The sequence below is a fragment of the Heloderma suspectum genome, chromosome 1, assembly GCF_057233095.1.
Source record: "Heloderma suspectum isolate Gila_16-S chromosome 1, 16-S_ref, whole genome shotgun sequence".
Classification (NCBI taxonomy): domain Eukaryota; kingdom Metazoa; phylum Chordata; class Lepidosauria; order Squamata; family Helodermatidae; genus Heloderma; species Heloderma suspectum.
This window is the reverse complement of record NC_139458.1, coordinates 32,754,306-32,824,485: the sequence shown is the minus strand read 5'-3', so window position 1 is coordinate 32,824,485 and position 70,180 is coordinate 32,754,306. Positions and strand designations below refer to the sequence as shown.

Below are 70,180 nucleotides of genomic sequence, written 5' to 3'. Positions count from 1 at the left end.
ATAATATGCTGTTGGAAGTACATGAACCTTAGAGATCCAGGAGCTGTATTTTTCTTAAGCATTTTACACACATTTTCACCATTTCCTCTCCACCTTTTCCATGATGCTACCACAAATTGTTTCATAGAGACATAAGAAGACCCTGCTGGATCAGACCAAAGGCCTCTCTAGTCCAGTGTCGGTTTCTCACAGTGGCCAAGGGTGCAACTAGTTTGTGGCCTCCCCAGGTAAGTTGCTTTCTTACCCTCATAGCCAGCCACCCCTGCCGCCAACCAGCTGTCCCTCACTCATTTCTTTTAAAAATGTAGCAGTGTCGGTGGCGGCGGCAGCATCAGTGGTCCTGATCCAGATTGGGCCCCCTCATTTACCTTTGAGTTGAGAAAAAAATCCATGCAGAGCTGCATGCTACATATTAAACAGAACATGTCCTTTGGCCCTTAGAAGGCTTTAAAAGCGGATTAGACAGATTCACAGAGAATAAGATTACCCATGGCTTCAAGTCATGATAACTGTATATTCACTCCAGTATCAGAGATAGCATTGAGGCATTTACCCTCTGGCATAAATGGAATGGGCATTTATCCAGGCAGTGTAGGGATAGTTGAAGTCACCCATTATTACAACACTCCCTCATTTGGAGGCCTCCCTGATTTTGTTTTCCATCTCAAGATCACCCTGAGCATTCTGGTCTGGGGGACGATAGCACGTTCCTGGTACTAAATTCGTTTTGGAGCCCGGTATTGTCACTCACAGTGCTTCTGTGGAGGAGTCTGCCCCTTTTCGGTTTTCTAGTCTGCTTGACACTGCTTGACAGGTGTTGCTCTTTGGCATACAGAGCAATACCTTCTCCACTACACCCTCTTCTCTGCCTCTGAGGGCTTCTCCACACGTAGCAAAAATCCCGCAGCATTACTGGGGCTTTATCTTCAGGAGCCTTCGTGGGTTTAACGATCGGCACAATACACATGCTCCCCCCCCCCCCGGTTTTGCCGCTTTCCTTCCCTCGTGTTTTATTTATACTGCCAGCACATGGCGCTGTTTTGTTGCGCAATTTTGATTTATTACAGCATTTTCAGGGTTTTATAAAATGGCAGATTCCCGCTTGAAAATCGTGGGAGGGGCATCGGAGACTGACGATGTCATGGGAAGGACCCGCGAACTTCCGTGAGTGAAGACCATGAGCACATGAGAAATGCCTTGTGTGGAGACACACAGAATACGAGTCACCAAGGAACAGCTGCAGGAGAAGCAGTTGTGTTCATGCCCTGCTTGAGCCCTTCCCATAGGTATCTGGGTGTTCACTGTCAGTGGCTCAGCCAGGGCCAGACCTTGGGGTGCAAGTCCAGGGCCCTAGGGTCTGCAGGGCCCCCAGATGATGCTCTGAACTTGCAGCAGTGACTCCATCTCCTCTCTCTCTTTCTAGCCTTGCCCTGGCTGCAGACACACTGGGCCAGCTGCAAAAGCTGGCCCAGTGCACCTCGTTGCAGCAGCAAGGAGAGCCTGCACTGCGGCACGCCATTTTAAAATAACTCTTTTTCCGAACTTACATTTTGAGTAGCACCGATCTGAACCAATCAAAGGTTGCCTTAGGGAGGAACGGCCAATGAGGGCAACGGAGTGACGTTAAAGGCTGCCCATTTGCCTCTCCTGTGCCCTCATTGGCCGCATCTCTCCAAAAGCAGCATCTGATTGGTTCAGATTGCTGCTGCTCAAAATGTAAGTTTTAAAAAAGGTGCTTCGAAATGTTGCCTCGCGGGGCCTGTCTTGGTGCTTCCTTTTGCCAGCGCAAAGCTGGCCGGGCAAGGAGGAGGAGCTGCCACCACCATCACCATCACATAAAAAATGGAAGGATGCTTCTGGCCACCCTTGGCATCCTTTCAGGCACAGGCAGTGAAACAGAAAGACAGCGTGCTTCTGGTCAAATCCAGCTAGGACCACTGGGTGTCACTGCAGGCCTTTCCTCTGTCTGAAGGGAGACATTGTGGAACCCTTGAATGCATGCCCTTCTCCGGCCAGAAACAGGTGGCAGTTTTTTCAGGGTGTTGAACTCAAGGATACAGACGTTACTTCACCAGCACAGCATGGGACGGGCCCATGAAGAAGCTGCGGATAGAGTGCTGCAAAATGTAAACACTGAATCTATGAGGGGCTGCAAGAAACAGAGGCTTTACAACCTGGATGACTTAGATTCAGGTCTATCATTAGCCTAAGTGTGCAATCCTGTGCACATTTAGACAGAAAAATGTCCTGCAGCTCCCAGGGGTTGCCATGTATACATAGGGATGGATGGACTCGCTTCCGTCCACATCACCAGGCATTTGTTGAGCCGCCGGCGTCTGTCCGCCCCGTTTGGCTCCCTGGACGAACCGCCGTGCGGTCCACAGACTCCCAGTAAGTGTCTGGCCACTTCCCCAACTAGCACCCAGCAGTTGCCTGACCCCTCAGCACTCAGCAAGCTGCCATTGTGTGAAAAAATGGCAGCTTGGTCCCCCCCCCCCATAAATGTAATGTTGTGTAAATGGCAGCTATAAAGGGGCCATTATTGCAACATTACAGGAGGGGTCCGGAAGCGAGGTCTGGTAAGCTCAGCGGTTCAGTGAACAGGGTCCAGGAGGCCAAGTGGAGGGAGCCCGCTGGACTCCAGCCCGCTCTCAGACTCCTGCAACATCTCTACTTATACAGCACTGGAAAAAAGGAAACGTTTGACCAAAAAAGAGGTCAAAAGAGTTGCATAAAATGTGTATATGTTAATTTATAGATATGTAGTTTCAAATTTAGAAATCATTACAATAATTTGTATTGTGGTATACAAATACATTACATTTCACCATAGCCAGGAAGTCTGTGACTAGCTTGTTTATGTACTTTCTCAGCTGGCTACTGGGTGCTAACTGTGGATGGGCAATTTCAAGGCCCCTGCGTTTTCTTTTTATGGTTCTTTATCTTTAAGTCAGCCCTTTCAATAAAGCAAGGGTGCAAAAAGTACAGGCCACATGCAGTCCCCCAAGTCTTGTCTGGCAAATCCCAGGCCCATGTATCTGCAGCCCCTGGAAAAAGGAGGTGTGGGGAGGAAAACACTCTCTAGGAACAGGTTCTATGGTACTTGCCATAGAAGCCATAGAAGCCTCATTCCTAAAGTGTCCCTGGAGCATCCTAGGAAGTAATGCTTGAAGGTTCCTGCCACTTTCCTAGAACACTTTGGGGATGCATATAAAATGCAGGTACAGCGTAGAGTTTCAAAAAGAGTGTGTTCAGTCCATTTTTTGTTCCATTATGCAGGCAGGAGCGAGGAAGCAAACACATGTGCTCCCAGCACTGAAGGAGGTCAGAGAGAGATGGGGGGGGGGGAGGAAGGGGAGGAGCAAAAAGGAAGAAATCACAGGAAAGCACATTGTAGGCTATAGAGATCCTAAGGCTAGCTGTCATCAAAACTCCCATGAATTAACTAATTGCAACACTGCCCCCTTCCAGTACCTTGCAGATGAGGTTGCAATAATCCCAACAGATTTCATGGAATTACACCATTGGATACTGCCCTTGGTTAGCCATCATGGCTACATGAAATCTCCATGCACAGGGGCAGTATGCCACTGGAACAGTGCAGGCTCCACCTGTTTGAGGTCCCTTGGACATGACACCCCCAACTGGCCCCTTCTTCACTGAGTCTATCTTCTCACCACCATTGTCACCAGCTGCTATTGATCTTCATCCCCTCGCTCTTCACCACTTGCTTGCTTGACAGATAGAGAGCCAGTGAACACATAGGCTGTGACACCTACTGCTTCTCCTTCTCACCACTATTGTTGTCTGGGCTAGAACAAGAGGCAGCTGAACAAGTAGGCTGCAATGCTGAAGAGGAGCAACTCCAGCTCTTGTCAGTAGACCCTTGCAGACAGGGGCATGACCATTAGGGATGGCGCAGGAGTCCAAAAAGAGGGTGGAGTCCGACAGACCCCCCCCCATCTGGGCTCCCGGACTCTGCTTACTGAGCCCTGTGGGCCTGATGGCCCTGGCTGCCAAGCACCCTGGAGATCAGCGAGTGGCTGGGAGTGCCGCAACACTCCAGCATTCTCGCCCTGGCCTCCTCAGGAGGAGGCCAGGGTGACAGCACTGGGGACTGGCTACACCAGGACATCTCTGCCTCCGCTGGCTGTCTTCCTTAACAGCCGGCATGGGGAGGAAGGGCCTCGGTGGCATCCCAGCACTCTCGCCCTGGCCTGAGGAGGCCAGGGTGAGAGTGCTGGGGGCTGGCTGCACCGAGGACTTGGAAGTCAAGCCCTTGTGTGCATAAAGCACAAGGGCTTGACTGCTGGAGTCCTTGGTGCAGAGAGGAGGAGCAGCTCACGTGGCTTGGCAGGTGGGGTGAGCAGGGAGGCTTGCTGAGCAGGTCTGAGCCACATGAGCTGCGGTGGGCTCACCCCGCCTTGGACGGAGATGAGTCCGTCCATCCTTAGTGACTATGCCTACCCTTGATGCCGGCCCTGTACTGAAAGCCCGTAGCTATGGAGCAACAGCAGTGGAGGGCCTTCTTGTGGGCTTCCTGGTGGTCACTGTGGGAAGCACTATGCAATATTACATGGTCCGTTTCTCTAGCAGGGCTGCTTTAGTGCTTCAGCTGAGTAAGAAACTCCACATTCACTTCAAAGGATTCCTGTTATGTTCGTATGAGGCTGGAAACAGAAATGGCGACACAATCCAGCAAAAGGTAAGCACATTCAAGTCCCATTGATTCCATCCGTCCGTCCGTCCGTCCGTCCATCCATCCATCCATTTATTTATTTAGTGTATAGACTTAGCTCCCCCATTGAAATCAATGGGACAAAAAAGCTTAAGACTGGTTGAATTGTAGAAATTGTGGATTAAGAGGGAGGCATCCAAAGTCAGGTCTACATTAACAATTCAAATCAGTTTCCAGTTTACAATTTACTATTGTCGGGGGGAAGGGGGAGGGAAGAAGAGAAATGTTCGTTGTGTGTGTTTCACAACAGCACCAATACACATGGCTTTCTAAAGCTCCCTCACCCCCCTAAGAACATTAAGTCCAAGATCTAAAATTAAGTAGCTGTGCCACAGATTACATCACGGTTTAAATAGTCTAGACTAGGATTAGAGGGATGCCTTTTTCCATATTATTTTCATATCCTAATTGCTCTTATGGTTTATCGATGAGCTGGAGTTCAGTGTGAGCTGTGAGGTGGCCACGTTTGCTGATGCCACCAAATTATTTAAGGTGGTTAAAACAAAGGGGGGGGCAGCAAAGAGCTCCAAGAGGAGCTGTGCAAACCAAGGAAATTATCAAAATGGCAAATGCCATTCAGTGTCAGCAAGTGCAAAATGATGCACATTGAGGCAAAGAATGAATCCTAACTTCACATACATGCTAATGGGAACTGAGCTGGTGGTGACTGACCTGGAAAGGGAGTTGTTAGGAATATTGCAACTTCATCTGCAAGTTACAGGAAGGGGGCAGTGTTGCAGTTAGTTAATGTATGGGAATTTTTGGGCATAGCTAGCCTTAGAATCTCTATGGCCTACAGTGTAGTTTCCTGCTCTCTCCCCCGCCCCCCATTGCTGGGAGCACATGTGCTTGCTCTCGCTCCTTCCTGTGTAAAGGAACACAAAATGGACTGAACAAACTCACTTGAAACTCTATGCTGTGCCTACATATTATTTGCAAGAATATTTGTGAGTAAAGCTGTGGTCTCCTTTTATTTTAAGATAACCTTGTGTGAGTGTGGGACTTGTAAATTTTCATTACGTTCTGCCTTTTTGTTCTCTGCTAACTGCCTTTTTAACAGGATGCAGCCAAACAAAATAATAATCCCATCAGGAGTTGTGGTGGATACTAGTTCAGTGAAAACATGGACATGTGTAGCTGTTGTGAAAAAGATAAATTCTATGTTGGGGATCTTTACGAAAGGATTTGAAAATTGAGCTGCCAATATCGCAATGACTTTATCCAAATCTATGGTGTGATCATATTTCAGATACTATGTACATCTGTGGTCACCAGAAAGCACATTGTTGAGCTGGAAAAGTTTCAGAAAAGGGCAACCAAACTGCTTCAAGGGCTGGTACAACTCCCCTCTGAGGAAAGGTTATAAAGTCTGGGACCCGTTAGCTTAGAAAGAAAGTAAATAAAGGCAGAAAAGATCATGGTATATAAAATGATGCATGGTGTGGAGAAAGTGGATAGAAGTTTTTCTCCCTCTCTCATAATACTAGATGCTGGGGTCAACCAAGTAAGCTGAATGGTGGGAGATTTGGACCAGATAAAAAGGAAGTACTTTTCAACATAGTGCATAGCTAAACTATGACATTTGCATCCACACTATGTAGTTATGACCACCAGCTTGGACAGCTTTAAAAAACCATTAGACCAATTAGGGGTGAGCAGATCACTTACCTGGTTCCGTTCCGGGGCATCCGCTGGGGGGGGGGGAGGCGATCTGTTCCTCCCCCCCCGGAATCCTCCCCGGCCAGCTGCAGCCGGACTTCCGGCCGCTGCTGCCACGCTGTGGATGCAAATGGCGGCTGCTATGCCGGCCGCCATTTGCGTCCACACCTTAGGCCGTGATAGGCTACGTAAGTATTTACATAGCCTATCATGGCAAAGAGCAGGGGCACAAATGGCGTCCATTACGCCATTTGCGTCCCTGCTCTTTCTGTGATAGGCTGCGTAAGTATTTATGTAGCCTATCACGGCCTAAGGCACGGACGCAAATGGCGACCGCTACGATGGCCGCCATTTGCGGCCGCAGCAGCCTGGTACCAGTTGGAAGATGACCCGGAGCTGCCGCTGCATCTGCCGCTGCATCTGCCACTGCCACATCCACCGCCGCCGCTGCCCGGTAGGTGGGTTCGTTCTGGGGGGATTTCGGGGGTGGCGGGGGGGTAGTCCATGGAGGAATTCTCCAACATCCCTAAGACCAATTCTTGGAGATTAAGGGAGCAATCCTACGGCCGCTAGTCAGTGGTTAGATAGCCATAGGATATGTGGTTTTGCGGGAACTAGCCTTGGAGCCTGTGGTTTCCGAGAGAACTGACCTTCCTCCCCTTTCACCCTGCCTCACAGGTGGTGTGGAATGGCCCCACGCTCTGCACTTGGAAGAAGAGTGCGGAACAACCAAAACGGGGCATTCCTGGGGGCATCCTATGTGTCGTCCGGCAGCCTCCTCCCCCGCTCTGCCTTCCCACGGCTAGACAGCCAAAATCGGCTGTCTAGCTGCAAATGCAGGGCAGGAGAAGCGTGGAGGGAACAATCCTCTCTGTGCTTCTCCTGCATTGGATGGGCAGTCGCCTCTGAGTTTGGAGGCGGCCGCCTATCTCCGTAGGATTGTGCCCTAAGGCTATCAATGGCTACCACTCATGAAGGCTATATATTACCTCCAGGAACAGAGGTGCAGCATGCGTCTGGGTATACTGGATGCTTGGAAGATGAGCAGGAGGGTGCTGTTTGAATTATGGCCTATTATATTTCCCATAAGCAGCGGTTTGGCCACTGTGAGAACGGAATGTTGGACTACACCGGCTTTTGGTCTTCCAGCACAGCTCTTCTTACCTGCTAAAACTATTCCATTTTTTCTAGAAATATAGTCACAATAACTTTTAAATTGCCGCTTTTCAAAAGCTAAATTTGTTGTTGGTTTAACCTTGCTCTAACCCTTATCACGCTACCCAGCAAATGAGTTATTTAGCTTAGTAAATATGGAACAGAGGTCAGTGCAGTGTTGAAGTGGAGGCAGCCAGGAAAAACTAAGTCTTCCATTTGGTGGCAGTATTTAAGTTAAGTTGGCTGGTTTGCTTGCCTCCCCCCCCCCCCCGTTTTCACTGTGCAGGCTACAGCCCTTTCCATCATAGTGTGCTACAAAACCCTAATGCAATTCTTCTAATATGTACACCTCTTATGTCTGCATGTCTCATGCATGTATGTATAATTACTCATACTAATTTTTTTTTTGCTATATTGTTGCTATATTTTAATGTTGTGTTGTGTTTTGATTTTTGCTCTGCTTTGAAGGACTGGAGCCGCTGTATAACAGTGCTTCCCAGTCCCATCTCAGACAGATGCCTCAGAAGGATACCATGGCTGATGGTATCAAAAGCTGCCAAAAGGTCCAGTAGAACTAACTCCCTCTGTCCAGTTCCTGGTGTAGATCATCCTCCACGGCGATGAAAGCAGTCTTTGTCCCATGACCAGGGGTTATATTTTCCATATAATGATATGAAAAAATGCACACAAAATACGGAAGCACACATTTTAATGCAGAAGGAAAAACAAACTTTGAAATCTGATATGGACACAAGTCAGAACAGGGGGAATGAAGAGAACCTCGGTTAACCCAAGTTTTGCTGATTTGCACATCCTGCTTCCAATGTCTTCCTAGATGCCAGCCTTCCAGAACCTGGTGCTCTCTGGACTACAACTCACAGCATTCCTGACTATTGACCATGATGTCTGGGGCTAATGAGAATTGATGTCCAAACCATCTGGAGGTCACTGGGTTGGGGAAGGCTGCTCTATCCAAAACAGCTATTCTTCCAAAACAGGTGGAATAGAGTTGACAACATGCTTTCCAAGCAGTTTTTGCTCTCAACAGGGACAGTCACAAAAGAAGTAGGATTGACTTCTAGGCAGCTGACCTGTCATATGGCCCTGTGTTGACAAGGCCACAGTTATTTACCTCCACTGGGAAGTGACATCTACTAGGGAGAACTGGGTCATAGAAACCATCCTCATGGAAAAGCATTCAAGTTCAGTAGTCCCTCAAGGGGGTTGTGGTATCTTCCACCTGTCAAAATAATCCAGAAAAGAGCAAACAATCCAGAAAAGAGCATGTACCAAGCGCCTTTCTCTCAACACTGAACCTCAAGTCCATGCAAAAAGGAAAACACAAATGACAAAATATGCATAGGATTGGGCTGAAAGGGTAGCAAAGTCTGTGGAGTGGAATGGTGTGGGCAGTACCTGGCTCACAACTCATGAGTAAACATGCAGAGGAACAGGCTGCATACTCCCCCACAAAAGTTACTTGGGCTGCAGTCCTATGTACACTTTCCAGGTAGCAAGCCCCATTGAACATAATGGGACTTAGTTCTGAGTAGACATACATATGTTTAAGGGCGCAATCCTATGCACGTTTAGACAGACAAAAGTCCTACAACTCTCAGCATTCCCCAGCCAGCATAGCTGGGAGTTGTAGGACTTTTGTCTGGCTAAACATGCATAGGATTGTGCCCTAAGTGGGTTGGATTTCTCTCTCCCTCCCCCTGCAAAACCCTCCTTTTTTATTCAGACTTGTCATTCCAGTGCTGGATAATGGCAACTGATAGACAAAATAGCCGTAGATCTCTTTCTTTGCAGCCACGTGAACTCACTGTTCCAAAAGAGTTGAGTGTATAAAGTCAAACACAGTTCAGGACTTCTCCTACCCATCACCCTTCCCTCTTGAGATTCCAAGACTTGCTTTGGATGGAATAAAGATGAGAAAGAAAGACCAAGGCTCCATCTACACCAGGCTTTTACTCCGGTGCGGGTAAAAACCGAGGTCCCTTGTGATAGATGATGCAGCCGTGACTTCCCAGCTGTCCGTGGTTTTCGCCCGGAAAAAGTGGAGTTCCAAGCAGTCATTTTACTGCGATTTTTGGGTTTGCTGCAGGTTCCCCTGCATTTGTGGGCCGTTTGTTCCTTCCATGACCTCGCTCCGCATCTTACAGTAGGCATGTTGCAAGCGTGCGTAGTGCCTGCATCACTCTGTAATGCCCGTTTGCGCCCCCATCCCCTCGCAGCTGCGCAGTTATAAAGGCACAGAGGGGCATTTTCATCTATTTAATCAAACTTTTGCACATTTTTGCAGCTTCGTATCTTTGCAACGGTTGCTTTTGGACTCAGCAGTACCCAACAGCTGGTGGGGGGTCTTGGGGGAGGAACAACATTGCTCTGGCCACCATTTCGGGGCGATGGCTAGGCACGTCGCGCTCATGCTTGTGAGCGCGAACCATTGCGAGAGTCTCAGGCTGGGGAATGGACAAACTGATGGTGCGGAAATGAAGGAGCACAAAATACCCGATTTTTACCTAAAACAGGGACAGAAAGACACAGCAGAGCCCCTGAAATGTAAAACAGCCACTAAAGCGTTGCACCACCACACTTGTGGGACTGCACAGGCAGCTGCGCATTTCAGTGTAATGGCAAAAAAAAAAGGGCACGGCGAGTCTGTTAGGGAAGCACGCAGGACATCACAAGGGTATCGCAGGGCATGCTGACTCGAAGCTGTGTTGTTGTGCAGTTGCGACAGGGTGGCGGGTCAAAGCGGCATCATATAGATGGGGCCCAAGAGAGTGGAGGGAAGAAAAGGAATAAAAGAATGCTGACTGGAAATAGACATGGGAGGGAAAGCATTCCTCAAACCATGTAGCTCCTTTCAGAGGCAGAGCAATTCCGAGGAATTGAGAGTGGGGGGGGATGGAGGGGATGTGCGGGGTGCACATACTTTTATTAATTTGATGAGGTGAGATGGCTGAGGGCTTTTTCTTGCTATTTTTAAACTGTAAAACCTATTTAAAGCAGTGGTAGAGTACATGCTTTTCATAAAAAAGGTCCCAGGTTCGATCCCTGGCATCTCCAGGGGGCATCTTCACGGTTGATTTAGTGTGGAGTGGGAGCATTTTGAAGTCGTTCATGATGTCGTCGCCAATCCGCAGCCATCCAGCAGCTTCTGTCCTGAAAAGCTGCATTTTCGGAAACTCCTTTTACTCTGTTTTTTAAAGTTAAAGTGGCTCCCAAGCAATCCTGCTGCTGTGTGCACTGTCTCCCCACCCCACATTAAATCTTGGGCATGAAACTGTGATGTGGCTGTGACTTGGCAATGACATGGTCAAAAGGTGGAGCTGCCCTTCCCCACCCCTTCCCTTTTTTCCCATTCTCAGTAGGGGCCTTTGGAGGCCTCCTTTCCCACTTCCTGCTATAGTCTCTTGGCCCATTCACAAAAGCATCCTGCCTTTCTGGAATAATCTGCAAGCCAGGGAGGGAGCAAGCAAATGAGAGGCAGTGGGAATGGTGGGGTCAGAGAGCGAAGTAGCAACTCTACTCTTCACTGTTTCTCATTCATAAATTGGCTGGGGAGGAGGAAGTCACCATCCCCCCTTCTCCTTCTACAGGAGGGCGGCAAGTCCCATTGAGGTAAATCACCATGCTGACGGGGAGGAATAGCGCTGTGGCGCTTTGATGCCTGAGCAAGGCAGGCTAGTTACTCCCATTGGGGCAAATTGCCATTCTGATGGGGGGGGGGAATAGCACTGTGGCGCTTTTAAGTCTGAGCAAGGCAGGCTAGTTTGTCCCATTGGGGCAAATCACCATTCTGATGCGGGGAAATAGCACTGTGGCGCTTTTAAGCCTGAGCAAGGCAGGCTAGTTAGTCCCATTGAGGTAAATTGCCATGCTGACAGGGAGGTATAGCAGTTTGATGAATGGGTAAGGCAGGCTCGTTACAGAATTGGTACTACTTGCTCTCTGATTCAAAATTGCCGGAGGAGCTGGGGGTGGGATCCAAGCCTCTCTCAGTTGCTGAGCGGCGCTTCCCGGGTTGATGGCATGCAGTGTCCTCCAGACTCCACCACCCACCCAACCCTGACGTTTCAAGCCCCGTGTGACTGAAAAAATGTTACTTTGGCGCTGTATTCTTTGTTTTTCTTGCTTCGGACCACAGTTGATTTCATGGAAATGTGGATAATACCACAACGTGTTTCTCATTCCATTGTCATGTAGATCTGGCCCAAGTAGGGAAGGTAAAGCTCCTGCCTGAAAACCAGAGGCCGCTGCTCCCAGTCTGTGTCAACAGTACTAGGCTAGATGACCCAGTGGTCTGCCTCCGTGTGAGGCTGCTTCCCATGTCCATTTGGCAATAAAAGAAGCTGCTCTGCATGTGGTTTTGCTGGCAATTCCTGGAACATGATGTCACATAGTCTGAATCCTCCTTTGGTATTACCTGCTGCTTGCAGCTATGTGGGAGAAGTGTGTTTATGTAAGAGAGAGATGCGGGGGGGGGGGTGGTTTACATTAAATCAGCCTTCCACAATTTGGTCACCCCCCCCCCCCGCCCCGATGTCTAGGACTATAACTCCCAGTATTCCTGACCATTGGCCAGGCTGGCTGGGGCTGCTGGGAGTTGAATTCCAAGTAAGATAATGCAGCTCTCACATGCATTTTTTGTTGTGGCTAAAGTGGCCACCACTTGAAAAAGAGTATATGTCACTGTTCTATGTGATCAGTTGAAATCACAGGTAACCTGGTTGCAAATGTTACCGCTTCTGCAGCAAGTCGTGTAACATGGAAGTATGTTTCCACTGTGCTCTTGCAGGGGCTGTAGGGTTTGATTGGACATATGATTTCTTGTAGGGCAATATACGGCCCCTGCTGCCCATGCTCTGAAGGGAGCATGTAAAACAGTTGGCAAACTATGCGCTGGAGCCATTTATATTTCCCTATATAGGTCATCAGTATCATCTCACTTTGTGCTCCCCCTGGTGAGGTGAGAAGGGAGAGGGCCTTCTCAGTGGTGGCCCCCAAATTATGGAATGAACTCCCCGACAAGGCCTGCCTGGTGCCAACATTGTTATCTTTTAGGCACCAGGTTAAGACCTTTCTCTTCTCCCAGGCATTTGGCAGTATATGATATGTTTTAATTGATCCTGGAATGGTGTATGGTTATGGCTGTCTGCTTTGAGATTGCTTGTTGAAGTTGCTTTAGATATATGTTCTTGTATATTGTTCTGTTCATGTGTTTTTTTTTATGGAATTGGCTTTTAAAATCTGTATATTGTATTTTTAAATGTTTTAATCTTTGTAAACCTCCCAGATAGCCTTGGCTATTGGGCGGTATAGAAATGTAATAAATAAATGAGAAATAAATAAATACAAAAGACTTCATATTAAGTACAAAGATGCTTTATTGGTTACAAAGATGCTTTATTCAGAATTCAGATACTTTATTCAGAATTTATTCAGAGCTGCATTCAGAATTCACAATACTTAGTTGCTTTAGGGCTCAGTTAGTTGGGTTTGTTATTCTGCCAGTAAAGAGTGTGGTTTTGGTAAATCCATCGAAAAGCACAAGAAAAAAAGGCTTGTTGAACATAAGGGCTGGAGGCACAGATATAGGCATGGCTTCTACAGCACTCCCTGCTGCTGTCTCAGTACCTCTCTCATCAACAGTAAGCACAGCCTTATGGATAACCTGAGAAGAAACAAAGAAGAGGGTCAGAGTCTGGGATGGAGAACAGCGCCTCCTATGTGGAGTTGAACTGAAGGGTTCAACTCCACATAGAAGACCCTGTTAAGCCTTCTGTAACTGTTAAGCCTGAACTGTTAAGCCTTCCTTAACAGGGCTATTGTCTTCACTGCCCTTTAGTCTGGCAACCTGTATGATTTTTATTCATGGCTGAATTTGCGGTGATAACTTTGCAGATAACATAGACAGAATTATGTGGACTGATGCAGCCAATCAGACTAAATGGTCATGAGGACAAATGGGGTCCCGGACAGAGAGAGAGAGAGAGAGATGGGTCAGAGAAGCTGCAGCAGTCAAAGCTGTTCAGATGGTGTGTTTTGTTGGTAATTAGTCTGGCTGCAATTAAAGAGGCTAATTTAGGGATGTACGAAAGTGACTTACCTTTCGTGGATTATGTTGATGGTGGGGGGGGAGGCGTTCTGTCCCTCCCCCCCGGAATCCTCGATGGGGGGGAGGTGATCCGTTCCTCCCCCCTGGAATCCTCGATGGCTGGCTGTGCTCCGCGGCAGCTCCGTGGAGCAGCCGGCCAGGCCCAGCCCAGCCCAAAGCCATCCGCAGCCGGATTTCCGGCTGCGGAGGGCTCTGGAAAAAACATTTGCGTATGCAAATGGCGGCGGCTACGGCTGCCGCGATTTGTGTTCCTTATTTTTGGCCGTCTTAATCTATGTAAATATTTACATAGACTATGATGGCGAAAATAAAGGGGAACGCAAATAGCATAGCGGGCGCTATTTGCGTCCCTTTTTGATTCACCATTTTAGCCTACATAAATCTTTACGTAGGCTAAAACGGTGAATCAAAAAGGGACGCAAATAGCGCCCATTATGCTATTTGCGTTCCCCTTTATTTTCGCTGTCATAGTCTACGTAAATATTTACGTAGACTTAAGACGGCCAAAAGAAGGAACGCAAAGAAGGAACACATTTGCGTACGTGGTTTTGTTTTTGTTTTTAAACCCACCCAGCCATGATAGGCGACGTAAAGATTTACGTAGCCTATCACATCGTTGTTGTTGTTTTTTTTTTAAACCTAGCCATGATAGGCTACGTAAATCTTTACGTAGCCTATCACGTCTCTTTTTTTTTTTTAACAGGACTGGAAATGGCAGCGGCAGCAGCCGGTCGGAAGACCAGCTGCTGCAGCTGCCACCGCCGAATCCACCACCGGAGCCGCCGCCGCCTGGGAGATCCGCCCCAGGTAAGTCTCGTCCCGGGGGGATCCGCGGGGGGGCGGCAGGCCGTTCCACCACAGAGTTCGGGGGGCCAAATGCACTGGCATTCAGCCTCACCGGGATCCATGGTGGAATTCTCTGCCATCCGTAGGCTAATTTTGAACAGAACATTAGAATTAGCCAATATTTGGCTCCAGACTTTCTTTCTTTCTTTCTATCTTTCTTTCTTTCTTTCTTTCTTTCTTTCATTTAATTTCATTTCATTTCATTTCATTTCATTTCATTTCATTTCTATACCGCCCAATAGACCTTTTCATATCCACCTCTAAAAATCACCTGACATCTGCTTTGGGCCCTCCACATTGGGCACCTGAGTCTCTGAGCCACTGTTTAAATTTCCTATGATGTCCGAGAATGATACTATTTCAGGGGCATTGTGCGAAATGAAAATGGCAATCCCCAGTCCCCCTTGGAGTGCTGCTGTTGTAACTACTGCAAAGTAAGCTTTGGAGGGGTGTCAAGGTAAGAGAGGCCCACCAAAGTGCACTTTCTCAAGAGCCTACCCAAACCACTGTAATTATAGTACCCCCACCACCCCCACGGAATGTCCCAGAACCAGCAGGTGCGATCCACATCCCATCATGCCTCACTGCTGCACTCTGAGTTTCAGGTTTCTCATTAAACAGACACACTTCCCCCTCAGTGTTCCTCGCAACACGTGGGAAGGCAAGGAACTGCTCAGCAAATAGTTTTCCTGAAGGGTTCCTTTGGGAGGAAGTGAGGGGTGATGGGGCAGGCCTAAATCACCACCCCTTAAAGCCGGCGTGTATTATTATTATTTACAATATTTGTATACCGCTCCATAATTAGAACAGATTTAGGAGCAGTGAACACAAGAGATAAAACAGTAAGGATGAAAAGATTAAAACACAGATTAAAATTATGCTATTTTAAAAAGCAGAATACCAATAAAAACTGCGACTGGTCAGTTAAGAAATGCCTCCTGGAACAGTGTTGTGTTCAGGAGGCGCCGGAAACAGGACAGTGTTCGTGCCTGCCTGACCTCCAGGGGCAGAGAATTCCAAAGAAAGGGGGCTGCCACACTGAAGGCTCTTCTCTCGGTGGAGTCTAATCAGGCCATAGGTCCATGTGGAACCACCAGGAGCAAGCCCTCTGATGACCTCAGTGACCGGGCAGGTTGGTAAGGGAGAAGGCGCTCTCTCAGGTATCCCAGTCCTGAGTTGTTTAGGGCTTTGTACATGAGTACTAAAACCTTAAACCTGGCCTGGTAGCAAATAGGCAGCCAGTGCAGTTCCCTCAGCAAAAGAGATGCAAGCTGAAAAGCTCTTGCCAAGAGCTGAGATGTAGAACATCTTTCAGCCAGAGGGACAAATTGAATTTCAGAGAAGCTCTTGGGGGCCATATTCTCGTGGCGGGTGGAGATGAAGGCAAAGGGGGGAGGAGGCAAAGGCAAAAGAGCTGGGTGAAAAATACAGTAATACCAGCAGATATTAGCTTCAAGCCCTTACTGCCAGTAGCTAAGCCTTAGGAGAGGCTTTTCAGCCTTTTAGAATGAGAAAAAATGTGCAAAACCTAGGGATGGCGGAGAATTTCTCCATGAATCTCCGGGAGGCTGAATGCATTCGGCCCCCCGAAATTGTTGGGGAAATTCTCCGCCCCCCCCCCGGATGGGACTTACCTCCTTCGAATGTCCCTCTCGGCGGCGGGTCCCGGTGGTGGTTCGGCGGCGTTGCGGCGGCCGGTCTTCCGACCGGCTGCCGCCGCTGCCATTTCCAAGTAAAGTAAAAAAAAACAAAAAATGCGATAGGCTACGTAACGATTTACGTAGCCTATCATGGCTAGATTTTCAAAGTCAGCTGTGATAAGCTACATAAATCTTTACGTAGCCTATCACGGCTGACTTTGGGAAAAAAAAAAGCGTGTATGGAAATGGCGGCGCCCATGGGCGCCGCCATTTGCGTTCCTTATTTGGGCACAGGTAGTCTACGTAAAGATTTACGTAGACTACGGCGAAAATAAGGGCAACGCAAATAGCATTGTCCTTATTTTCGCTGTAGTCTACATAAATATTTACGTAGACTACCTGTGCCAAAATAAGGAACGCAAATGGTGTCCATGGGCACCGCCATTTGCGTATGCGCTTTTTTTTTTCTTCCAAAGTCAGCCGTGATAAGCTACGTAATGATATATGTAGCCTATCACTTTTTTTTTTCCAATTTACTTTTTTTATTTCGCGGCCGGGGAGACGGGGCGCTCCCCCCCGGCCTGAATGTCGGTGGCGAGGGATGGGGTGCCTCCCCCTCCGGCCTGAATTTCGGCCAGGAGGGGAGGGGCGCCTCCCCCCCACCAAGAATTTCGGGGGGTGAACCGGAGCGCCTCCTCCCCACCGCGAAGCAAGCTGCGGGACCAGGTAAGACTTTCGTTCATCCTTAGCAAAACCTGGAAGCCATGAAATTATTGGTGGTTGAGAAAAGGAGATATGGTCACAGTAAGAAGTGGGGAACCTGTGGATATCCAGGGGGCCAGATTTGCACCTCCGGTGGGCCAGAATTTGCCTGCAGTTGTGTGTTTCGACACCCCTACCCTTAAGTACCCAGCAAGCATGTTTTGCTGCCTCATCTGCCCCTTCATCCACACCCGTTTCACTTACAGATTAGCAACTGAGGAGGGGTACATTTCTCAAGGGCTGGAGTTGGCACAGAGGCCTCAAATTGCTGCCCCCTAACAGATTACAATGCCATCATGAAGAAGGGCTGCAGCCTGATGCATGAAATGGAAGGATGGTGTCCTTTACTGTCTGTGGATATACGTTTGAGTACAAAATCGGTATTCTCTGCTACAGAGGAACGTGGTTATACTTCTGGAATGTGTCTGTCCTACAGGATAACACTACCGTTGGTTTCCCCAAACTTTGGAGAATGGATTGCTTGTAGCTTTCTATATGCTGCCTTCAAATTTCTGCTCAGTGCTCCAAATGCATTGGAGTAAACATTTTCTGTTTTCTTTTCTGCTGTTGACACCCCTGGAAGGGACAACACTTTTGAGTGTTACCTGAGTGGCACTCTGCTTTATAAAGAACCTGTCTGGAAAAAGGAAGGTAGTCAATGCTATTTTCCTGATCTCATTTGATCTCGGAAGTAGGGATGTCAGAGAAATCTGCTGCAGATTCAAATGAGGCCAGATTCTTTGGAATCTGGCCGCAGGAAACTGCAGCAGATTGGGACCACTTACCTCTGCTCCAGGAGGACTGGAGGCAGAATGGCACTCTGCTGCTTCTTGCCAGCCAGAGCTGTTCGCCTCCTCCCTGTCCCTGCTGATTGCCATGTCTTAAAAAAAAAAAAAAAAAAAGGCAATCAGGAGGATGTGCCCATAGATTTATATGCAAATAGAATCATGAATCTTGTGTATAGGTCTATGTGTCCATAGGCTTATACGCAAGATTCACTGCTATATTTTGCGTATAAGTCTAAGTAGGTTAGTACTTGGGTGGGAGACTGCCTGGGAATCAGGCTTCCTGCATTGAGCAGGGGGTTGGACTCAGTGGTCTTGTAGGCCCCGTCCAACCCTATGATTCTACGATTTTATGTCAGTTTCCTTCTTATCTACAGCCTGGGAAGAAGTAGCCTCTTGTGTACCTCTGGGATCTTCTTAAGGGAGCTAATGGTACATATTTGGTTCCAAAATGGGTAGATCTTTTAAAAGAAGCAAGGGATGGTACCTGAGAGAAGGGAGGGAACAAAGTTTGTTTCGTGTGCCCCTAATATGAATTGACCCAATGCATACTTTCCGAACTAATACGTACATGGAAATGCAATTACCGTTCAGGTTTTGCACTTCTCCAAATTTTGTGATGTCATTCTCTGATTAAAAGATTCATACAAAAATGCTGGCATCAGGAACATTCCATAGAAAAATGCATAGATCTGGGAAAAGAGCATACAGGCATCTATTAGGAAAATGTGCTTGCAAAAATGAATTTATTGGGGAAATTGTGTTCAAAAATATGTACAAATTTTAATGCATATGAAAATGCATATGCATTTCTGTATGGACTTAATTTTCTTTTCATAAATTGATCCACACACAGGATGGAATGAATTTGTGCTTGAAAAAATGCGCATCTTATAGAAAGCAAAACAGTCAGATTTGTCCATCCCTACGTGAGATCGAGATGTAGCTCGTTTCCATAGTTGGGGAATGATGGAGAAAATGGTAGGGTTGCCAATAGTCTAGTCTGGGGATGCTGAAGTGGCAATGGGGAGTGGGACAGGGAGATAACATACATTCATGTATGAATGTGGCCATTATATTTGTCTGTTGAACCTTGACTGTTGAACTTAGGCATCACACAGGGAGAGATGTAAAATTTCCAGAAATTTTGAGGCCATGGAGGAAAAAAGTCCCCCCGCCATTTTTTTTCAGAAAAATTGAAAATTTTGGAAAAATCAAAAATAAGCAAAACTTTTTAGCACTCTTTATGGATCTAAAGTCACTTTGGGAGCAATCCTATGGCCACTAGACACTGTCTAGTCACCATAGGTTATGCTCATTTCCAGGAACCGACCTCGGAGCCCACACTCTGAGGTTGGTTCCCGGAAAACCGACTGCCCCCCTTTTCCACACTGCCTCGGAGGTAGCATGGAGAACTCCCATCCTCCGTGCTCAGAAGAGGAGCACAGAGCAGCTGAAAAGGGGCATTCCGGGGGGTGTTCTGGGGCGGGGATCGAGGAGCTGCGTGTACGACACATCCAATGTTTCACATGGCAGTTTCCTCTCCTGGTTGGCCCCCCCGCCACTAGACAGCTGAAAACAGCTGTCTAGCGAAAAATAGCAAGGCAGGAGAGGCGTGGAGGGAATGATCCCCCCCGTGCCTCTCTTGCCTTGCTTTGGATAGACGGTTGCCTCCAAGTCCCCCCACCCCATGCCTCTCCTGCCTTGCTTTGGATAGGCGGCTACATATCTAGGTAGGATTGCGCCCTTTGTTGCTTTGAGACAGCCTTCCCCACCTGATGCCCTCCTGATATTTTGGACTTCAGTTCCCATCAGCCTCAGGCAGCATGGCTAATGGTCAGGAATGCTGGCCACTGTAGTCCAAAACATCCAGAGGGTGGCAGACTGGGGAGGGCTGCTTTGGGAACATAAAAGCAGCCTTTCCGTTCCTAAAGTTATTTTATGTATGACTTAGTTTGCTCATAAAATTACCATTATATTTTAAAACTTCAAAAAGTAAACTCAGTTAGTAAATTTGTTATTCTTGTCTGAATAGATTGAAACTACATTAAATGACTGCTACAGCATCAGAAACACAGGACTCTATTGAACAAAACCCAAGTTGTTAAGAATGCACATTTACTGTCAAGAATGCACAATGGTGACTCTATCAAGAATGACTCTGTCAAGAATGCACAATGGTGACTTAGTTGGGAAACTGAGCATAAATGTCTATTGGTAAAATGTACTTTGATCAATAATTTTAATAAGGAATGAAAGAACTAACTATGCTGAGAGTTTTACAGAGAGAATTAAAAATATTTTCCCCCATGGCTTCATTATTTCCAGATGTGTTGCATCTCTAGTCTTTCTATAGAAGTGTTCTTATTACATTGTTTTTAGACATCATTTGGGGTGGGGGAGTAAAGGCCGGGTAACAATATATAAATACTTTCTCTTAAACACTAAAAGAAAATATTTCACAATCCAAAGCCATTCAATTTTTCCAACTTTTTGGAAAAAAACAAGAATGGTCCAAGGGAAAAAATGCTTTTTTTCTAGGGCTGTGCAGGGACCTCCCAATCCAACTTGGGCAGATTCAGGCCCCCCCCCCGACCTGCCTTGGCCCTGAACCCGAAGCAGGGTTCACATGGCGAACCCCGCTTCAGGCCCCCCCAACACCCCCTCGCAACCCCCCAGCTCCTTACCTGGGCTGCCTCCTCCTCTGCTGCTGCCTCCGTTGCTGCGCCGCTGCCTTCATCCTTTTCTTCTTCTTCTTCGCCACCCACTGCTGCTGCTGTCATTGTCATCATTTTCTTCGCCACCGTGCCGCCGCCGCACTGCTGCCACCATCTCCTGAGGCCTGGACGCACGGCGACTGGTCTTCTTCCAGGGAGTCACCATTTTTAAAATGGCAACCTCCTGGAAGTTCCAGGAAGTTGCCATTTTAAAAATGGTGACTCCCTGGAAGAAGACCAGTCGCCGCGAGTCCAGGCCTCAGGAGAAGGTGGTGGTGCAGCGGCGAAGAAGATGACGACAGCAGCAGCAGCGGGAGGTGGCAGCGTGGCAATGGAGGCGGCAGCAAAGGGGGAGGCAGCCCAGGCAAGGAGCTGGGGGCTGTGTGGGGGCGTTGGGCGGGGGGGCTGGGCTAGGGGCCAAAGCTCCAAAGCACACCGAGTGCTTCGGTGAGCCTCTTCGTGCTTCGCATCAGAAGGGGCACAAAGTGGCCCAAAGTGGCCCGCTTAGGCTCGGGGTTCAGGCCTCGGGCCGAAGTGGTGCACAGCCCTAGTTTTTTTCTGATTTGTTTCCAGGTTTTTTTCCCTGGGACTTCACATCTCTACACACAGGTATTGATCACTGTTTACAAGGTTATGTGCAGCTCCCTGGCATGGATTCTAATGCAATCCTGCACAAGATTGCCCCTATCTGGGAGATGAGAGTGTAAGGGTGGGGTAACCTGGAGAGCAGAGTATATTTAAGGGTGCGATGCACAGTTTATAAGGGCTCCTTCACACCGGAAGGCTTGCCACTTTAACTCTAAAAGCTCCGTGTGATGAAGCCCTAAATGCAGGATTTTATGCTGGTGGGGAAATGCCCTAAGTGTCCCTGGATATAACACTGCAATGGGATCAAGATCCTGGCTAAAATGAAATCAGACGAATAATGGGAATGAATGCTTTCAACTTACTTTTGACAATTTCAGAGGCTTCGCAGAGATCCCAGATAGATCAGCCTGGTCAGAGAAGACATCATTCATACCCAATCGTTTGAGAGCCTCCTTCAGGTCATAGCTGGCAGAAATATTAAACTTTGGAAGATACACCATTGCTGTGGCACTTCAGAAACACAAAGATGTAAGAAAGTACTTCAGTTATTTTCTCAGACTAATGGCTAAGATTAAAAAAAAAATCTCATGGACTCTGAATGGGCACGATAGAGATAGATTCCCATTAGGACTTAACATGTCATCTTTTCAGCACCAGGTAAGAACTGCCCTCTCCTCCCAGGTATTTGGCAGCATATGAATTATAATGAGTTTTAATTATGTATTGGATAGGAGTTTCTTTCTGGGCAGAGGAACTAAACAGGGTTGCCCTTTGCCACCCTTGCTTTTTATCCTTTCTTTAGAACCTTTGGCAACTGCCATAAAGAATAATAATAATAATATCAGAGGCCAAGAAATAAATGGTTAAATACATAAGAGCAATATGTTCCCTGATGATGTGGCAATATTAACAACAAATCCAAAAGAAGCTTTGCCAGAATATAGGTATTCCAACATTCCATAGATCATTTAAATATCTGGGAGTAACTATTTCAAAAAATTTAAACGAACTTCAGCAGCTGAATTTCCATCCAGTGATCAGACAAATAAAAAAAGATATTAAAAGGTGGTCTCAGATACATTTAACAATTACGGGCAGAACTAGTGCTATAAAAATGGTAACGCTGCCAAAATGAAACTATTTCTTTCAAACACCCCCTATAACAATTGACTCAAAAGATTTGGCACGATGGCAAAAAATATTTACAAATTTTATCCATCAAGGTAAAAGACCAAGGCTAGCCAAAAGCCTGAGGTAAAAAAGATTAGATCAAGGGGGATGGGGAGAGCCAAGTATACACAAATATTACGAAGCAAATCAATTAAGAACCATAGTATTGTATTTGGAGGGAACCGCAGAGACATTATGGGTAGGTATGGAAGCAACAAGGAAACACGTCCAATTAACTGGAAAAATTATATTTGGAGGGGAAAAAATAACAGACTTAGAATGCGTAGATAATCCCTTTTTACATGTTACTTTAAAAATTTGGAAAAAATGGAAAAACAAATTAATCCCAGAGATTTCCCCGTTGCTTCCATTCATGTTATATCCTGGCTTTTCATATTTAGCTAAAGCACAGCAATATGCCAAATGAGAGAAAAAGGATTATACAGAATGCAAGATTTTTATGAAAATGAAACCCCTCTTACGGTAGCAAAAGTAAAAGAAAAACTTCAGGGACTACAAATAAATTGGATTCTTTTTCATCAATTACATTATCTTATTATGAACTCTACAGTACAGTAAAATATGGTTAGAAATATGACTACATCTGAACGCATTATATTGGAACATATGAATAATACGAAAGGACTAATCTCTAAAATATATCCACACTTAATTTAAATAGATACAAGTATGTCAATAGGATTGAAAATAATATGGGAAGATGATGTTGGGATAAAAATAGACCAAGATATATGGAACAATTATCAACGACTCAGTCAAGGAAAACTGTATCAATTAGGGAAAATTCTTTCAACGTATCATACTGATCGTATATTACATCGGTGCATCTAGCAAGGATAAATAATACACATATTACAAAATGTTGGAGAGATTGCAATCAGCAAGGTTTATATATTCATATGCGGTGGTCGTGTCCTGTTGTGTTACAGTTCTGGAAAAGGATATTTACACAAATGGCAAACATCATGCATCAAGTTCTCTATGCCACACCAGCATTAGCTTTATTAACAATTTGCAAATAGCGTTGCCCTTATTTTCGCCGTAGTCTACGTAAACATTTACGTAGACTACAGCCACCAAATAAGGGACGGGAATGGCGGCTCCCTATGGGGGCCGCCATTCGCGTACGCGCTTTTTTTTTTTTTTTTAAGTCACCCGTGATAGGCTACGTGACGATTGACGTAGCCTATCACAGCTGACTTTGCAAATCTAGCCGTGATAGGCTACGTGAATCGTCACATAGCCTATCAGGGGACTTTTTTTTTTTTCTTTTATTGCAATGGTGGGGGCGGCAGCCGGTCGAAAGACCGGCTGCCGCTCCCGCCCCGCTCGAACACCCGATGAACCGCCAGCCGGACCCGCCGCCGGGAGGGACATTCAGGGAAGGTAAGTCCCGTCCCGGGGGGGGGGGGGGGTTGAGGGGGTGGGGGGGTGCGGAGGATTTCTCCCCGAAACTTGTTCGGGGGGCCGAACACGTTGGCGTTCGGACCCCGAAGTTTCAGGGAGAAATTCTCCTCCATCCCTAGGTAGAGTTCCCAGGCACAAAAGCCCTGGCATCCATTGTCTTGCAGAGTGCAGAGTTGCGGAACCCATAAGCATTGTGGTTCTTCCCACTCCAGCCTATTTTGACATTAATGAATCATCCAGTATGGTCGGCTGTCCCTTCCAGAAGCATGGAATAAAAGTTCTTCCTCTGAAATATGGATTTCAATTTACCCAGGACCACTCAGTTGATCAGGCTGAGAGGTTTGGGATCTTATGAGGTGGAGAAGAACACGCACACAACCAATGTAGATGAAAGAAAAGGAAATTTATTGAAATAAAAGAAATAAACAAAAGTAGAACCTCCCCAGAGAGTTGCACATTCTCTGAGGCTTAAGAGGTTGCACGCCTCCTAGGTACAAACTTAATTACAAAGATATCTCAAAGAGCTGCATGCTTTCTGAGGCTTATAAGGTTGCGCGCCTTCTAGGTAAGAGCTTAACATAAACAATCCTCAAGAAGTTGTGCCCTTCTCTGAGGCTTAAGAGGTTGTGTGCCTCTTAGGTAAGAGCTTAGTTACCCAAATGTGGTGCATTAAATGACTAAATATACAGTTAGTCCCTGTTTGTTGCTCAGCTCCAGATCGGGCCACTGAAGCAATGATGATACAGTGTCAGCCAGGCCCAAGCCTAAGCCCGCTGTCTTATATCCCAAACCCAAACAGTTAAGTATGTCAGAACAAAGATAACGGCGCCTTATCTAAGCCCCAGACAGTAAAATCCTTTCCCTGAATTTTACCCAACACATACTCACCACAGGCTATCATGTACTTGGCCAGAGCACTTAATACGTGTCCCGTGGATCAAGGGTACTGTTGGTATGTGCACATACAAACGATCCAGATGCAACCATGGCCCTCCTGAACAATGGCAGATTCAGGGGTTTTATACTAGGGATGTACGAAACCTTTTCACGGATTCTGTTCATGGTGTGGGGGGAAGGCGTTCCGTCCCTCCCCCCGGAATCCTCGACAGGGGGGAGGCGATCCGTTCCTCCCCCCCGGAATCCTCGACGGTCGGCTGTGCTCCGCGGCGGCTCTGCGGAGCAGCCGGCCAGGCCCAGGCCAGGGCCGTCCGCAGCCGGATTTCCGGCCGCAGAGGGCTCTGGGTAAAAACAAACAAACAAAAAAATGCGTACGCAAATGGTGGTGGCTATGGCCGCTGCCATTTGCATTCCTTATTTTTTGCCGTTGTTGTTGTTGTTGTTGTTGTTCAGTCGTTCAGTCGTGTCCGACTCTTCGTGACCCCATGGACCATAGCACGCCAGGCCTTCCTGTCCTGCGCTCTCTCCCGGAGCGTGCTCAAGTTCATATTCATTGCATTGGTGATGCTATCTAGCCATCTCATCCTCTGCCGTCCCCTTCTCCTTTTGCCTTCAGTCTTTCCCAGCATCAGGGTCTTTTCCAGAGAGTTTTCTCTTCGCATTAGGTGGCCAAAATATTTGAGGTTCAGCTTCAGTATCTGTCCTTCCAATGAGCACTCAGGGTTGATTTCCTTTAGGATGGACTGATTTGACCTCCTTGCAGTCCAGGGGACTCGTAAGAGTCTTCTCCAGCACCACAGTTCGAAAGCATCAATTCTTCGGCGCTCAGCCTTCCTTATAGTGCAGCTCTCACAGCCATACATTACTACTGGGAAAACCATAGCTTTGATTATACAGACCTTTGTCGGCAAGGTGATGTCTCTGCTTCTTACTATGCTGTCTAGGTTTGCCATAGCTTTCCTCCCAAGGAGCAAGCGTCTTTTAATTTCATGGCTACAGTCACCGTCTGCGGTGATCTTGGAGCCCAAGAAAGTAAAATCTGTCACTGCTTCCATTTCTTCCCCTTCTATATGCCAGGAAGTGATAGGACCAGATGCCATGATCTTAGTTTTTTTAATGTTAAGTTTCAAACCAGGTTTTGTACTCTCCTCTTTCACCGTCCACAAGAGGCTCTTTAGATCCTCTTCACTTTCTGCCATTAGGGTGGTATCGTCTGCATATCGGAGGTTGTTGATAATTCTCCCAGCAATCTTAATTCCGACCTCTGATTTATCCAACCTGGCATTTCTCATGATGTACTCTGCATATAAGTTAAATAAGCAGGGTGACAATATGCAGCCTTGTTGTATTCCTTTCCCAATTTTGAACCACTCGGTTGTTCCATGTCTGGTTCTTACTGTTGCTTCTTGGCCCTCGTACAGGTTTCTCAGGAGACAGGTAAGGTGGTCTGGTACTCCCATCACTTTAAGAATTTGCCACAGTTTGTTGTGATCCACACAATCAAAGGCTTTAGCGTAGTCAATGAAGCAGAAATAGACGTTTTTCTGGAATTCTCTTGCTTTCTCCATGATGCAGTGAATGTTGGCGATTTGATCTCTAGTTCCTCTGCCTCTTCGAAACCCAGCTTGAACACTATATAAATGAACACTATATAAATAATAATAAGATACAGCTGAAAGAGGTCAGCTAGATACCTTTTTTGTTTATAACGTGTGTTTATTATTTTTAAAGATAAAAATAATGGATATTCAAAAATAAAGAGTTCTTACCAAAAGTTAGGAATGGCTACAAAACAATATTCTAAGTAAAACCAGTGATAGTTCTGCTGTGTTGCATAGCGTACTGCCGCTGCTCAGAATGTGGCTTTTCAAACTTTGCCCTATCCAGTCTGTAGCACAGTGGCTGAGAGTTCAAGGTTTTGAGCCATGTCGTTCTCGATGGACATCACACCTGCACCAGGCCCCAGAAAACCTCTGGGTGGCCCTGCAAATCTGACTACTGGGGTGGAGGAGGGGAGGGAGGACCCAAAGCGCTCCTTGCCCTGGGTGCTGTTTATCTGAGGGCCAGTACTTGACAGACAAGGACAGCTGCAGCGGGACTGAGGGAGGATGGGAATTCCTGCTCTTAAATATAACGTTAAGTGTGGGAGCTGAAATGGGCTCCTTGGGCAGCACCGAGCAAGCATACATCTCCTAACTAGAGATGCTGGAGAAATCGGAGACGGACTAAAATGAGCTCGGATTTCTAAGAATCCAACCTGCAGAATCTACTGCGGAGCGCCCCCCTCAGGCCACGCGGAGTCCGTGGACTTTCAGATTATTTTTTTACTTTTCTGAAATTTACGCATATAAATCCATAGAAAAATATGAAACGTGGAATGGAATGGGGGACAATACACTAAATGTTACGTACTGAGGTAAATTATGCAAATACTTATGTAAATACTGACGTAAATATTTACGTAATTATTTCCGTATTTTTTCTGCATGACGAAAAAAAATTGCATCTGTCTGTGGGTGGATGATGGAACAAAAGGCGCCTGACAAGCTGCGAAACACAGACGGAGCGGATTTTTCACAGTCCGTACATCCCTACTCCTTACTGGTTAGCTTCCCCTTGTTAGCCATTTTTAAGATTATTCCAAGTTGCCATTCCAGCCTCAGTACAACAGTTCGGATGGGGTAAAATACTCACATCAGTCAACTTTTTCTTACTGCACCATGGGAACTCTGGCAATGTAACTTTACTACAATACTGTGCTTTAATAAGGGAAGGCATTGATCCATTGTCTTTTCTGCATTGATCCATTGAGCGATAACTTCTAAATGGGTAGCATTACAGTACTTAATTAAATTAGGAATCTTTAACCCACCTTCTTTATAGGGTTTTTCCAGTGTTACTGCAGCGGCTTTTGGCTTTTTTACTTTCCCAGCTAAAATCTGTTAACATATGTTGCCATTTTTGCAGGACTGACCTAGAAATGTTAATTAAGACATTCTGAAAAATAAGAAACATTCTAGGAATAATATTCATTTATATTGTGGCTACATGCTTTAGCTAAGAAATACCCAATTTTTGTGCTTCCTTACAACGTACCCTGCACGCACCCACACATTTCCTTGGTCTGTCAGGCACAAATCCAGATGGGGAGAATGGTGTGCCAGGGAGGGAGCAGCAAAGATGTCCTGATCCTGCATTGCCTTATGAAGCACCTGAGCCCAACTGTATTCCTAGAGGAATCCTCCAGTGAGTTCACCCATGCCTGTTTCTTGCTCACAACAGTAGCTATTACTGTGGTTCTGAATAAAGTCCAACCTTTCTGGAGAGGTCTGACACCTTTTCAACGTTCTTTTTACTATTCCTTTTATTCATTTCGGAGAAGTTTCCTCTTTTGCAGTCTAATATGATTTTTATTGATGGTGTTTTTGGAAATTGTCCATTTACATAGATGTTGAATTTGACAGCATGGTGGCCAGTGTTTCCAGTCAATTCAGCAACATTGATTTCTTGCACCATATCCTCATCTCTATTTAGGATAAGTTCCTGTGTCTCTCCCTTCTGTTTGGTTCAATTGAGCAAATATTCTAGGGTACAGCTCTTTAGGGCAGAGTTCCCCAATCTGCTGCCTTCCAGATGTTTTGGACTTCAGCTACCATCAGCCCCAGTCAGTATGGCTAATAGTAAGGAATTCTGGGAGTTGTAGACCAAAACATCTGAAAAGTACTAGATTATTATTACAAGGCTTGAAAATGTAGTTGTTCAAGTCAGAGGCACAAGCGTTGGGGTATGGAGTAAGGAACAATCAGTTTGTAATTGGGTTTTAAATTGGTTGGTCATTTTAACTGATTGGTTGTAAGTAGTTAAAATGTTGATTAGTAGTTTATTTAATGTGTAATTATTGACTTCATTTGTATTATTGTGTGGTATGTTTTGGGGTTAATTTGAATGCACTTTGGTATGGAGTGAAATATAAATTTATATTGTGGTTGTTGTTGTTGTTGTTGTTGTTGTTGTTATTAGGGCTGTGGTCCAAATACTTCCCCTTCATGGATCACTGCCTTGTTGTGGCGAAGGGGCTTGCGTAACTCAGTGAAGCCATAAGCTATGCCATGCAGGGCCTTCCAAGACAGACAGGTCATGGCAGAGAATTCTGACAAAATGTGGTCCACTGGAGAAGGAAATGGCAACCCACTCCAGTATTCTTGCCAAGAAAACCCCATGGAACGTATCACAAGGCTAAAAGATATGACGCCGGAAAATGAGCCCCTCAGGTTGGAAGGTGTCTAATATACTACTGGGGAAGAGCAGAGGGTAGCGCCAAGAAAGAGTGAAGTGGCTGGGCCAAAGCCGAAAGGACACTGAGGTGAGGATGTGTCTGGTGGTGAAAAGAAAATCCAATGCTGTAAAGAACAATATTGTTTAGGAACCTGGAATGTCAGATCAATGAATCAAGGTAAGCTGGAGGTGGTCAAACATGAGATGGCAAGATTGAACATCGACCTCTTGGGAATCAGCGAACTAAAATGGACAAGCATGGGCGAATTTAATTCAGGTGACCATTATATCTACTACTGTGGGCAAGAATCCCTTAGGAGAAATGGAGTAGCACTCATAGTCAACAAAAGGGTGGGAAAAGCAGTACTGGGGTTGTTGTTGTTGTTTATTTGGTCAGTCGCTTCCGACTCTTCGTGACTTCATGGACCAGCCCACGCCAGAGCTTCCTGTTGGCCATCACCACCCCCAGCTCCCCCAAGGTCGAGTGGGGTACAATCTCTGGGGTACTGGGGTACAATCTCAAAAACGATAGAATGATCTCAGTACGAATCCAAGGCAAACCATTCAACATCACAGTAATTCAAGTCTATGCCCCAGCCACTGAGGCCGAAGGAGCTGAGGTTGATAGGTTCTATGAAGACCTACAACACCTTCTAGAACTAACACCAAAAAAAGATGGCCTTTTCATCATAGGGGATTGGAATGCCAAAGTAGGAAGTTAAGAAATCACCAGGATAACAGGCAAGCATGGCCTTGGTGTACAAAATGAAGCAGGACAAAGGCTAATAGAGTTTTGCCAAGAGAACACACTGATCATAGCAAACACTCTTTTCCAACAGCACAAGAGGCAACTCTACACATGGACATCACCAGATGGTCAATATCGAAATCAGATTGATTATGTCCTTTGCAGCCAAAGATGGAGAAGCTCTATTCAGTCAGTAAAAACAAGACCTGGAGCTGACTGTGGCTCAGATCATGAGCTGCTTCTTGCAAAATTTCGGCTTAAATTGCAGAAAGTAGGGAAAACCACTAAACCATTCAGGTATGACCTAAGTCATATCCCTTATGAATATACAGTGGAGGTGAGGAATAGATTTAAGGGATTAGACCTGATAGACAGAGTGCTTGAGGAACTATGGATGGAGGTCCGTAACATTGTTCAGGAGGCAGCAACGAAATCCATCCCAAAGAAAAAGAAATGCAAGAAAGCCAAGTGGCTGTCTGATGAGGCTTTACAAGTAGCTGAGGAAAGAAGGGAAGCGACATGCAAGGGAGAAAGGGGAAGATATATCCAACTGAATGCAGAGTTCCAGAGAATAGCAAGGAGAGACAAGAAGGCCTTCTTAAATGAACAATGCAAAGAAATCGAGGAAAAAAACAGAATGGAAAAGACTAGAGATCTCTTCAAGAAAATTGGAGATCTCAAGGGAACGTTTTGTGCAAAGACGGGCATGATAAAGGACAAAAAAGGCAGGGACCTATAACAGAAGCAGATGAGATTAAGAAGAGGTAGAAAGAATACACAGAAGAACTATACAGGAAAGATCTTAATGTCCCTGATAGCTGGACATCCTAGAGAGTGAAGTCAAGTGGGCCTTAGGTAGCATTACTAACAGCAAAGCTAGCGGAGATGACAGTATTCCAGCTAAGCTATTTAAAATCCTAAAAGATGATGCTGTTAAAGTGCTGCACTCACTATGCCAACAAATTTGGAACACTCAACAGTGGCCACAAGACTGGAAAAGGTCAGTTTACATTCCAATTCCAAAGAAGGGCAACGCCAAAGAGTGTTCAAACTACCGCACAATTGCGCTCACTTCACATGCCAGCAAGGTGATGCTCAAAATCCTCCAAGCGAGGCTTCAGCAGTATGCGAACCGAGAACTACCGGAAGTACAAGCTGGGTTTCGAAGAGGCAGAGGAACTAGAGATCAAATCGCCAACTTTCGCTGGATTGTGGAGAAAGCAAGAGAATTCCAGAAAGATGTCTATTTCTGCTTCATTGACTACGCTAAAGCCTTTGATTGTGTGGATCACAACAAACTGTGGCAAATTCATAAAGAAATAGGAGTACCAGACCACCTTACCTGTACTATAAGGAAGGCTGAGTGCCAAAGAATCAATGCTTTCGAACTGTGGTGCTGGAGAAGACTCTTACGAGTCCCCTGGACTGCAAGGAGGTCAAATCAGTCCATCCTAAAGGAAATCAACCCTGAGTGCTCATTGGAAGGACAGATACTGAAATTGAAGTTCAAATATTTTGGCCACCTAATGCAAAGAGAAAAGTCACCGGAAAAGACCCTGATGCTGGGAAAGATTGAAGGCAAAAGGAGAAGGGGACGGCAGAGGATGAGATGGCTAGATAGCATCACCGATGCAATGAATATGTACTTGAGCACGCTCCGGGAGAGAGTGGAGGACAGGAAGGCCTGGCGTGCTATGGTCCATGGGGTCACGAAGAGTTGGACATGACTTAACGACTGAACAACAACAACAACCAAATACTGAATACCAAAGTGAAGCGGGCTGCTTTGGAGGTGCCTTGGTGTGATCTGAAGCAGATCAGAACAGCACTGAGGCACCCCGATGTGAAGCGGCTCATCGCCAAGGCGCCTTGGCCTGCCTTGGAGCATCAGAGCTACTGAAGCCATTCCCAGACAGCCTGTCTCTCAATGTATCAACTTGTAGAAGATCAGGGAGTGGGCTAGGAGGAGAATGGAGGGGGGAAGAGGAGAAGAGGGGGAGGAGGGAGGGGGAAAATGGTGACAACAATTTGGAGAAACAAACAGAAGCCCAGGGGGAAAATTAGCACTGATCGGTCTAGCTTGGGGAAGAGACCCTCACATCCCAGCAGCTGTGCAGCAGGGGAAGCAGAAGGCTGGTCGTGCTGGAACTCCTGCAAGCTCTCTGTGTGTCTCACCTCTAAGAGGATTAGGCAGGCCACTATAGAGGAGATGGTGTGAAGGAAGTATGGATCCGCAAGGTGGAAGTTTCCAGCACCTGACCAGATCACCAGCTGCATCAGTGAGATGGTGGCATTGGATGACCAGCCACCCAGCCTTGTTGAAAATGCGGGGTTGAAGAGGCTGATGGCCCTTGTGGTGCCTACTACAAGCTGCCATGTCACACCACCCTTAGCAGATGGGTCATTCCCTCCCTGTACCAGGCATGCAGGGAGAAAGTGCTGGACCAGCTGCACCAGGCAGAATCATAGATGGTGCAGTTTGCCTTGGACATTTGGTCCATTGAGGGTGGAGCACACGCTTACTTGTCCCTGACAGTTCACTGGTGGACAGCCACAGGGGCAGTAGCAGCCAGCACTTCTGGGACTGGTGGGAAGGATGGGTATTGTTGGGCTGTCCTTCATGAGCAAGCTATGGACCAATCCCACACAGCAGCAGAGATTACAGAGGCCATGAACGTCATGGTGGAGGGGTGGCTGGCTGGGTACCAGCTCTCCTGCGGTTACGTGGTTATGGATGGGGGAGCCAACATGGTGAAGGCTGTGCTCGAGGGTGGATTTGAGGGCATCCACTGCATCACACACATCTTCAGCCTGATGGGGAGGGATGCCCTTGGAATGGGAAGCACCAAGGTGTATCCCCCCCACCGGTCTGGCATCTGTTGGACTGCTGCAGGAAGGTGGCTAGGCATTTTCCCCACAGCGTAAAGGGCAGTAGGCTGCTGCAGGAGAAGCAGGTGGAGTTGGGGCTCCTGCAGCACAGGCTGGTGCAGAACGTGGCAGGGGTCAGGTTGTGAAGGTGTCAAGGGTCAGGATATAGGCATCCAGGTAGCAGTGGGATGCCACATCACAGCGTCTGGTTCTCAAGCCATTCCTTGAGGCCATCCAGACCCTGAGCACCAGCACTGCTTTCCTCAGCCAGTGATCTCTCTGGCCAGGCATCTCCAGAAGCAGATGGGTGAGTTTCTGGAGATCAAGGATCCTGTCACAGGCAGGTGCTTCCTGACAGACATGTGGGAAGCAGTGACAAGGCTGAAGGATGGCCTAGGAGGGTAGAGCCCCTATGCCGGGAGAGGATATAGATGTTGGCCACCATGTGTGATCCCCACCTGAAAGACAAGCTTTGTGGGGAGAACTCCTGGTTGGGGTGGCAGGAACTACTGGTGGGGCAAGTGAGGGGGGATGGGCAAAGAGGCTGGGGCAGGTGCCAGAGGAGGAGGAGGAGGAGGAAGCAGGGGGACAGAGGCACCATCCCTTCCAGCAGTATCACCCCCAGCAAGACCACAGGCCAGGGGTTCTGGGCCAAGACAGTGCAGGCAGTGGTTGGGGGGACAGGCACACAACCCACCCACCAGGATGCTGCTGCAACATTTGTGCAGCATTACTTGGCGGAGCCCTTGGAGGACTGGTCCACGGACCCCATGACCTACTGGTCATCCTGCAGCCAGCTTTGGCTGGACTTGGCTCACGTGGCCAGAGAAAGACTCAGCTGCCCACCAACCAGCATCCCAAGCAAGAGGGTATTCTCAATGGCAGGCAACACGGTGACACCTCACCTCTCCTGCTTGGATGCTGACTTAGTGGAGCAGCTGCTTTTCCTCAAAGTCAACCTGCCCCTGCTGGGACACCCCACACCCTCAAGCCCTCAGGTGAGTGAGCAGCACACTCAGTCACCCTGCTGTTTCTCCTTCTTTTGGCTGGCTGTTTCCGTCTTTATCTGACTCAGGCAGGGCATTAATTATTACTATTACTATTACTATTTTTATTATTTTGCTGTGCTTTCAGTACCGTAACTCAACTCTGATTGAACCCAAGGGAATGCTCTTAGAATCTCTGTATCTCTAGGGGTCCTCCAGTCAGAGCATGTATCGTCATCATCACCATCACCATCATCATCAATAATTAATTATGCCGGGCTGTGCTCTCTATGCAGGACTGTAGCTCTGAATGTAAAGGGATGCTGTAGCATCTCTATGTCTTCCTCCAATGCCACAGACTTATACCCACATGTCATGGGTCTGCTATGTGGATGTGCCCTCCTGGCAGGCTTGCTGTGTTTGCTTCCTGCCTCAGTGAAAGAGTCTCAGAAGAACCCTCTTTGTTATTATCAATTTCAAAGTGCCCACCTTGCATGGGTGGTTTCTAGGGGTGGGGGAGAAATCCTCCACGGACCTAGGGATGGCAGAGAATTCCACCACGGATTCCAGTGAGCCCCCCGGAATCCGTGGCGGAACGGCCTCCTGATCTCCTGCCCCCCCATGGAATCCCCCCGGGACGGCACTTACCTGAGGCGGATTTAGCGGCGGCGGCAGTGGCGGCGGCTGGTCTCCTGGCCGGCAGCGGCTGGGCTGCTGCCGCCGCCATTGCTGTCCTGGCTTGCAGCCATGATAGGCTATGTAAGAATTTACGTAGCCTATCATGGCTGAGTTAAAAAAAAAAAACCCCAGCGTACGCAAATGGCGGCGGCTACAGCGGCCACAATTTGCGTGCCCTATTTTTGGCCGATTTATCTTACGAAAATATTTACGTAAGAAAAAACGGCGAAAAACAGGGGAACGCAAATAGCGTAGTGGGCGCTATTTGCGTTCCCCTTTTTTTCGCTGTTTTATCTTTCGTAAATATTTACATAAGATAAATCGGCCAAAAATAGGGCACACAAATGGTGGCTGCCGTAGCCGCCACCATTTGCGTATGCTGGTTTTGTTTTTTTTTTTAACCCAGCCATGATAGGCTACGTAAATTCTTACGTAGCCTATCAAGGCTGCAAGCCAGGACAGCAATGGCGGCAGCAGCAGCCTGGCTGCGGCCGGCCAAGAGACCAGCCGCTGGAGCCGCCAGAGCTGCCGCCAGAACCACCGCCGCTGGAACCGCCGGCTGTCGAGGATTCCGGGGGGGAGGACCGGATTGCCTCCCCCCCGTCAAGGATTCCGGGGGGAGGGACGGAGCGCCTCCCCCCCCCACCGTGAAAGATTCCGTGAAAAGGTAAGTGAGTTTCATACATCCCTACACAGACCCCAGTGAGGCAGGATTCAAAAGAATCTGGCCCCCTGGAGTCCGTGGAGGATTGGAAGACATAGCTCCGCCTCCTGGAGGAATCCTCGCCGGCTGGATCCTCTCTGCCAGCCGGCTCCAGAGTTAGGGATGGCGGAGAATTTCTCCCCGAAACTTCGAGGGGCCGAGCGCCAACGTGTTCGGCCCCCTGAACAAGTTTCGGGGAGAAATTCTCTGCACCCCCCCTGCACCCCCCCCGGGACGGGACTTACCTTTCCCGAATGTCCGTCCCGGCGGCGGGTCCGGCCGGCGGTTCGTCGGGTCTTCGTCCGGGGTGGGAGCGGCAGCCGATAATTCGACCGGCTGCCGCCGCCGCCATTCCAATAAAAGAAAAGAAAAAAACGCCCCCATGATAGGCTACGTGACGATTAATGTAGCCTATCACGGCTAGATTTGCAAAGTCAGCCGTGATAGGCTACGTAAATCGTCACGTAGCCTATCACGGGTGACTCAAAAAAAAAAAAAAAAGCACGTACGGATAATGGCGGCCCCCATAGGGAGCCGCCATTCACGTTCCTTATTTGGTTGCTGTAGTCTACGTAAAGATTTACGTAGACTACAGCGACCAAATAAGGAACGCGAATGGCGGCTCCCTATGGGGGCCGCCATTTGCGTATGCGCTTTTCTTTTTTTTAAAGTCACCCGTGATAGGCTACGTGACGATTTACGTAGCCTATCACGGCTGACTTTGCAGATCTAGCCGTGATAGGCTACGTTAATCGTCACGTAGCCTATCACGGGGGCATTTTTTTTTTAAACTTTTAATTTCGCGGCCGGGCGAGGCGAGGCGCCTCCTCCCCGGCCTGAATTTCAGCTGGGCGAGGCGGGAAGCCTCCCCCCCGGCCTGAATTTCGGCCAGGCGAGGCGGGAAGCCTCCCCCCCTGGCCTGAACTTCGCGGGGAGAGCAGCGAAGCGCCTCCCCCGCACCGCGAAAAGCTGCGAGACCAGGTAAGTGACTTTCGTGCACCCCTATCCGGAGCACCAGTGATACGGCCACCATTGCCATATCGCTGGCTGGACGGATTGACTGCAGACGCAAATGGTGTCCACTACGCCATTTGCGGCCATAAAGGTCTTAGTTTAAGCTAAATGTAGCCATTTACAGCTGCATTTAGCTTAAACTAAGACCTTTACATAGGGATGGCCGAAAGTCCCTTACGTGATCCTGAAGCTTGCTTCGCGGTGGGGGGGAGGCGCTCCGTCCCTCCCCCCCAAATTCTGGCCGGGGGGGAGGCACCCCATCCCTTCCCTCCCAAATTCTGGCCGGGGGGGAGGCACCCTGTCCCTCCAGCCGCAAAACCTCCTCTCCTGCCGGGACGCAAATGGCGGCGGCCGTAGCCGCTGCCATTTGCGTCCCTGCAGTCAGCCATGATAGGCTACGTAAATGTTTCTGTAGCCTATCATGGCTGACTTAAAAAACAAACAAAACGCGTACGCAAATGGCAGCGCCCATGGGCACCGCCATTTGCGTTCCTTATTTTGGCATGTGTAGTCTACGTAAACATTTTCGTAGACTACGGCGAAAATAAGGGGAACACAAATAGCATTCCCCTTATTTTCACCGTAGTCTATGTAAATGTTTACGTAGACTACACGTGCCAAAATAAGGAACGCAAATGGCGGCGCCCATGGGTGCTGCCATTTGCGTACGCGCTTTTTTTTTTCCAAAGTCAGCCGTGATAGGCTACGTAAATCTTTACGTAGCCTATCATGTTTGTTTGTTTGTTTGTTTGTTTTACTTGGAAATGGCAGCGGCGGCAGCTGGTCGGAAGACCGGCCGCCGCAGCCTCCACTGCCGAACCGCCGCCGGAGCTGCCGCCGCCAGGGACATTCGAACAAGGTAAGTCCCATCCCGGGGGGGGGGAGATGGTTTCTCCATCACTTTCGGGGGGCCGAATGCGCTGGCATTCGGCCTCCCCGAGATTTGTGGAGAAATTCTCTAACATCCCTACCTTTATGGCTGCAAATGGCGTAGTGGACACCATTTGCGTCTGCAGTCAATCTGCCCAGCCAGCAATATGGCAATCAATGGTGGCCGTATCGCTGGTGCTCCGGAGCTGGCTGGCAGCTCCGTGGAATTACCGCAGAGTGGAGCCGGCTGGCTAGGATTCCGGGAGGGAGGGATGGATCGCCTCCGCCCCCGTGGACAGCCCCCCAGACCCGGAGGTAAGCATTCTGCCCATCCCTACTGGTTTCTTTTTCAAAACAGTACATTATTGTATTACTTCAGCTGCATGGGAATGGTTCATTCACAAGTTTCAAATCCCAATGAGTAACTCAGGGCATACGTCCTTCCTCCCCGATGTCCTTTTGCATGTGGGGAGTTTTCTTTCTGTAACTGCTTTTCATTTGCTCTTACTGGTAGGGATGTACGAAAGTCACTTACCGTTTCGCGGATCTGCTTCGCGGTGGGGGGGAGGCGCTCCGTCCCTCCCCCCGGAGTCCTGCCCAGCCGGCTCCGCTCCACGGGGATTCCGCGGAGCTGCCGGCTGGCTCCGCCCGCAGCCAGACATCCGGCTGCTGGGCAGCAAGGATGCAAATGGCGGCGGCCGTAACCGCCACCATTTGCGTCCCTGTACTTAACCGTGATAGGTTACGTAAATATTTACGTAGCCTATCATGGCAAAGTAAAAAAAAAAACGTACGCAAATGGCGGCGGCTACGGCGGCTGCCATTTGCGTTCGCTATTTTTCGCCGTTCTAGCCTATGTAAATATTTACATAAGCTAGAATGGCGAAAAATAGCGAACGCAAATGGCGGTGGCTGTAGCCACCGCTATTTGTGTAAGCTGTGCCCAGCTGCGGCTGGTCAGGAGACCAGCCACCGCCGCTGCACCCGCCGCCCCGCTGCAGCACCTGCCGCCCCTGCCGCCGCCGCCCCACTGCAGCACCCACCGCCCCGCCACACCACTGGAATCCGTGGCGGAATTCTCCACCATCCCTACATTTGCGGCCATAAAGTGCTTAGTGGTACATAAATCGTTGCTGCAATTTATGTATATCTAAGCACCTTACAGCGGCAGTTTGTGTAAAATATGCTAATTATGGCTGTAATTTGCCCAAGATCATAAATTGCATATGCAATTTATGTATCTTGCCATTTTAAAAGGGGAAATGTAGGCCAAAATCCACAAGCAGCACACAATACTCTTGCTCCCTTGGCGGTGGCAACTCTGGCAGGGAGAGGTGGTCCACTGCAGATTTCAGAGGTCAGATTCCTAAGAATTTAAATCCATTTCAATCATTTAAATCCATCAAGGATTTCTCCAGCATCCCTAGCCACAGCCCAGGAACCCCGAAAGGACCACTCAGAGAATGGGAGATGATAGCTGAAGTGGCTGCAGGAAGGTGGACTCATAACGGAAAGGTGAAAGACAAAGAGAGCTGCTCTGGGATTCAGCAGGCACTCAGCACACTGAAGATATTTTGGGAAGTCCTAGCCAGGTTTGTTCCTTCCCCACCTTGTTGAGGGGAGCTGCCATTGCCAGCCCACCCCTGCCAAGCGTGGCTGTGTAATGGCCCCAGGCCTGTAACCAGGTCACCTGTAGTTTTAGAGGGGCCTAGAGATCCATAATGCTTGGCTTAGGTTCATTGTAAGTGCAATTCCCTTGCTAGTGGGCCTCTGAGCATGTGAGATGAGTCAAAGGTTGATAGCATGGCCTCAGCACATTCCATGCTAACGAAGGCTAGTATCTTATCAGGGCCTAGGATGTGCCTGAGAGTTATGCCGAGTTACAGGTGGCTGTGCTGGGAAAGTTCTGATTGTTTTCCCTCTGCACAAGCACTGTTAGCCCTAATAACTGTTGTATTCCTGGTTGGATAGTGTGTGTATGAACAGAATGATGGACTACAGAGAGACCTTTGGTTTGATCCAGCACAGCTTTTATGTCCTTAACATAATATTGTGTGTGTGTGTGTGTGTGTGTGTGTGTGTGTGGTGTCTGATTGGTATGTCCTGCAGAGGACAGTTTATAAGGAGTCCCCTGCAGCCCTAATAACTGTTTTATTCCTAGTTGGACAGTGTGTGTATGAAGGCCTAGAGAGGCCTTTGGTTTGATCCAGCACAGCTCTTATGTCCTTAACATAATATTGCTTCTCTAGTTACATATTCATTATCAGATATATAAATGAATGACAAGAATGTCCATTAGAAATAATTAGAGCTATCTGAAATTCTCTCTCTCTCTCTCTCTCTCTCTCAATCCCTCTCCCCCACCCGTATACGTTAAATAAGTCTTCTCAGCCTGGTTGCCCTCCAGATGTTTTCAGCTACAATTCCCAGCATTTTGGACCATTATATATGCCATCTGGGGCTGATGGGAGTTGAAGTCCAAATCATAGAATCATAGTGTTGGAAGGGGCCTACAAGACCATTGAGTCCAACCCCCTGCTCAGTGAAGGAAGCCTGATTCCAAGGTGGTCTCCCATCCAAGTACTAACCAGGGCTGACCCTGCTTAGCTTCCGAGATCAGACATGATCAGGCACATCCAAGGACGTTTTCGTTCGATTATTCTGTGATAATTTTATTAGTAAGTTAATGTGGCTCTCATGCTGATTTTTTAGCAGCCAAAGTGGCCCAACCTTGAAAAAAAGAAAAGAACACCAGTCTTTGTGATCAGCTGAGATCACAGGTAAGTTGTTTACAGACTGTAGAGCTTCTGTCATGGAAATGTTTTCCATGGTGCTCTTTCAGGGGCTGTAATGTTTTTATTTGATTTCTGATTTGTTGCCGCCACTGCTGCCCCTGCTCTGAAGGGAGCGTGAAAAACAGTTGGCAAATGATGAGCTAGAGCCATTTATATTTTCCTATAGACGTCATCCATGTCATCTCACTCTGGTTCAGAAAAAAGGATTTAAATTCACGTTACAAAGATGCTTTATTCTGGAGCTGCATTCAAACTTCGCAGTACTTCTCAGGGCTCAGTTGGGTTTACTATTCTGCCAGCAAAGGTTATGCTTTTGGTTATGCCATTCAGAAGTATTAGAATAAAAGGACTGTTGAAACGAATGGTTGGTGGCAAAGACATAGGCATGATTTCTACAGCACCACCCGCTGCTGCTTCAGTACCTCTCTCATCAACAGTAAGCACAGCCTTATGGATAACCTGAGAAGAAACAAAGAACAGCGTCAGAGTTTGGGATGGAGAACAGCGCCTCCTATGTGGAGTTGAACTGGATCCCTTCCTTAACAGGGCTGTTGTCTTCACTGTCCTTTAGTCTGTTCAGCTCTGGCAACCTGTGTGATTTTTATCAGTGGCTAAATTTGCGGTGATAACTTTGCAGATAACATAGACAGAATCATGTGGACTGATACAGCCAATCAGACTAAATGGTCATGAGGACAAATAGGGTCCCGGACAGTGAGAGAGAGAGAAATAGGTCAGACAAGCTGCAGCAGTCAAGGATGGTCAGGTGGTGTGTTTTGTTGGTAATTAGTCTGGCTGCAATTAAAGAGGCTAATTTTGAAGAGAACGTTATAATTAGTCAACATTTGGCTCATCCCTTTTTCATATCTACCTCTCCAAGTCACCTGACACCTGCTCTGGGCCCTCCACATTGGGCAGTTGAGCCTCTGAGCCTCTGTTTAAATATACTCTGTTTAAATATGCTTGTGAGATACTACATCAGAACTCCAGGACATTGTTGAAAATTAAAATGGCTGCTCTCGGTCCCCCCTGGAGTGCTGGTATTGCTTTGGAGGGGCGTCAATATAAAAGGGTACCTGCCAAAGTACGCTTTGCCCAGAACCCCCTCAAATCGGTATTTAAAAAGGTAGTATAATGCACCCACAGCCACTTTCTCTCCCCTCCCACCCCAAAAGATACGTCCCAGAACCAAATGGTGCAATCCACATTCCATCATCCCTTAATGCTGTGCTCTGTATGTGTCATATTTCTCATTAAACAGACACACTTCCCACTCAGTGTTCCTCTCAACATCTGGGAAGGCAAGACCTGCTCAGCAAACAGTTTTCCTGAAGGGTTCCTTTGGGAGGAAGTGAGGGGTGATGGGGCAGGCCTAAATCACCACCCCTTAAAGCAGGCATGTAGAACCTCTTTCGGCCAGAGGGCCAAATTGTATTTCAGAGAAGCTTTCGGGGGTCTCATTCCTGCGGTGGGCAGAGTTGAAGGCAAAGGGGGGAGGAGCCAAAGGCAAAAGCGGTGGGTCAACCCCCCCCCAATACCAGCAAATTTTAGCTTCAAGCTCTCACTGCCAGTAGCTAAGGCTTAGGAGAAGCATTTCAGCCTTTTAGAATGGGGGATGGGGGAGAAATGCGCAAAAGCTGAGGAAACCACCAACTGATTGGCAGTCAGGGAAAGGGGGTATGGCCATTTGGGCAAGCCCAGCAGGCCGGATTGGGACCCCAGGTGTGCCAAATTTGGCTGGAAGCCTGTGGTTCAATACCCTGGCTCTAAAGTGACCGGCAAGCAGGTTTTATTTCCACAGAAGTAACTTCAGCCACACCTGAAGTGATGTAGTGGTACATTCTGACGTGATGCATTCCCACTCATTGTGGGAATTCTCCTTACCACACCCTCAAGGAGAGTCCAAAAATGCATTCAGCTGTGTTGATTCATGTCAACAAACCAGTTCTAGCCATTTTCATCTCCAGCAGGAGCAGATCCCTTGGAAAGCTGATGGGTCTTAATTTCCCACTCAACACCAAGCCAATTCAAAATACCTTGCGTTGCAAGAGGGAACAATATATTGTTGCTGGAAAAATTCATTCTTCCCAGCTACTGTGGGAATTGCAGTGAAGCTCAGTGGGAACAGGGACTTCCAATACAGGATGGCACGTGATGGCAACGTCCCTGCTTATCAAAAAGTATACCTGCAAGTAGGGATGGACAGACTCACCTCCATCCAGTTTCGCCAGGTGCTTGCCAAGCCACTGCTGCTTGCCACCACTCACCATGCCATGTGAGTTGCTGGATGGCCCAGCGGGGACACCTGTCCCCTTAGTGAACTGCCATTTTGCAAATGGCAGCTCGGGAGTTCTGGAAATCTAATGTTGCCTAAATGGTGGCTGTAAAGGGGCCATTTACACCAGTTTTCAGGCCAGTGTGCGATGGTGGTGGCAGCAGCGGCGGAGGGAGGGAGGGAAGGAAGGAAGGAGCCATGGTGCTGCCCTTCCTGCCGCCACTGGTCATTATGTGGAAAAGTCTCCCTTCTTCCTGTCGGCGCCCCAGCAGGGAGAAGAAGGAAGACTTTTCCACAAAATGACGGGTGCTGGAATTGCTTGCTGCCTGTCACTGTACATAAAAGGTTCTCCATGCTGGGGCTCCAACAGGGAAGAAGGGAGAGTTGTGCACAATGACCAGTAGCAGGAATTCCAGTGCCTGGTCAATTGCTCCCCAAATTAGGAAAATTCCATACAAAAATGCATATGTTAGTGAAAATAGAGTACAGACATACATCAGGACTGCCTGAAGAAAAGATGTATTTCAGGGAAAATCCTGTACAGAAATGTATACCAATTTTCATGCACACAAAAATACGTTTGGTAACACATACGAATTACTATATGAATTAAAAAAAACCCAGTTTGGGATGGAAAGTCAAGATATAAATTAATTAATACAAGACAATAACATAAACATTTGTGCCTGAAAAATGAGAATGTTCTAGAAAGTGGAACAGTCAGATTTGTCCATCCTTACCTAAGTCTCAGGTGAGGCTCAATAGGGAATTATTGGGAAATGAGTTGCCATTAGTTTGGTCTAGGGATGCTGGAGTGGTAACGGTTTGGGGAAGAGGGGAAATATCATACATCATGTATGAATGTGCCCATTGTATTGTCTGTTGAACTTTTTCTGCTGAATTTAGGCACCACACAGGTAGTAATCGCTGTTTAAAAGGTTATATGCAGCTCCTTGGCATAGATTCTAAAACAAGTCTTCACAGAATTTCTGTTAGTGTAGGAGATGAGTGGGTAAAGTGGGGGAACTTGGAGAGTGGAGTATATTTAAGGGTGCAATGCACAATTAATTCAGTGTGCCTGGATATCACACTACCATGGTGGCAAGATCTTGGCCAAAAGGAAAACCTATGGATAATGGGAGGGATTGCTTTAGACTTACCTTTGACACTTTCAAAGGCTGCTGAGTGATTCCAGACAGATCAGCCTGGTCAGAGAATACATCAGTAATGCCCAACTTGATGAGGAACTCCTTGAGCTCGTAGCTGGCAGAAACATTAAACTTCGGAAGATGCACCATTGCTGTGCCACTTCAGAAACAGAAAGATACAAGAAAGTACTTCAATTATTTTCTCAAACTAATGGCTGAGATCAAAAACAACATCTCATGGACCCTGAATGGGTGTGATAGAGATAGATTCTCATTAGGACTTCAGGTGTTGGTCCAACTACCGTAACACACCTTACATAAAATAAAATCTAGCAGCACAAGCATCTTACATAAACAATTACTTTAGTGTAATTTAACTACTATTTATAGAATACTTGTGTGGAATTCCTATCTTTCCATGACTATGCTTGCAAAAATTCAATTTGATATTCTCCCTGTCAACTTTAGTCATTTGAGATACTATTGGAAGCAAGCTGATATTTAACTTTTTTGTTTTTTGTTTTTGAGAAATCATTTGAAGTTAAATTTCCAAAGCAAAACATGGAGAGGTTTCAACTTTTCAGTTGAAAGTTTGCTAAATTTCAAATGTATGTGCAATTAGGCTGTAAAATGTTTTTAACACCAAACCACCCATACTTTTTATTTGAAAAACCCATAAAAGTTCATGAGAACTGGAAGCCAGGCTTAAGAATTTAGTGTGCTATTCACTTCACACAGGGCCAAGCCAGATGTGATATCGTTCAATTAGCAATTGGATGAATCATTTTAAAAGTAAATAGAAGCATGGGGACCAATCTGGATGGGAACCTTGGGGGAAAATGTTGAATTTAAACCATTCCTCCAGAGTGTGGCCCTGACCCAGATCACAATCCTGTTATTTAATTGGACAAAAAGTGCCTATGTTCATCAATGGAACCGTACTTTCCAATGCAAATAGCAGGAGCAAGGCCCCTCATCCATACTGGGACCATAGCAAAGGGCTAAATGCTAAAGCCCCTTCCACCCTCTTGGATGCAATCCAGATTACACACCCACCCACCCACACCCACACCCACACCCACACCCACAAGCACCGTCCCCATGCTTGCTGTTTGTTTTAAAATGCCATTTACTCAATTAGCAATTGTATGAATGGTGGCATGACCAGTTTTACTCTCAGAAGTAAGACCCAGTGTACTGGGGTTTAACTCCTAGTGAGTGTGTTTAGAATTGCAACCTTAGGCTTGCAAATTCCCAACAGAATTGTTATCAGGACAAACTGTCTAGGCCCCATGCACACCATTGTGGACTCACTGGGGGAGGATTATTATGACAAAGAACATATGAAGAATTAGACTACTTTGTCTGGACCCTGGAGAAGGCTCTAAGCAAATTCAAACCTGGCAGAAACCTGGAACTCCTTGTGGAAGTCCTTTCACAACTCACTGAGAGCAAAAATATCTAGCAACGTATAGAAGTAGCAGCACAAGGATTACCGTTCAACACCTTCGGCCCATTTGACCAGAACATCCACTGTGAGCGCCTTCTCTAACTGTTCGATTTTTCCGGACTCAGGCAGGACAAAAAACGCTTTAGTGGTACCATTGTAGTCAAGTTGCAGTACTGTGCAAGACAGCTCATTATCGATATAGTAGTGAAACCACCCGGTCCTCTTCATCATGGGGACTTTGACGGTTGTTTTCTGATCCACAAAGAAATCTTCTTCTGTTGTCAGCTCTGGATCAAAAGGTTTCTTCCAGCTGCCTAAAGAGAAAAAATGGCCCACAGTCATACCTGGGAAGAATTATACAGTCTGTTGAACCACAGAAAGAAAAAGATGGATGTGATGTCAGGAGATATTCCTTAGAACTGCCCATCGATTTTTGAAATGGTGTCCATGGACCATATTTTTTGCTGGTATTTTACTGGTATGCTAGCTGTCATTCAGCAAGCATAGCTAGTAATTCTGTTTCAGTCATGCCAGAAAGTTCACTCAGAAGTCCTGTTTTGTTTCCATCACAGCACTGCAACAGTCCAGACTGCATCTCTGGTCCCTGACCTACTGCACTGCATACATGTAGACATGAATATGTCAGCAGTGTACTATGTGGGAGAAACTGAACTGGTGCAGCGAACATCTCAGAATAAGAAATTAAAATAAATTAATAATTTAGCTTGTTCTATTTCTAAGGATTCAAGCCAGGTCACCGTTTTTTTTTTTTTTTAAGAAAAAGGGTGCTTCCAGATGAGGGTTTCCTGGCCCAAACATGGCACTTTATGTGAGGGTGCAAATTACATTGTCATCCATTTGTATTGGTCCCATTTCCCCCCATGGTTTCATCCAACTTTTTGCTTGCTGTAGAAAATAAATTAAGATGAACAGACAGAACAGCTGTGTAATGCCTTTTGATTGGTAGCGTTAGGAGCTCTCAAAGGTTCACCATACACAGAAAGCCAGTCCATGTGCAGAAGCAATGCCCCCCACCCGTACACCAAAGCAATCCCTGCCACCCATGTGCAGTTCCTCCCATAGGACTTGTGTTTGTAGAACCTCCATGCCAAAGTGTATTGCTATTGCTGTACAGCAGGGGAAAGGAAATGAGATTGGAGGCCTAGTGATGGGAGATGGGGCCATGTGTGTGTGTTCCACACTTTCTCCCTGCTCAGTATTTCTAATCTAAATTGCCCTATCTTACATGTCGTTGCCCCACTAGGAAAAATATATACACATCCTTATACTTTCTCCAGAGGGGCACTTAGCAGCTGGAAGTGGGTTTATTAGATTAGAAAACAGCATGGGTGGAGGAGGAAACTCTCCCTAAGCATCATGACCTCAATCCAGGTTGTCAACTCCCTTGCCTCTCCCCAGCCCAATCAGATGCTTTTAGAGAAAAAAAAAAGAGAGAAAAAAATAAAAATGCTGGGAGAGCCAGTTACATGTCTCTTCTATAGTTAGTCCTTAAATCACTATTCAGAGATCACTGCAGTTCTTGCAGCTTCAGCAGTGATGACTGGATGAGTTTGGAAAGTTGGCACAGGCAATCAACCCAGGTGTTGTACTGCTTAAAGGGTCCTATGCCTTTATCATCACTCAGACCCTGATAGCTTACCTTTAAAGAATATGTAGCTAACTATAAGCAAGGCAGTTTCTTTGTCAAGCCCCTTGACCAAGTCCACAATTTTTCCATGGGTTTTCTTCTCGACATAATCGTTGATCACTTTCTCAGCTTCTTTTGGTTCCTGGAAGTTCACAGTCGACACTGTTGCTGGATAGAAGGCCTCACCATCATCCAGAAACTTCTGCAGTAGCGTTAGCTGTTCCCTTACAAATAAGACCTGTCCTATATCAAGTTGGGTCCCATTATCTGAGTGAGTCAGGTGAGTGAGGAGATCATGAAATCCTTCATGGATATCCTTCTCCTCGATACTTGACAAGTTAAAGGCAAGACCTTCTAAAATCTGAGTGTGGGTGGCAGATTTTGCCCCCAATGACAGAAATGAGAAGCTGGCAGAGATAAGGAGGGGTGAGAAGAAGACATTCTTGCCAGGTGATGCTGAAGAAAGCTCTCTCAACAAAGCAAATGCAAAGTGAGCAGTGCTGGGATATAGCTTGAGAGCGGCTTCAAGTGTACCATTTTGTTTATCACCAGCATGATGGCCATGGGTGATGGTACAAAGGCCAACCAATATCAAACACAGGTGGATGGCAGAGTTCATTCTTCTTGTTAAGTATTCTGTAAAATTAAAATAGAGAGAGAAGATTTTTTAAAACTTGCTATAACATTTACTATGATAAGAGTTAAATATTTGATGTAGGGATGGTGGAGAATTCCGCCACGGATTTCAGTGAGGCCGAATGCACTGGCATTAGGCCCCCCGAAATCCGTGGCGGAACAGCCCGCCACCCCCCACCCCCCGCGGATCCCCACCAGGACGAAACTTACGTGGGGTGGATGTTCCGGACGGCGGTGGCTCCAGTGGCGGCTTCGGCGGCGGCTGGTCTTTCGACCGGCTGCCACGGCCGCCATTTGCAGTCTTTTTTTTTTTTTTACCTAGATGTGATAGGCTACGTAAAGACTTACGTAGCCTATCATGGCTGGGTAAAAAACAACAAGAAACCCAGCATAGGCAAATGGCGGCCATTTGCATTCCCTATTTGTCATCGATTTATCTTACGTAAATATTTACATAAGTTAAACAGTGAAAAAAAAGGGGGACGCAAATAGCGCCCACTATGCTATTTGCGTTCCCCTTTTTTTTGCCGTTTTAACTTACGTAAATATTTACGTAAGATAAATCGGCGAAAAATAGGGCACGCAAATGGCAGCCGCCATAGCCACTGCCATTTGCGTATGCTGGTTTTTTTTTGTTTTTTGTTTTACCCAGCCATGATAGGCTACGTAAATTCTTACATACCCTATGACGGCTGCAAGCCAGGATGGCCAGAACTGCTGGCCGTCGAGGATTCCGGGGTGGAGGACCGGATCGCCTCCCCCCCATCAAGGATTCCAGGGGGAGGGACGGAGCACCTCCCCCCCACCATGAAAGATTCCACGAAAAGGTAAGTGAGTTTCGTACATCCCTAGTTTGATGCAAGTCAAAGTCCTGTGGCTCCTGAAGGCCACCATGAAAGGAAGATGGAAGTAACATTACATGGCCTATTGTCAAACTTCAATCAAGAATACTGTAGCATGGGATTATGCCTGAATGATTCCATTCTCAACACAGTGCAGACATGAACCCATGGTTTGCACCCATGGTTTGCACCCATCTGCAGTATAGGTTGTACGTGTTGATTATGTATTGGTGTGCATATGCAGCCGTTCCCAATATAGTACAACTAGCTACTTCAGGCAAGGTATACATGTGAAGGACATCACATATGTTGATATCATATAGAGTTCAAATTTTTGTTTAGCTTTTGTTGGCTTTGAGCAAGCCATTCTCTTTCAGTCTCTGTTTCCCATCTGTACATTGGGAATTATACTCAGAATTAGAGTACAGAATCTGTACAGAATCTGTACATTGTTATACTTCCAGCCCAGCCTATCTCAAGGAGCACCCCCAGCAACACCAGACAGGCCGTTTAACAAGATCAGCCTTGGACAGGCTTCTCTCTGTCCCATCAGCCAGGACAGCTAGGCTGGTGAGGACAAGGGAGTGGGCCTTCTCTGTGGCGCCCACTCTGTGGAACTCCCTCCCTAGGGAACTCCGCCATGCCCCCTCTTTAATGAGCTTCTGCCACACACTGAAAACTAGGGGTGTCAGAGAATTCCACCTTGGATCTCAGTGAGGCCGAATGTCAGTGCATTCGGCCCACCGAAATCTGTGGCAGAACAGCCTGCCACACCCCGCCCCCCTGCAGATCCCCCCTGGGACGAGACTTACCTGGGGCGGATGTTCTGGGCGGCGGTGGCTTCGGCGGCGGCGGCGGAGGCTGGTCTTTTGACCGGCTGCTGCTGCCGCCATTTGCAGTCTGGAGGGTTTTTTTTTTTTTTTTTTACAGAGATGTGATAGGCTATGTAAAGATTTACGTAGCCTATCACGGCTGGGTTAAAAAAAAAAAAAAAGCGTACGCAAATGGCAGTGGCTACGGCGGCCGCCATTTGCCTTCCTTACTTTTGGCCATCTTAGTCTACGTAAATATTTACGTAGACTATTACGGCGAAAATAAAGGAGAACGCAAATAGCATAGTGGGCGCTATTTGCGTTCCCCTTTATTTTCGCTGTAATAGTCTATGTAAATATTTACGTAGACTAAGATGGCCAAAAATAAGGAACGCAAATGGCGGCCACCGTAGCCGCTGCCATTTGCGTATGTGGTTTTTTAATTTGTTTTTACCCAGAGCCCTCCGTGGCCGGAAATCCAGCTGCGGACGGCTCTGGCCTGGGCCTGGCCAGCTGCTCAGCGTAGCCACCGCAGAGCACAGCCGGCCGTTTGAGGATTCTGGGGGGGAGGAACGGATCGCCTCCCCCCCGTCGAGGATTCCGGGGGGAGGGACGGAGTGCTTCCCCCCCCCACGAAGCAGATCCGTGAAACGGTAAGTGACTTTCGTACATCCCTACTGAAAACTTGGTTATTCAGCCAGGCATTTGGGGTGGGTTAGGGTATTTTTAAATAATGTTTTAATGTATAATTTTACTGTTTTAAATTGTACTGTTGTACATCGCCCAGAGTGGCCAGGTGACCAGCCAGATGGATGATTAAGACATTTATTTTTGTTTAGCTTTACAACAAACAAACAAACAAACAAACAAAACAATCATCTCTACAGAAGCCTGTAGCTTTCTCAGCTTCCCACACTTCAGTTAAGGCTCAGGAGAAGCCTGATTATCATGAGGTAATTCCTTCCATAGGGCTTTTTCAGATCAGGACATGCAGGTAGCTTGGGAATGAGCTTCTGAATGAGGTAGCTGCAGGGTAATGGAAGGATGTGTATAGAAAGGAAACACACACACACACAGCACCCTCGGCCACCCCACAGTGATTAGGTAAGTTTAAAAATGGTACCAAAATGAATTAAAAATAAATTATAAAATGGCCAGAGAATGCGGCAGAAAAACAGAAGCCTCTTTCATGAGGAAAGAAAACTGTCAGGCTATTGGAGGACAGATTTTGGCAGAGCACTAGTTCCGCCTCTTCCTTGGAGCTGGACACACCACTGCATCCAGCCCCACCTGACCTGCTACAGGGCTTTCAGGGAAGGAATGGTATTATAAGCACCTGTGTTAGAGACAAGATGTACTAGGGATGTTGGAGAATTCTGCCATGGACCCCAGTAAGGCTGGATTCCAAGAATCCGGCCCCACTGGGGCCCATGGCAGAATGGAGCACTCACCTCCACGTCCCCCCCTGGAATCCGTCCAGGCCGGCTCCTCTATGCGGTGATCCTGCAGAGCCAGCAGCCAGTTCCTCAGTGCTGGCAATACGGCCAGCCGCCATCACTGTGCCATATCGCTGTGCTAAGTCGGGATGCAAATGGCGTCCACTACGCCATTTGCGTTCCTGTTTTTTCATGCGACAGGCTATACAATTTATATTTACGTAGGTATTTGCATAGCCTATCACATGAAAACAGGGATGCAAATGGTGTAGTGGACACCATTTGTGTCTGGACTTAGCACAGCGATACGGCATGGCAATGGTAGCTGGCCTTTTCCCCAGCACTGCAGAGCTGGCAGCCAGCTTTGCAGGATCACCACGGAGTGGAGCTGGTCTGGATGGATTCCAGGGGGAGGGACGGATCGCCTCCCCCCATGCAGACTCCCCCAGCCAGAATGGGGTAAGTGATCCACCCACCCCTAGATGTATCCACAGTCACTCATCAGAAATGTAACATCTGGAAGTCCCTGGGGAATGTGCGGAACCCTGAAGACTGACAATGTGAGCTGAGACAAAATTTCTCAGAAAACATTTTTTTCAGAAAAGTTCTGTGATTTCTCTTTTCCTATCCCCCTAGGAAAAGAAAGGCACCATGCAGAATTTTCCCCAAAATTTCTTCACCATTTTCTGGATGGTGGCCACCTTCCCTCTGCCATGCCACAATGCCTCGGAATGGTGTTGGGGATGGGACCTTGTGAAGGCTGCCAACACATTTGATGCTGTTGCCAGTTGCAGTGGTAGTGCAAAAACAAAACAACAACAACACCCAGAGGAAAAAGGAAGGAGCTGTGCTACACCCCCTGCCAATTGTGAGTCCAACCTGTGAGAAACTTGGAAAATTTCTCCCCCCCCCCTGGAGAAATTTGCTAAAATTGACCCTCCCCCCCCCAATTTTTTCTCTGCCCACAAATAGGTTGGAGATGTTTGAGAGGCCAGTTGTGCACAGCTGTAGTTAAGATATATTTATGCTGAATTCTGAGTACAGTAATATAGACCTTGAAAATTGCTATTATTGCTCTAAAAAGAAGAGATATCACTTCTCAGAGTATCAGGCAGATGTAAAGGTACCCACATAAAAATGAAGTGGTATTATCAGATGAATTGAACACCACTTTAAAAGAAACAAACAAAAAAACACCCAAGGTTAAAAAAGAGGAAGACATGAATACTTACAGTAATCGTACAGAATCTTCTTCTATGCAAACAGACCTCTGATGTCTTATGTTCTCCTTTTTATGCCCAGCAAGCTGCACTGTGAATGTGGAGTGTCCACCTAAACATTAACTAAGACTGCTGCAATGTATTTATTTTAATGTGCAAACACTGATGTGAGCAAATACCTTTGGGAACATAGGCATGGCCAAAAGAAATGTGCAGGCATGAATTCTATGGCCATGGGTAAAGCGAAGGCCATTGCAAATAATCAGATAGGTATTGCTTAATTCCTTATCTATTTCCTAATACATCTTGTAGGCCATAGGGCAGTCAAATTAAATTTGCACATGCTGATTTGTATAGATAGATGCAAACTTGGAAGTAATGACTGTGTTTGAAATAGAAATATACTGTGTGTCATCATTACAGGGAATAGTGTGACCCAGTGAGCCACGAGCCTGCTCAATTGGCTTGTCCAGGTGCTAGCTACTGATTGGCTACTTCAAAGCCCCTGCTTTCCCTTCTTACGTTTTTTTCCCTTTATACCAGACCTGGACAGGACAGCCCTTCAAACAGAGGATATCTTCAAATAGAGGACCGTCCTCGGAAAACATTTCAAGTAGAGGAGTGTCATCTTTAAAGTAGGACACACGGCCAGCTTAGTTGGGCATGGACTCATTGCTTTATCTCCCCCCAAGTACACACCATAACATGTTGGGGAAAGAATGGAGGAAGATTAAACAAAATGGGTCTCTGTGTGATTGTACGTTCAAATGAATGTCTTCATACCGCCTGCCTCATGTCTTCATACTGCCTGCAACTCAGTGCTTCCACTGTCCACATGGGGACGGACTGTAGGAGCCAATCTACATGGAAATGGGGTTTGAGGTGGTTCTGTTTAAATACAGGTTTTCATGATATCGGGTTAGAACCTCCCGGGGCAAACAGTAGCCAGTAATGCTGTGTATACATTTTTAAAAATCTGTTCGTTTTTTATTTATTTTATTTATTCCATAGTAAATATGGAATAGCACTTGTGTGGGAGAAGAGAAATGTCATGTGCTTCATAATGGAAGTAATGCAACATGGCCATCTAAAGGAGCGGGGGAGAGGCATACAACCATTAAGACCAAGAGCTAATGTTTCTGGGGATGCAGAATGGTATATAAATCTTACAAATAAATAAATAAAATTACCTAGCTACACCACTGATTTGTGGGCTGCAAACCAGGAAGGGGCAGTTCAATCCTTGGAAAGCAAACAAAATATTTTGTGCTAGGTGATAGGTTAATTTTCAGTTAGGGATGTTGGAGAAATCCCTTGGGGGGGGGGGTGGAGTATGAAGAGTTTTCCTAGGCTTGCCCCCAGTGGACTTCGTTTCGATTCTCGCTGCGGCACCCGACTCAATCTTGCAGCCAGTTCACGGATTTTCTGGGAATTTTGAGTATGTTATTTTGGGGGGGATGGTTCTGCATTTTGTGCAAATTTCTGAGCAAATTGAGCAAAATATGGCCGAATTTGTGCAAATTCTGCAAATTATGTCTGGATTTGTGCAAATCACACAAATTATGGCTGAATTTGCACAATTTGTGCAAATTAGGTTTTGATTTCCACAAATCGCTCAGAAATGTGCACAAATTGCAGAAGCTCCCCCCCCCGCAATGTGCGCAATAGTTCCTGGAGTTGAGGGAAGTGCCCTCACCCCGCGCCCGGCTTGCCTGGCCGCGGGGGGGGGGCTGTTGCGGGTGGCGGGGGGAGGACGGGACAAGGGCGAAGGCCATTGGCCTTCATCCCTGGGGTCTCCAAGGGGCGGGTCTAGCCGGCCACTATTTAGGCCACGCTGCCCCGCAGCCTCCTCATTCCGGCTATTCCAGCTGGAATTTTCGCGCCCTTTTTTAAGCGGCAGCACCTCACGTCCTCCTTCGTCCTCGATCTTGGCAGCGGTGGCGGCCGCGGCAACCCCAGGGACAAGGCGGCAGCTTGGCGGCGGCAACTCCGGGGATGAGGAGGCGGCGGAGCGGCTGCAGCCCCAGGGACGAGGCGGCGGCTCAATGGCGCGGCGGCGGCAACCCCAGGGACGAGGCAGCGGCGCGGCGGTACCTTCGGTATGAGGCGGCTGCTTGGCGGCGCGGCGGCGGCATTCCCGGGACAAGGCAGCTATTGAGCTGCATGGTTTGCACCCCTTCCCCGGCACAAGTGAGAGGCTTTTCACCCTTCCCTCCCCCTTTCTTTGGTGCTCCCCACTCTGGTTTCCGCGGCATTTCTCCCCCCCCAGCTGATTTCAGGAGGGGAAAGTCTCCTGTTTTCTCGCTCCTTTCTCGCTCCATCACACCTTCCAGTTGCATGTTTGTGTGGGCTTGGGGGGGTCTCCGTTGGCTTCCCAGCGCTTTCAGGAAGCTGTTTTTAAGGTGAGGGAAGGGAAAGGGTTCTGGTGCCTGGGCTTACCTCCTCCTTTTCACCTCCATGGGCCGTTTATCTGCGGCTGCCTTGAGATTTTCCCAGGCTTTCTTTAGCACTCTGCTGCCCCCTAGTGGCCTGTTGTGCCTTCAACCCCCCCCCCCTTTGCTTCATAAAGGTAGAAAGGGGGAGGGAGGAGAAAATAAATTATAAAAATAAATAAATAAATAAATAATTTTTTTTTAAAAATGGGGGGAGCAGTTGTTTAAGGGGGGCACAAATAAGGCTCAAGGCTTCGCCTGGAAAGTATAGGGTGTGATTTCATATAAAGAATAACAGTAACGAAAGACAAAGCAAACAAACAAATTAATTTACATGCAATTAATAGTATAATATTATTACCAATAAATAAATAAATAAATAAGAATTATAGAAAGAGAAATTGGAAACATACCAAATATATCCATAGGTAAGCACATTTCATTGAGGGTTCCATTTAAAGCCAGTTGGCAGATCTCCCAACACACAGTGATGCCACCCAAGAAGGGTTTGGGGGGGGGGAAGGCAAGGGCAAAGCCGCTTACCCCCCAGCTAAAGCCCCCTGCCCCCCAGCTAAGCGCTACTTCCATAGGGCCGACTCTTCCTCATCTGACGATGAGGATCAAGACATGGCCCTCATTCTGGCCAGACTGGAGGCTGCTGAACGGGACTTAGGGATCCCTGCATTAATCACCCCTGCCAGGCGGGCTCCCCGGACTTCAAGGGTTACTAGAGGGCAAGCTCGCAAGGATCTATTAATATCTATTTCAGAGAGGCTGGCAGCAATCGAGGCTTCCAAGGAGGTCGTCACCGTCACTGGGCAAACAGCATCTGCACCAGCCCCAGCGCTCGCATGCTCATCTTCGGAGCAGCCCCCTCCGGTGCAAGGGTCGCCGGCACCCGTCCCTCTAGCTCCTGCAGTTTTCGACCGCAGCCAGATCCCTGACATGGCAAACAACCTTGGTTCAGGTGAGGTTTCAGTCCCTGGGGGGGTCCGTGCCAACGACTGGCTGTAATCAGTTCCCGCCATACGGGTGGTTCCCCTTTTCAGCGGGGATGAGTTGGCCTTTTCACTCCCCAGTAGGGGGCATCCCAGGGTTCCCTCACCCTGGTGTACCACCCCACTGCTTCAGCTCAGGTTACACACTCCCGGCACTAAGCCATGCCACACCGGGTGGGGCCGCCATTACGATGGGCATCCCTGCATCTGCCCAATCCCAGGGGGCCCCCATCCCTGCTCCAAACCTCTCAGGTGGGGTTTACAGGGGGGGGAGCACCCGCAACCCCTCCAGCTGCTGAGCCTTCTTTGGCCAGTGACAGAGTGGCTCCTCAGCACGCCCCATCTGCCATGGCTGCCTGCGCAGCTGTGTGGCAAGGCCCCGTAGGCAGGAGCTCCGAGGAGCTTGGGGTGGGCAGCAATGACCCTTATGCCCAGGTAGAGAATAGGGCAATCCCGACCGGAGGTACATCCACTCCCCTGGGATATCACCTATTGCCAGCAACAAAAGAGAAAATACTCCGGGGAGAATTTGTTGACATCTTCTCCCTGTTATTCCGTGAGTCTGAAACAAAGGAAGGGGAGAAATCTGGCGATAGGGATCAGGAGAGGGTCAGGCATAAGAAGGTGTCATGCACTTGGGCAAATTGGCTGCCCGGCTTTTTAATATATATGGGTGTCATTCAGCAAAAGCACCCAGAGCGTGGTTGGGTCCTCACTAAGTATTTGGATGTTATATATAGGGCCTACACCGAATACGAGGGTGGAGCCTGGCTGGCCTACGATGAATCCTTCCGTATGCGGGCGGCATTTGACCCCACGTTGCGCTGGGACACCAAAGATCAGGATCTTTGGCTGCAGTTTATGACAGGCCGGGTTTTGGCGAGCGATCTGATAGTGGGCACATATTAGCTAAGCCGACGCCCGCCTCAGCCCCTAAGGCTGGGGTGGGACAGCTGGTTCAACACCGTGCTCTCTGTTGGGAGTTTGGTTCAAAGGGCGTCTACTTTAAAAACCCATGCAGATTTCGCCACGCGTGCTCCATTTGTGGGGGACAACATGCCTTCATTGGCTGCCCAAAGGCCAAAGGTCAGCGGGGCCCAAATCGTGAATGGCAGGGTGGTAGGAAGCCTGGGGGCAGCACACAACCTCTGCCAAAAGGGACCCAGTCCAATTAAGTTGCAGCCCCTACGGCGCCTTTTGAAGCTCTACCCGCTTTGGAAGGACGCCCGCTACTTGGAAGAGGGATTTTCCCTGGGTTTTAGGATTCCGTTTCAGGGCCAACACCAGGCCCAAATTTGCCGGAATCAGAAATCTATTGCAGGCTTCGAACACCTAGTCTTGGATAAGATCAATAAGGAAGTGGTCACGGGGCGGGTCATTGGTCCATTCGATTCCCCTCCTTTCCCCAACCTCAGGGTCTCCCCTTTGGGCATTGTGCCTAAAAAGGCCGCAGGTGAATACCGGCTGATCCACAACTTGTCCTTCCCCAGGGGGGAGTCTGTGAACAACGCCATTCCTGAGCACCTGTGCTCTTTTCACTACATGCCGTTTGATGCGGCAGTATCTATGGTGAAGGCCCTGGGGCCCTCATGGGAAAATGCGACAATAAATCCTCATTCCACCTCTTGCCAATTTCCCCCGATGATTTCGACCTTTTAGGATTCAGTTTTTCTGGTCAGTTCTACGTCGACAGGGCCCTACCCATGGGATGTTCCGTGTCCTGTGCTATGTTTGAGAAGGTCAGTTCCTTTTTGGAATGGGCTCTGATTGATAAAACCGGGTCCCATAGCATCGTGCACTACCTCGACGATTTCCTATTTGCAGGTCCATCTGGCACCCCCCAGTGCGCACGGCTAATGCAGGAATTTTCCTCCTTCACAAATGAGCTGGGTGTACCTTTGGCGGAGGAAAAAACCGAGGGCCCTTCCCCCACTATTAAATTTTTGGGCATAGAACTGGACTCCGTGAATCAGTTGTGTAGGCTTCCGGCGGACAAATTACAGGCCCTAAAGGATAGGATACAGCACATGCTTCATTCTAAGAAAGTCACGCTGTTGGCATTGCAGGAAGTTGTTGGGCATCTTAATTTCGCCTGTCGGGTAGTTGCCCCTGGCAGGGCCTTCCTTAGACGCCTTTGTAACGCCATGCGGGGCCTGCGTTTGCCACACCATCGCATTCGGTTATCATCAGCCATGAAAGATGATCTTTTTGTGTGGCTGCATTTCCTTAACGCATTCAATGGCGTTTCCTTCTGGAGGAAGGAGTTGCTATTGGAAGCAGAACTTCAGATACATTCAGATTCATCTGGGGCCCTACGCTTTGCGGTTGTGTTTCGCGATCGATGGTGCCACGCACATTGGCCGGCTGAGTGGTTAGCCCTAGGTGTCGGAAGAGACTTTACTTTCTTAGAGCTCTTTCCGATATATGTTGCCGCACACCTATGGGCAGCCCAGCTTGCTAATTTTGTCGTGCATTTTTGGTGCGACAACCAACCACTGTCCAGGTCATTAATTCTTTGTCATTGCGCAACAGTAGGGTCATGTCCTTGCTTCGGGCTTTCACTCTGCAGTGCCTGCGTTTTAATATTTTATTCCATGCATGACACATTCCTGGCATGGATAATGCCTTGGCTGATGCATTGTCACGAAACCAGGTGCAACGTTTCCGAGAACTGGCCCCCTGGGTGCGGGCTATTCCGGACACCATGCCAGCCGCTCTGTGGGAAATTGGCTGGAAGAGGCGGAACAGGCCATCCTGCAGTCATAGAATAGAATCATAGAATCATAGAATAGTAGGGTTGGAAGGGGCCTACAAGGCCATCGAGTCCAACCCCCTGCTCAATGCAGGAATCCAAGTCAGAGCATCCCTGACAGATGGCTGTCCAGCCTCGTCTTGAAGGCCTCCAGTGTGGGAGAGCCCACCACCTCCCCAGGTAATTGGTTCCATTGTCGTATTGCTCTTACAGTCAGGAAGTTTTTCCTGATGTTCAGCCGGAATCTGGCTTCCTGTCACTTGAGCCCATTATTCCGTGTCCTGCACTCTGGGATGATCAAGAAGAGATCCTGGCCTTCTTCTCTGTGACAACCTTTCAAATACTTGAAGAGTGCTATCATATCTCCCCTCAGTCTTCTCTTCTCAAGGCTAAACATGCCCAGTTCTTTCAGTCTCTCTTCATAGGGCTTTGTTTCCAGTCCCCTGATCATCTTTGTTGCCCTCCTCTGAACCCTCTCCAGTTTGTCTGAATCCTTCTTAAAGTGTGGTGCCCAGAACTGGACACAGTACTCCAGATGAGGCCTAACCAGTGCTGAGTAGAGGGGAACTAGTACTTCCCGGGATTTGGAAACGATGCTTCTATTAATGCAGCCCAAAAGAGCATTGGCCTTTTTTGCAGCCACATCACATTGTTGGCTCATATTTAGCTTGTGATCGACAACAATTCCAAGATCCTTCTCGCTTGTAGTGTGGTTGAGCCACGAATCCCCCATCTTGTAACTGTGCATTTGGTTTCTTTTTCCTAGGTGCAGAACTTGGCATTTATCCCTATTAAATGTCATTCTGTTGTTTTCTGCCCAGTGCTCCAGTCTATCCAGATCACTTTGAATTTTGTTTCTGTCTTCCAAAGTATAAGCTATCCCTCCCAATTTTGTGTCATCTGCAAATCTGATCAGCATTCCCTGCACCTCCTCCTCCAAGTCATTAATAAAAATGTTGAAGAGCACTGGGCCCAGGACTGAGCCCTGCGGTACCCCACTCGTTACCTCTCCCCAGCTTGAGAAGGTCCCATTGATAAGCACTCTTTGAGTCCGATTCTGTAGCCAACTGTGGATCCACCGGATCGTTGTTTCATCTAGCCCACTTTGAGCTAGTTTGCTCATCAGGATATCATGGGGCACTTTGTCGAAAGCTTTGCTGAAGTCGAGGTATATGATGTCTACAGCATTCCCACGGTCTACAAGGGAGATTACTTGATCAAAAAATGAGATCAGATTTGTCTGGCAGGACTTGTTTTTGACAAATCCATGTTGGCCTCGAGTCATCACGGCATTGTTGTTAAGGTGCTTCCAGATGGATTGCTTTATCATCTGCTCCAGAATTTTCCCAGGGATTGATGTCAGACTGACTGGTCTGTAGTTCCCAGGTTCCTCCTTTTTACCCTTTTTGAAGATAGGGACAACGTTAGCCCTCCTCCAGTCATCTGGCACTTCCCCTGTCCTCCATGATTTCTCAAAGAGAATAGACAGCAGTTCTGAGAGTTCTTCCGCCAGTTCCTTTATGACTCTAGGATGCAGTTCATCTGGCCCTGGAGATTTGAACTCATTCCAAGTAATTAGGTGTTCCTTGACCATATGCCTATCGATCTCAAGCTGCAATCCTGCCCCTTCAGCCTGTACTTCGCCTTTCCAGGGGGATCATAGACCCTCTTTTGGGAGAAGACTGAGCCAAAGTAGGAATTGAGCACCTCTGCCTTTTCTTTGTCATCTGTTATTGTTTTGCCATCCTTATTTAATAGCTGAACCACCATTTCTTTCCTCTGCCTTTTACTATGCACGTAGCTGAAGAAAGCCTTTTTGTTGCTTTTAGCATCCCTAGCTAACCTCAGCTCATTCTCAGCTTTAGCCTTCCTGATGCCATCCCTGCAATTCTGTGCCACCTGCCTGTACTCTTCCTTTGTTACTTGGCCTTCTTTCCACTTCCTATATGTGTCCTTTTTTGTTTTCAGGTCATCCCTAAGCTTTTTGTGAAGCCACATTGGCTTCTTCTGTTGTCTTCCACCTTTTCTTCTTGTTGGAATTGTTTGTGATTGTGCCTTGAGAATTTCCTTTTTTAAAAGCTCCCACCCATCTTGGACTCCTTTTCCCGTTAGCGTCGCTTGCCATAGGACCTTACTGATCATTGTTCTGAGTTTATGAAAATCAGCTTTCCTAAAATCCAGGGTACGCGTTTGACTACACTCAGCTTTTGCTTCCCTTAGAACCAAGAACTCAAGTACAACATGGTCGCTTTCCCCCAGAGTTCCTGTAACTGCTACTTGATCCACTAAGTCATCTCTGTTGGTTAGGATCAAGTCAAGGATAGCCGATCCTCTAGTTCCTTCCTCTACTTTCTGTAGGAGGAAGTTATCCGCCACACAAGTCAGGAATTTCCTGGAGGGGCCATGTTTTGCAGAATTTGTCTCCCAACAAATATCGGGGAAATTGAAGTCCCCCATTACTACTACATCATGCTTCCTTGAAACATTGGCTATTTGCTTTTCAAAAGTTTCATCCTTGTCTTCTCTTTGATTGGGTGGCCGGTAGTAGACTCCGACCACCAGGTTCCTTTTATTCTTTGCTCCATTTATTTCAACCCAGATGCTCTCGATGGGGCTACCAAGCTCCTCCTCCTGTCTTTCTGTGCAGAGATATGTATTTTTCACATACAGTGCAACCCCACCTCCCTTTCTGTTCCTCCTGTTCTTTTTGAACAAGTTCTATCCTTCAATTGCTGTATTCCAGTCATGAGAGTCATCCCACCAAGTCTCAGTTATACCTATCAGGTCATAATTTCCCTCTTGTATTAAGAGTTCAAGTTCGTTCTGTTTGTTTCCCATACTCTGAGCATTAGTATATAGACATCGAAGACCATGTGCTTCATAGTCTGGCTTTCTTCCTACATGTGTCTGAAGACTATTATTGGGCGCTATCAGAGCTGTTCTCTCCGTTGCAGTACATGCGCCTACGTCCACTGTTACCCCCAACATTACATCTCCCTTCCCCGTAGGATTCAGTTTAAAGCCCTCCTGATGAAGTTCTTCATGCTGTGGCCAAACACATTCTTCCCAGCCTTTGTGAGGTGCAACCCGTCCCTAGCCAACAGCCCATCTTCCAGAAAGTATAGCCCGTGGTCCCAGGATCCAAATCTCTCTCGTTGGCACCACCTTCGTAGCCAGTCATTCACCCGGAGTATTTTTCGTTCCCTTTCTATCCCTCTTCTAACTACTGGAAGGATGGATGAGAAAATTATCTGGGCCCCAAAGTTCTGGAGTTTCCTTCCCAAAGCTTCAAAGTCTGATGTGATCTCTTTGTAGCTCCGCTTGGCGGTATCATTTGTTCCCACATGGATGAGAAGAAAGGGATACCTGTCAGTGGGCTTTATGAGTGCAGGCAACCTTTCAGTCACGTTTCTAATCTGTCCTCCCGGGAGACAACACACCTGACGAGTCTACGGGTCTTCGCGACATACTTGGGTCTCGATCCCATGCAGCAAGGAGTCTCCCACTACTACCACTCTTCTCTTCTTCTTATAGAATCATAGAATCATAGAATAGTAGGGTTGGAAGGGGCGTACAAGGCCATCGAGTCCAACCCCCTGCTCAATGCAGGAATCCAAGTCAGAGCATCCCTGACAGATGGCTGTCCAACCTCGCCTTGAAGGCCTGCAGTGTGGAGGAGCCCACCACCTCCCCAGGTAATTGGTTCCATTGTCGTATTGCTCTGACACTCAGGAAGTTTTTTCTGATGTTCAGCCGGAATCTGGCTTCCTGTAACTTGAGCCCATTATTCCGTGTCCTGCACTCTGGGATGATCAAGAAGAGATCCTGGCCTTCTTCTCTGTGACAACCTTTCAAGTACTTGAAGAGTGCTATCATATCTCCCCTCAGTCTTCTCTTCTCAAGGCTAAATGTGCCCAGTTCTTTCAGTCTCTCTTCATAGGGCTTTGTTTCCAGTCCCCTGATCATCTTTGTTGCCCTCCTCTGAACCCTCTCCAGTTCGTCTGCATTCTTCTTAAAGTGTGGTGCCCAGAACTGGACACAGTACTCCAGATGAGGCCTAACCAGTGCTGAGTAGAGGGGAACTAGTACTTCCCGGGATTTGGAAGCGATGCTTCTATGAATGCAGCCCAAAATACATTGGCCTTTTTTGCAGCCACATCACATTGTTGGCTCATATTCAGCTTGTGATCGACAACAATTCCAAGATCCTTCTTGCTCGTAGTGTGGTTGAGCCACGTATCCCCCATCTTGTAACTGTGCATTTGGTTTCTTTTTCCTAGGTGCAGAGCTTGGCATTTGTCCCTATTAAATGCCATTCTGTTGTTTTCTGCCCAGCACTCCAGTCTATCCAGATCACTTTGAATTTTGTTTCTGTCTTCCAAAGTATTAGCTATCCCTCCCAATTTTGTGTCATCTGCAAATTTGATCAGCATTCCCTGCACCTCCTCCTCCAAGTCATTAATAAAAATGTTGAAGAGCACTGGGCCCAGGACTGAGCCCTGCGGTACCCCACTCGTTACCTCTCCCCAGCTTGAGAAGGTCCCATTGATAAGCACTCTTTGAGTCCGATTCTGTAGCCAACTGTGGATCCACCGGATCGTTGTTTCATCTAGCCCACTTTGAGCTAGTTTGCTCATCAGGATATCATGGGGCACTTTGTCGAAAGCTTTGCTGAAGTCGAGGTATATGATGTCTACAGCATTCCCACGGTCTACAAGGGAGGTGACTTGATCAAAAAATGAGATCAGATTTGTCTGGCAGGACTTGTTTTTGACAAATCCATGTTGGCTTCGAGTAATCACGGCATTGTTGTCAAGGTGCTTCCAGATGGATTGCTTTATCATCTGCTCCAGAATTTTCCCAGGGATTGATGTCAGACTGACTGGTCTGTAGTTCCCAGGTTCCTCCTTTTTACCCTTTTTGAAGATAGGGACAACGTTAGCCCTCCTCCAGTCATCTGGCACTTCCCCTGTCCTCCATGATTTCTCAAAGAGAATAGACAGCGGTTCTGAGAGTTCTTCTGCCAGTTCCTTTATGACTCTAGGATGCAGTTCATCTGGCCCTGGAGATTTGAACTCATTCAAAGTAATGAGGTGTTCCTTGACCATATGCCTGTCGATCTCAAGCTGCAATCCTGCCCCTTCAGCCTGTACTTCGCCTTTGCCAGGGGGGTCATAGACCCTCTTTTGGGAGAAGACTGAGCCAAAGTAGGAATTGAACACCTCTGCCTTTTCTTTGTCATCTGTTATTGTTTTGCCATCCTTATTTAATAGCTGAACCACCATTTCTTTCCTCTGCCTTTTACTATGTACGTAGCTGAAGAAAGCCTTTTTGTTGTTTTTAGCATCCCTCGCTAACCTCAGCTCGTTCTCCGCGTTAGCCTTCCTGACGCCATCCCTGCAATTCTGTGCTACCTGCCTGTACTCTTCCTTTGTTACTTGGCCTTCTTTCCACTTCCTATATGTGTCCTTTTTTGTTTTCAGGTCATCCCTAAGCTTTTTGTGAAGCCACATTGGCTTCTTCTGTTGTCTTCCACCTTTTCTTCTTGTTGGAATTGTTTGTGATTGTGCTTTGAGAATTTCCTTTTTTAAAAGTTCCCACCCATCTTGGACTCCTTTTCTCGTTAGCGTCGCTTGCCATGGGACCTTGCTGATCATTGTTCTGAGTTTATGAAAATCAGCTTTCCTAAAATCCAGGGTACGCGTTTGACTACAATCGGCTTTTGCTTCCCTTAGAACCAAGAACTCAAGTGCAACATGGTCGCTTTCCCCCAGAGTTCCTGTAACTGCTACTTGATCCACTAAGTCATCTCTGTTGGTTAGGATCAAGTCAAGGATAGCCGATCCTCTAGTTCCTTCCTCTACTTTCTGTAGGAGGAAGGTATCCGCCACACAAGTCAGGAATTTCCTGGAGGGGCCATGTTTTGCAGAATTTGTCTCCCAACAAATATCGGGGAAATTGAAGTCCCCCATTACTACTACATCATGCTTCCTTGAAACATTGGCTATTTGCTTTTCAAAAGTTTCATCCTTGTCTTCTCCTTGATTGGGTGGCCGGTAGTAGACTCCGACCACCAGGTTCCTTTTATTCTTTGCTCCATTTATTTCAACCCAGATGCTCTCGATGGGGCTACCAAGCTCCTCCTCCTGTCTTTCTGTGCAGAGATATGTATTTTTCACATACAGTGCAACCCCACCTCCCTTTCTGTTCCTCCTGTTCTTTTTGAACAAGTTCTATCCTTCAATTGCTGTATTCCAGTCATGAGAGTCATCCCACCAAGTCTCAGTTATACCTATCAGGTCATAATTTCCCTCTTGTATTAAGAGTTCAAGTTCGTTCTGTTTGTTTCCCATACTCTGAGCATTAGTATATAGACATCGAAGACCATGTGCTTCATAGTCTGGCTTTCTTCCTACATGTGTCTGAAGACTATTATTGGGCGCTATCAGAGCTGTTCTCTCCGTTGCAGTACATGCGCCTACGTCCACTGTTACCCCCAACATTACATCTCCCTTCCCTGTAGGATTCAGTTTAAAGCCCTCCTGATGAAGTTCTTCATGCTGTGGCCAAACACATTCTTCCCAGCCTTTGTGAGGTGCAACCCGTCCCTAGCCAACAGCCCATCTTCCAGAAAGTATAGCCCGTGGTCCCAGGATCCAAATCTCTCTCGTTGGCACCACCTTCGTAGCCAGTCATTCACCCAGAGTATTTTTCGTTCCCTTTCTATCCCTCTTCTAACTACTGGAAGGATGGATGAGAAAACTATCTGGGCCCCAAAGTTCTTGAGTTTCCTTCCCAAAGCTTCAAAGTCTGACATGATCTCTTTGTAGCTCCGCTTGGCGGTATCATTTGTTCCCACATGGATGAGAAGAAAGGGATACCTGTCAGTGGGCTTTATGAGTGCAGGCAACCTTTCAGTCACGTCTCTAATCTGTACTCCCGGGAGACAACATACCTGGCGAGTCCATGGGTCTTCGTGACATACTTGGGTCTCGATCCCACGCAGCAAGGAGTCTCCCACTACTACCACTCTTCTCTTCTTCTTGTAGGCCTGGGTTTCATCGCCTCTGTTTGACTGACCTTTAGCCTCTTGCTCACTCTCATGCAGGTTCCCCTGTGATTCTTCCTCTGCAAGCTGTCCTCCAGTCTCATCCGCAAGTACCTGGAATCGGTTCCACAGCTCCACTGCTTCCACTGGTGCAGAGTGGCGTCTAGTTTTTCTTCTCCTAACTGTCACCCTTTTCCAAGGAGTATCCTCTATTCCATTTTTCTTCACCTCAGCATTTCCCACTGCCTCATCTTGCTGTTGCTCTTCAAGCTTCTGGTCTGTCCTTTGCTGCTGTAGTTCCCCCATTCTGTCCAAGAACTCTAGGTGTTCCCTTATTCCCCGGAGGGTCGACAGTCGCCGCTCCAGTCCACTTACTTTTTCTTCCAGCAGCGTGATCAACTTGCACTTGTTGCAGGTGTAGGCCATGTTGTTCTCAGGCAAGAAAACAAACATTGCACACACCTTGCAGGTTACCACCACTGGAGAGTCTTGTCCTTCCATAGCCTTTTTTCCCTTTTTGTGTCTTGCTTTCTGATTGTTCTAGACTAGCCTGTGCCTGCTCCTCTACTCAGTAGAGGTTAAAAGCAGAGTCCCACTGGTGTGAAAGTGTGTGTTAGAAGACAAATAAATGGAAAAAAGTTAGTTAAAAAAATAAAAAATAAAAAAATGAAAAAAAATGTTAGGGGCCTCCCCCTTGACCTCCCCTGCCGAACTCCCCTGGCCAACTCCTGTTTGCTCCCCCTGCCCGCTCGCTCTGTTCGCTCGCTCTCTGGGAGCTTGCCTGCTTCTGTAGTCCCTGGACCAGCTGGAGCAGCTTGCTCTGCTCTGCTCTGCTCAGCTGGGAGGCGGGAAACAGACTGAAGCTTCCCGCCCAGTCAGCTGCTGGGAGTACTCAGGCCACACCCCTCCAATTCAGTTGGAGCTCTCAGAAGCACCTGGTGAGCTCACAGCCAATCAGAAGGATAAAGGGCAGCCCCCTGGGCTTCCTGCAGCCCACTTACCTCTTAGCCTCTGTCTCCTTTGTCTCCTTTGTCTCTTCAACCACTGCAACTCCCCTGGCCAACTCCTGTTTGCTCCCCCTGTTTGCTCGCTCTGTTCGCTCGCTCTCTGGGAGCTTGCCTGCTTCTGTAGTCCCTGGACCAGCTGGAGCAGCTTGCTCTGCTCTGCTCTGCTCTGCTCTGTCGTTAGCCCCCAGCACGAGAGCGGCTTACGCCAGGTCAGGTAGGGAGTTCTTTTCATTCCGGGTGGCTTCACATCTTCCACAGTGCTGGCCAATACCGGTCGATCACCTACTGCAGTTTTGCGTGCATGCCCACAGGCGGGGCCTAGCGGCCCAGACCATCGGGGGTAGGCTTGCTGCACTTGCCTTCTGGTCTAAAATGAAGGGTGTAGCAGATAACACCATTGACATCCGGGTCCGGCGGATGCTTCAGGGCTGGTCCAGGGGGTCCCCAGTGCCTCCTGACCCTAGACGCCCTCTGTCACCAGACATATTGCTGAGCTTGCGGGATCTGTGGCCTTCCTTGTGCAAATCCCCTCAAGAAGCCTTGTTATTTCATGCTGCAGCTCTTACAGCATTCTTTGGGGCATTCCGGATATCGGAGTTGGTGGTGTCCACTAAGGGCGACCTCTCTGGATGAGCCTTGCAGTTTAATGACTTACAGTTTTCTCAGCAGGGAGCCCTTATTCAGCTTAGTAGGTCCAAGACTGACCAGGGGAGAAGGGGCGTCAGCGTGTCCCTGTTTCCAGCCCCCGTGCCGGACCTCTGCCCGGTCACGGCATTGAGGGACTTTCTGAAGGTTCGGGGAAACCTGCCCAGCCCCCTTTTTTGCCATACAGACTCTTCTCCTTTAAGCAAATATCAATTTTGGGCAGTCACACAGCGAGCATTAAAGGCGCTGGGTTTGGGTGCTCTTTGTTTCGGCACACATTCCTTCCAGATTGGGGCCACCTCCACTGCTGCGTCTCTGGGGTTCATGCCAGATAAGGTGCAGTCGGTCGGTAGGTGGCGCTCCAAGGCATATCTGGCATACGTGAGGCCACTGTTGGGCCCTTAGCTTGGGTAGGGATGGGGGAGAATTTCTCCCCGAAACTTCGGGGGGCCGAGTGCCAACGTGTTCGGCCCCCGAAGTAGTTTCGGGGAGAAATTCTCCACCCCCCCCGCGCCCCCCCCCCCGGGACGGGACTTACCTTTCCCAAATGTCCTTCCTGGTGGCGGGTCCCGGCGGCGGTTCGTCAGGTCTTCGACAGGGGCAGAGGCGGCAGCTGGTCTTTCGACTGGCTGCCGCCGCCGCCATTCCAATAAAAGTTAAAAAAAAAAAATGCCCCCGTGATAGGCTACGTGATGATTAACGTAGCCTATCACGGCTAGATTTGCAAAGTCAGCCGTGATAGGCTACGTAAATCGTCACGTAGCCTATCACGGGTGACTTTAAAAAAAAAAAAGCGCGTACGGTTAATGGCGGCCCCCATAGGGACATTCATGTTCCTTATTTGGTCACTGTAGTCTATTTAAAGATTACGTAGACTATGGTGAAAATAAGGGCAACGCTATTTGCATTGCCCTTATTTTCGTTGTAGTCTACGTAAATCTTTACGTAGACTACAGCGACCAAATAAGGAACGCGAATGGCGGCTCCCTATGGGGGCCGCCATTTGCGTACGCGCTTTTTTTTTTTTAAAGTCACCCGTGATAGGCTACGTGACGATTTACGTAGCCTATCACGGCTGACTTTGCAGATCTAGCCGTGATAGGCTACGTTAATCGTCACGTAGCCTATCACGGGGGCGTTTTTTTTTTTTTAACTTTTTATTTCATGGCCGGGCGAGGCGAGGCGCCTCCTCCCCGGCCTGAATTTCGGTCGGGCGAGGTGGGAAGCCTCCCCCCCGGCCTGAACTTCGGGGGGAGCAGCGAAGCGCCTCCCCCCCACCAGGAAGCAAGCTGCGAGACCAGGTAAGTGGCTTTCGTGCACCCCTAAGCTTGGGTGGACATTTCCATTCATTACTTTTCTTGTTCTTCTAGATCACTGGAGTGCGAGTGATCCAATGAAGGTGCTCATCTGCGGGCACAGTATTGTTTTTTGGGCCGGTCGGAGGGCCTCCTCCAGCTGCGGATCCCAGCTAGGGCTCAGCCGCTATGCCACCATTCAGTGGTTGGGCAGACGCGGGATGCGTTGGGAGTGCCTCCTGCCCACGTTATTCCAGCAAGGGCTGGTGAAGGTTCCCCCACAGATTCTAGTGTTACACTTAGGGGGGAACGATTTAGGCCTGCTGAAAGGCAAGGTCCTGATTCTTCAAGCTTGGGAGGACTTGCGGGTGATTTGGTGTCGCTGGCCGGGAATCACCATTATCTGGTCCAACGTGTTGCCTAGAGTGGTCTGGAGGGATGGCTTGGATCCTCGTGCCATGGATAAGGCCCGTAAAAAGGTCAACAGAGAGATCGGGAACTTCCTGATCAAACAGGGCGACCGGACCATCATCCACCCCGACATTTCTCCTGCTCAGGGGACACTCTACAGGGCGGACGGCATTCATCTCACTGAACTAGGCAATGATGTCTTTTTGGCTGATCTGCGAAGGGGCATTTGGGAATGTTTACTGCACAGGTGGGGGGACAGCGAATAAGCAGAGGCTTGTCGCCCTCCTGTGGCGGCTCCGGGTGGGCTCTCCACTGGGGGAGTGGCCAGGTAAGCATTCGTAGGCACCGTTTCAGGTGACTGGTAAGGCCCGAGGCTTCCGGCTCAGGGTTTTGTGGCCCCAGTTGGGAGATACGGCTTACCTTTGAGGCCAACCCTCCTCACCCACTCGGGTTCTGTGGCTTGAGGGGGGGTGACAGGGGAAGGTCTCCCAGCCCAGAACTGGGTATGTCCGATTGGTGGGCGAGGGCGGACACCTCGCCACAGACAACGAATGCCTCACTCTACACCTGTCATGTTGGTCTTGTGGTGTGCCCACCAGTGCTTTCTTCGCAGATTGTAATCTATCCCAAATTGATTGGTGTCATCTCGTCATTTCTCCCCTGTCCACTCGCAAGTGCCCTCACCCCGCGCCCGGCTTGCCTGGCCACGGGGGGGGGCTGTTGCGGGTGGCGGGGGGAGGATGGGACAAGGGCGAAGGCCATTGGCCTTCGCCTCTGGGGTCTCCAAGGGGCGGGTCTAGCCAGCCACTATTTAGGCTGCGCTGCCCCGCAGCCTCCTCATTCCGGCTATTCCAGCTCCCTCCCTCCCGCCCTTTCTGCAGTGTGGGTTGTTTACTGGTTGTCCTGTTTTGGGGGCTGAGTAGGAATTTTGGCTCCTAGCCTCATTGGTCAGGCTTTGGGTTTTTTGCCTACTTCACACTGCACTTCCGACATTGAGCTGCATACGTTAAGCTAGCACTCAACAGTATGAACTTCTGGTCACATAGCTGCACCGGCGGCTCCGGGAGGGCTCTCCACTGGGGGAGTGGCCAGGTGAGCATTCGTAGGCACCGTTTCAGGTGACTGGTAAGGCCCGAGGCTTCCGGCTCAGGGTTTTGTGGCCCCAGTTGGGAGATACGGCTTACCTTTGAGGCCAACCCTCCTCACCCACTCGGGTTCTGTGGCTCGAGGGGGGGTGACAGGGGAAGGTCTCCCAGCCCAGAACTGGGTATGTCCGATTGGTGGGCAAGGGCGGATGCCTCGCCACAGACAATGAATGCCTCACTCTACACCTGTCATGTTGGTCTTGTTGTGGTGTGCCCGCCGGTGCTTTCTTTGCAGATTGTAATCTATCCCAAATTGATTGGTGTCGTCTCGTCATTTCTCCCCTGTCCACTCGCAACAGCCTGCAGCTCAGTTTGCAGATGCAAAGCAAGTAGTACACACTGCGGAACTCCATCAAACCGGAGTTCCCAGTGATGGACGTCCCTACTTTCAATATAGCTTCCTTGGCTTAACATTTAAAACATATTTCTCCTTCCATGGCAACAAGACACAGAGTTTATCAGAGCCGCCAGATGCCCCTTGCCATCCTGCCCCCCACAAACACAGACCCACTCAAACAATGCCTTCCTGGCTGGAATGACACCACGGTCACATTGTCAAGCTCTTGCTCTTCTGCCTCAGAGGGGAAGAGCTGGTTAAAAAGCTAAGGGAAGAAAATAATGCTGAAAGGTAACTCCCCCCACCTCTGTTAAAGAGTTTGTTACTACCTGAGACCTAAAGTGTTGTCCTCCCATTTAAGGCACTCATTTCCATGAAAAAGAAAAACACTCTTAGGGCACAATCCTATGGGGATAGGTGGCCAGTGGCCACCTCTGAACTCCAACGTGGCCGCCTATCCCATGCAGGGCAGGAGAAGCACAGAGGGGATTGTTCCCTCCGTGCTTCTCTTGCCCTGCATTTGTGGCTAGACAGCCGATTCTGTCTGTCTAGCCACTGGAAGGCGGAGTGGGGGAGGAGGCTGCTGGACAACACATAGGATGTGTTGTACCAGTATTTCTACCTTTGCCACCCCAGAACGCACCACGGAATGCCCCATTTAAGCCACTCCGCACTTCTCCTCCTAGTGGGGAGTGCAGGGCCATTCTGTGCTGCCTGTGAGGCAGCGCGGAAGGGGAGAAAGGTCAGTTCTCTGGGAGCTGACCTTGGAGGGTCCGAGGTTGGTTCATGGAAACCCACATATCCTATGGCCATCTAGCCACTGACTAGCAGCCCTAGGATTGCTCCCTCCATCAAGACCAAAACAGTTAATCAAAACTGGTTCAACCCAGCCCTTGTCACCATCCTCCTAGTTTGTAAGTCTTGTTATGCTTACTCCATTTTTCTCTTGCATTTCATAAGAAAATAAGAACAGCCCTGCTGGATCAGACCAAGGGTTCATCTAGTCCAGCATTCTATTCATACAGTGGCCAACCAACTGTCGACCCAGAACCCACAAGCAGGGCATGAATGCAACAGCACCCTCCCATCCATGTTCCCCAGCAACTCGTGTACATAGGCTCAGTGCTTCTGGTATTGGAAGTAGTACATAGCCATTAGGACAAGTAGCCATTGATTCCTTCCCAACCTTCTTCC

General features: G+C 48.0%; 3 protein-coding genes and 1 pseudogene across 5 annotated transcripts; 2 read left to right on the top strand and 2 right to left on the bottom strand.

Annotated features, from left to right (window-relative positions):
• Positions 1 to 12,932: 12,932 nt before the first annotated feature.
• On the bottom strand, positions 12,933 to 37,244 carry LOC146357083 (serine protease inhibitor A3N-like). Of its 3 annotated transcripts, XR_014788525.1 has the most exons (6): positions 37,190 to 37,244; positions 27,385 to 27,486; positions 21,380 to 21,527; positions 18,300 to 18,404; positions 17,713 to 17,807; positions 12,933 to 13,235 (listed from the first exon to the last, which is right to left on the bottom strand). XR_014788525.1 is itself a non-coding variant. In XM_084839992.1 (4 exons), the coding sequence occupies exons 2-4, from the start codon at positions 21,515 to 21,517 to the stop codon at positions 13,169 to 13,171; spliced, it is 300 nt and encodes a 99-aa protein (XP_084696118.1). In that variant the 5' UTR covers positions 21,518 to 21,527; positions 26,282 to 26,371; the 3' UTR covers positions 12,934 to 13,168. The 3 variants fall into 3 exon arrangements, 1 of the variants encoding a protein (XP_084696118.1); XR_014788524.1 differs by lacking the exon at positions 17,713 to 17,807 and having other exon boundaries at positions 18,284 to 18,404; XM_084839992.1 differs by lacking the exons at positions 18,300 to 18,404; positions 27,385 to 27,486; positions 37,190 to 37,244 and adding an exon at positions 26,282 to 26,371 and having other exon boundaries at positions 12,934 to 13,235.
• Positions 37,245 to 38,670: 1,426 nt separating this feature from the next.
• On the bottom strand, positions 38,671 to 50,962 carry LOC146357082 (alpha-1-antiproteinase 2-like). Its single transcript, XM_084839978.1, has 5 exons — positions 50,929 to 50,962; positions 45,983 to 46,606; positions 44,369 to 44,636; positions 42,885 to 43,032; positions 38,671 to 39,908 (listed from the first exon to the last, which is right to left on the bottom strand). The coding sequence occupies exons 2-5, from the start codon at positions 46,587 to 46,589 to the stop codon at positions 39,717 to 39,719; spliced, it is 1,215 nt and encodes a 404-aa protein (XP_084696104.1). The 5' UTR covers positions 46,590 to 46,606; positions 50,929 to 50,962; the 3' UTR covers positions 38,671 to 39,716.
• Positions 50,963 to 55,402: 4,440 nt separating this feature from the next.
• LOC146357081 (uncharacterized) lies at positions 55,403 to 65,786 on the top strand (annotated as a pseudogene).
• Positions 65,787 to 66,122: 336 nt separating this feature from the next.
• LOC146357080 (uncharacterized) lies at positions 66,123 to 67,770 on the top strand. The gene is made up of 2 exons (XM_084844130.1): positions 66,123 to 66,147; positions 67,169 to 67,770. Exons 1-2 carry the CDS (start codon positions 66,123 to 66,125, stop codon positions 67,768 to 67,770), a joined length of 627 nt encoding a protein of 208 aa, XP_084700256.1.
• Positions 67,771 to 70,180: the final 2,410 nt, after the last annotated feature.

Coding starts and splice junctions, on each gene's coding strand:
- LOC146357083 (XM_084839992.1), bottom strand. CDS start 21,517: ATGGTGTATCTTCCAAAGTTTAATATTTCTGCCAGCTATGACCTGAAG. Junction 17,808..21,379: donor AGCCTCTGAAATTGTCAAAA/GTAAGTTGAAAG, acceptor TTTTTTTTTAAG/ACATGGCAATCAGCAGGGAC. Junction 13,236..17,712: donor CCAGTCCTCCTGGAGCAGAG/GTAAGTGGTCCC, acceptor GTTTCTTCTCAG/GTTATCCATAAGGCTGTGCT.
- LOC146357082 (XM_084839978.1), bottom strand. CDS start 46,589: ATGAACTCTGCCATCCACCTGTGTTTGATATTGGTTGGCCTTTGTACC. Junction 43,033..44,368: donor TGGGCCGAAGGTGTTGAACG/GTAATCCTTGTG, acceptor CTGTTTCTGAAG/TGGCACAGCAATGGTGCATC. Junction 39,909..42,884: donor AGCCTTTGAAAGTGTCAAAG/GTAAGTCTAAAG, acceptor GTTTCTTCTCAG/GTTATCCATAAGGCTGTGCT.
- LOC146357080 (XM_084844130.1), top strand. CDS start 66,123: ATGCCAGATAAGGTGCAGTCGGTCG. Junction 66,148..67,168: donor AGATAAGGTGCAGTCGGTCG/GTAGGTGGCGCT, acceptor TTGTTCTTCTAG/ATCACTGGAGTGCGAGTGAT.